General features: G+C 33.9%; 2 protein-coding genes and 1 long non-coding RNA gene across 3 annotated transcripts; 2 read left to right on the top strand and 1 right to left on the bottom strand.

Moving 5' to 3' along the window:
* The first annotated feature begins 30,222 nt into the window (after positions 1-30,222).
* Positions 30,223-32,166, top strand: LOC135137672 (uncharacterized). Its single transcript, XM_064067389.1, has 8 exons — positions 30,223-30,316; positions 30,380-30,450; positions 30,506-30,717; positions 30,775-31,292; positions 31,377-31,476; positions 31,528-31,638; positions 31,697-31,852; positions 31,965-32,166. Exons 2-8 carry the CDS (start codon positions 30,438-30,440, stop codon positions 32,037-32,039), a joined length of 1,185 nt encoding a protein of 394 aa, XP_063923459.1. The 5' UTR covers positions 30,223-30,316; positions 30,380-30,437; the 3' UTR covers positions 32,040-32,166.
* A 12,599-nt stretch (positions 32,167-44,765) lies between these two features.
* Positions 44,766-46,774, bottom strand: LOC135137345 (uncharacterized). The gene is made up of 2 exons (XM_064066968.1): positions 46,760-46,774; positions 44,766-45,236 (listed from the first exon to the last, which is right to left on the bottom strand). The coding sequence occupies exons 1-2, from the start codon at positions 46,772-46,774 to the stop codon at positions 44,766-44,768; spliced, it is 486 nt and encodes a 161-aa protein (XP_063923038.1).
* A 2,878-nt stretch (positions 46,775-49,652) lies between these two features.
* On the top strand, positions 49,653-50,456 carry LOC135137184 (uncharacterized). The gene is made up of 3 exons (XR_010281779.1): positions 49,653-50,138; positions 50,224-50,323; positions 50,375-50,456. It is a non-coding gene; the product is annotated as an uncharacterized LOC135137184 (long non-coding RNA).
* Positions 50,457-72,089: the final 21,633 nt, after the last annotated feature.

The raw sequence follows: 72,089 nt of genomic DNA, 5'->3' as shown, positions 1-72,089 counted from the left end.
ATATATTACTTAAGGGGAGCGAATCTAAATTTACTCCAGATGCGGACGCGGTACTGTTACTGCTTTCTCCGATTTCGAATTTAGCATTGCCTTGTATATCGGAACTTCTGATTTTTGGTTTAAAAGAATTGTATTCTCGCTCTATGATGATTTTAGTTTGTAACCGAGTTATTGGACGTTGACCGAATTTATCAGTCATATGTAGCCGTATAGTTAAATTTCGGCGCCTCCACCATATGTCACGACTGAGGTGTTCTAAGGGGTTGGTAGAGCGGGGTAAAAAAGCCCAGTTCGTGAGTTTACGTTATTTCTATTGATAATAATTCAAATACAAAAAAACTACTTACTGTTTTGTTGGGAGAAACATGTCACAGGTTCTTTTTCTTTCTCTTGCCACAACCCAACTGCCGTCCACCCGCTCTCGTCAACCCCACGAAGCCCTTGCAGTGTCAGCAACTATCCCTACTGTCTGTATGTGTCGACACTCCATGGCCTCGATGGAATCATATCGCGAGCAAGGTGTTTGGCAATCCCATCGTAACTAGGTTACATATTTATGTGACTGTGACAATATAGTGACTCTTCATTGGCAACAACAACTTTTTGTTGTCTGTTTCCCAAGTAAGATTCGAAAAATGACCAAGCAGTTCCCCGAATTCCATAGTGTGCCAATTTTTCGAGAAGGTTTCCATGATCGACACAATCAAAGACCTTGCTGAGATCAAAGCAGACCAAAGAGGTGTGCATGTTCTCCTCAAAACCCTCAACAATACCCTCAATTACAGTTAAAACAGCGTCTATTGTCGACTTTCCAGATGTAAAACCAAACTGGAGATTGTTGAGTGTTTTATTTTTTGATAAAAAGTTCGAGAGCCTAACTTTAACAAGTATTTCAATTAGTTTACCTAAAATCGGTATTATGGAGATCGGGCGATAGTTGTTTACGTCCTGTGGATCACCATTTTTGCAAATTGGGACTACTCTTGACTTTTTCATAGCATCTGGAAAGACTCCCTGAGAAAAACATGCGTTTATAAGTTTACAGAGAGGCTTCGCGTAGATATCGATAGTTTTTTTTTACTATTTTGGTGTTTAGATTGTAGACATCAAAAGAGTTTGTATTCTTTAGAGAATTTGCCGTCGAGATCAATTCATCTATCGTTGTTGGTACAAGAAAAAATGAGCCAGCAGGGGAGGGTCTACTTGACATATATTCACCTGGTGTGCCCGCTACTGGTGGAAGATTTTTAACGACTGATTCTGGGAGAGACGTAAAGTGCAGGTTAAATTTCTCACTTGAGATCGCACTTCCAGTAATATGTTGTTTTCTGTTTCGTTCGTGATTTATTAGTCGCCAAGCACCCTTCGACACGGAGCTGGCCCGCTCTATATATGAGTCGTACGCTTTTTTCTTTGTCTCATTTATTAATTTATTATAGTCAGTTTTCAATCTTCTCAGAGTATTTATATCTACGGGCTCCTTTGTAACTTCACTTACGATTTTTACGGCGCTCAAAGTGTCTCTAAACTGCCTAAGCTCTTTACTAAACCATGGAGCAATCTGCGACTGGTCATTTTTGCACTTTTTCAGGGGAAGATGTTCGTTTATAAGTTGGGAGAGCGTACCCACTATAACTGAGCTTGCAGCGTTGACATCTAATAAAGGCCTATAGAAAATACTCCAATCAACTTCAAGCAAAGACTGTCGAAGCTTTGCTATCCCAACATCAGTGATAGGTCTCGTCCACGTAATAGGTTTTGACTGAGAAGAGTGTATTTGCATCTTAATGTATTGACCATAATGATCCGAGAGGACAGGTTCAATAACGCCCGTCTCATACTCCTCTACAAGATTCGTTAAGATGTTATCTACACAACTTTTAGAGTGTTTACTAACTCTCGTATAATCCGAAATAGTGGGAAGAATGTTAAAAGTATATAACAGCAATTTGAGTTCAGACAGTACATTCGAAGATGTTTTAAAGTCAACATTGAAGTCACCGAGTAAAATTATGTTTTTGTATTTTTTAAAAATCATAGTTAGTAAACTCTCTAATTTTTCAAGAAATATTTCCATTACTCCATTTGTAGATCTATAAACCGTAATAACTAGTAAGTCTAAGAATTTAACGTATATACCACAGAACTCAGCATGTATTTCCACGCAAAACTCATTTAAGTCCAATTGACAAAAGGATATACGTTTTTTAATATAAATAGCCACACCTCCGTGGATGAATGAACATCTACAAAAGAAATTAATTAGAATATATTTTCCAAATTTATACCGATAAGATCTTCACTCTTGAGCCAGTGTTCAGGTAAACAAAGTATATCGTAATCATCTTTGTCCAAGAACAATAATAGTTGATTCACCTTGTTCCTTAAGCATCACTGCATGTTTAAGTGGAATATCGAGAAATTCACAGCCGTGGAAAGTGCAGTGCTTTTTACCGGAGTTTCCACTAATTTGCTGTTTTGCGATGTTACATGTTCTGCCTTTTCAGCCCACGTCACTGTTTCCTATGTTGGTGCTACTCGTTCTCTTGAGGTGTTCGGTACTTTTGAAAAAACCTCGTAACCAAAATACCATTTGGCCAGGCAAGGGGTTTTAAAGCGGTCGATGTATTATGTTGGTAGATAGTAACTTTGAAAGATGAGTAACAACTAGGATACTTGGATCTTAATTTTTCACAAGTGACTTCTGGGAAATCTTTTTCTAGATACTTGATCAAATCTTCGCAAGTAGTCACTGGGTCGAGTCTAGATACAAAAAGGGACGACGCTTTTGGTACAGATTTTATTCCCGCCAATGATGGCTCTACTGATTTCCCAATTATAGGGGGTTTTCTTTTTTTGTTCTTTTTGTTCTCAAACACACTCCAATTTTCTGTAATGTTCTGCCGGGTATTTTCTTGATCTCTGGTTTCTCTGCTATTTTCAGCCTCTTTACGTGTTTCATGTATAATTTCCACATTTTGATGGGTCAATGTACTTTGCTGCTTTTTATTTCTCGTATCGGTTGTAATGAATCTTATAAGTACACATTTAAAATAGGTAATATGTGGTGAGTTTTCTATGCCTTTTAATAGATGTGAGGACTTTGCGTGTCTTTTACGGTAGGTATTTAGTGACTTTTTTTCAAATACATATACCGGGTGACTATTAATTATTGAAGCAAATTTATGTGTTGGCAATTTTGAATTATTGGCATCCTTGACAATGTCATAAATGTCACTTTGACAAACAGGTATGCCATCATAAAATTTTAAATAGGTTGCCAAGCCGATAAACAAATCACAGTATACATATTTCACTCTTTGACAAATCTTTTAATTCCTTAATCATTAATTTCATTAAAAATTACCTATATTTTAAGGTCTTGAAAGTAAACAGAGTTTACAAACTAAAAATTACAACATATATTATACAAGCCACAAAACAAATCTAAGGGCAGAACATCTGGACTACGAACTGTGAACTTAATTTCTGCAGTTGTCTAACTATTTGTGTGAAAGTGAGACTGTATTTTGCGTAAAGTTTGTTGTTGATCAATTATAAGTAACCTCACGAAAATATTAATGTAGTTTATACGCAGTTGTTACGTCGTTCTGGTATTCTTTTTTAGCCAAGCAATTATATCGAACAGACATAATTATTCTTTGCTTAATGATCCTTCCAATACAAACATTTTGTTGAGCACACCATACTTATATTCTAAAGGACTTTCAGTATTATTTGTGTTTTGTCTGAGATGGTTACCTCACGTGAGTTTTTTAAATTTATTTTATCTGGATATTTATTCATACATAGCATGTCTAGAATGTTGTCCAATACTACAGGAAGAGTTTTATATTAAAATATACCACTGGTTGCTATTTGAGATTTTCGAGTTAAAGTTGGTTAAATATGGTTTACTGGTTGCACAACCATCATTAATTTTTGTTTTTTTTCTTCAAACTTGTCTCTTCTTGTACAAATTTGATTTGGACTATCTTGTCCAATATGGGCCATCTTATGTTTTAACGCTGTATGTAAGTGATCCAAAAACTGTAGACTGTGTTAAGTATTTCAACATTATTTACATGTAGGCAACGCTAACTTGTCTGTTTTTATACTATATTATTGATATAGTAAAATATGTTGAAAAAGAAACAACATCATGGAATGTACTAGACGCCATGTCTCCAAAAATTAAAGAGAAACTAAGACAAGACCTACGTCATGTTCATTTATTTCGATGATCGTCGGTTTAATTTTAGGACTTCTAACAGGCATACTGATAGGTGTACCTGGAGATGAAGATAAAGACTTCGTGTTTGTTATACAATTGATAAAATATTTGCCCAAATGTAAGATTACCGTACTTATGATTCATTTAACTAGATTCTTCACTTGTCTTGTGACATACCTAAGCGCTTTATTGCCAGCTCATCACATGGTTTATGGCTTTATAAAACAAAGAACTGTAGCTTACGTAATAATGGACAGAGTGAAAAGAATAAATCATGGATATGGAAACAGACTAAATGAAAATTATCACAAGGCAGTGACAAAAAAACTTGTTTGGATTATAAAATTACACATTAAGAATTGCATGTAAGAAAAAGTTCGAATTTATTTCATTCTAATATTCAACTCTTTTGGGGCATTCTTTTCCTGTAAACATTTTAGGCTCGGACGTGAAGTCGAAAAAAGGACAAAGATTTTGATGTTTCCGTTTAAAATCTGTGCTAATTTGATGGTTGTGAGTTTTGCCTTTTATTACTTCTCTGTAGGATATATGGCGGCAGTTTTAATCATTTTGTGTAATGCAATCAAATTTTAGATTAAATGAATTTCGATAGGATGGGATATTTTACGATTGATTAGCTTGATTTCTATTTTAATATTTAACTTGCATACGTTCACGGTATGCGGACAATCTGTTGAAGATTTGGTGAATGACATAAAATAAAATTTTTGTAAATACATACTTATATTTAATGAATTTATTTCAGTCGTACGAAGTATTCGATACATCTGTGCGAGTTAAATGGTATCATTGGAGTCAGGTCAACAAAAAAATGTTTCTCATGTATCTCATAAATGCCCAGAAACCGTTTAAAATTAGTTATAGTGATAAGATCTCTGTTAATTACCAACTAGCAGTTGATGTAAGTGATTATTTTGTCTATTATTATCTCTATCATTGTTTTCCTTCCAGATTTTAAAAACTTTCGTATCTGCTTTAACGTTTGTTGTTCAACTTCAAAACGCAAGAAGTAATGCATCCGGTTAACAAAATTTCGATATGTTGTCGGTATATAATAACTATCTCATATATGAAGTTACATGTTGTTCACTTTATAATTTATAAAAACAGCGCAACATTTGTTAAATAAACTGTTTATTTTGTTAACTGTACCCTTCTTTCTGCTTCCCGAGTAAGCTAACGAAGTATTGTAATAGGAAATAAGGTGAATGGCTACTTCAATATTTTTTTAAATGACCCCTAAAATATTATAAAATGGATTCTCCTTTTCTGTCTGTCTGTCGTGTGTGTATACATTTATTAGACAGATAATCGCCGAAACTACGGCACCAATTGTGGTCAAATTTTATGTCTTCTAGGAATATCCTGTAGATGGTAACATGCTACCCAAAATTTGTCTCATCTTCCTCACTAACACCAATAGCTTAAAATCCTCCACTTGTCGTTTATAAATCCGCTTTGATTGTTTACCCCGGGATCAGGATTGTATAATTAAATTATATATAATATAAGAATTTAATAATAACACCGGTGTGAAGACAGCAACGATTTTAGTTCGAACCGTAATTTCATGCAGGCGGCACACACACAGAAATACATATAGGGCACCCCTGTAATGGGCTTTTCAGTGTTTGTGCCACGATGAAATTCAGTGTGGGAGATCTTTAGTATTTATGATGAATTATGGTTTAAAATAAAATCAAATTTTAGGGGATGAGAGTGTGCACGGACATACAATATAAGACACACCTGTAATTCACTTATCAGTGTTTGTGCCACGATGAAATTCAGTATGGGAGATCTTTAGAATTTATAACGAATTATTGTTTGAAAAAAAAAATCAAATTTTAGGGGATGAGGGTGTGCACGGACATACCATATAGGACACACCCGTAAATGGCTTATTAGGGTTTGTGACACGATGAAATTCAGTGTGGGAGATCTTTAGAATTTATAACGAATTATGGTTTAAAAAAAAAATCAAATTTTAGGGGATGAGGGTGTGCACGGGCATACAATATAAGACACACCTGTAATTCGCTTATTAGTGTTTGTGCTACGATATTTAATTACTTTTTGTGTCAAAAACGGTTGTGATGAATTTATTAACACATTTGTTGGGTTTCTTTCTGCAAATTTTTTGTTAATAAGCTTTGTAGTTTTGTAAATTTTGTTAATGTAGAAGAGTATTTAAATTATAACTCGATGCAAAATATTATACATAAAATAACAAATCATAAGAAAATACACTGTAACGAATCCTCCCAACAACTGGTCCTATGAATAAGAACGGATATGGGCAGTAAATTTAATCCATTCCAGGCAAAATTACTTCATCAAACCGGACATCCCAAGAGATGACCAGTGTCATAAAATTTAAATATTGCGCTAATACAGATGGTCTCAGTAGGCACTAATGCCTTCAAAGACATACCGCCCTTAAAGATGAATTTTTTTTGTTAAAAACTTTCAGTGCTCTCTTGAGTCTCAAGTTTAGTAGATCGGCAAATCCGTTACGCGAGTTTTATTTAGTACTGTGGCTACAGAGTCCTTTTTGTATAATACTACCAAGTTGAAAGAAAGCGAAGGTTTTCCCCAAAAAGGTAAGAGCAATCTATTGTTTTTTTTACTCCTATTATTGAAACCCTCGACCGGTCTTGTTAGATCGTAAGTCGCATTTTTTTTTGAGTTTTCATATTTTTTAAATTACGTTACATTATTTTTTTTTTTAATTTACAGATAGTAATTGCATCGATATAGTTTTGGTCATATCATAACATGAAAAACTGCCGGAGATTTTTAAAGCAAACATTTTTAAAATTGTTGAAGGATGGTGTTGTTCAAAAAGAACAACTTATGGGTGTTTCGTATCGAAGAAATTTATTATATTTATTCCCGAATATGCCTAACGCTAAAAATCAAAGACATTTTAGCAAATAGAAAGAAGTTATATACAATTTATTGTCGAAGCTTTGTTAACTGTTCCAATAGTCAAGAACAAGTGGATGACGACAGAGAAACAGGCCAAACTTCTCAAAAAAGTGACTAGAAGAAAATTTTTAAACTGTTTGTAGTAATCCACCAATTTTTTTAGAAGACATAAGTTCAGATATGCAGTAATTCATTTAAGTCCAATTAAGAAACAACTGGATTTTGTTTTAGTGCCCACAAAATCTAATACAGATGATAGTTCCATCTGTCACACACACTTCGAATTTGATAACGAATTGTCATTAGATTCCACATTTGAAGTTAGTAAACAAAACATTTCGGTTGATGAACATATCACATAGTAAACTCTAAAACTCCAGGTACCGTCCTTCCATTAGATTCTAATAATTTAAAAAGCAATTTGCCTCTGCCTAAACGATTTTCTTGTTGTACATACTTTGAAAGTTCTTTTATAATTACCACCAAAGAATGGATTTCCTTCAAAGAAAACAAAAAATCGAGAAATTACATAATTCTTAAAAACTTTGAATCATTTGTAAATAATTGTATAGAAATGAAATGAAACAACTATTCATTACAAATTTCGACAGTATGAGTGACTACTGTTTATATTGTGGGATTATAGAAAAAGAACAAACAATTAACAAGTTTGTTTTTTGTGACTGGTGTAATCGATTAGCACACTATGAATGCAAGTATCCCCTTGGAAACGACATAAGTTATTCTAAGTATCTCATGTCATACATCTGCGAATTGTGTAAATTATCAAATTATTATTGCTAGAGTTTTTTTTTTCAGTTAAATATACTTATAAATGTGCATATTGAACCAAAGGTAATTTTGTATTCTCTCTATAAATATTCTTTGTCTTAAAAATGTTGTTTATTAAATTAGTTTGACATTGTTGGTCTACTAACTAGGATATAGATTTTATAGTTTTTGTTAAAAAGAATATAGTCAGTCATGTATTATGTACTTAAATTTTGGTGATTTGATTAATACGTAAATAATTGTTGATTTCATTAAAATTAAAAACAAATGAAAGTGGTACTCAGCCTAATATAATACATATTTGCTGAAACTGTTATTTATTTTAATATTGTTGGTTTATTAACTGCGATATATTTTTCTATTGTATTTTTTTCTAAATAAATATTTTGTGAATTTTTGTTGTACTTTTTGTTTTTAATTCGTTATAAATTCTAAAGATCTCCCACACTGAATTTCATCGTGGCACAAACACTGATAAGCTAATTACAGGGGTGTTCTATATGTATTTCTGTGTGTGTGCCGCCTGCATGAAATTACGGTTCGAACTAAAATTATTGCTGGTAAATCGTTGCTGTCTTCACACCGGTATATTAACGTAAATATCTTCAGATATTTACCATTTTCTGAGTTGTTTAAATAATGTTCTGTTCGTGGTAAATAAATGCAACAAATTGCAAATTTAGTAAACCTACTGTAATACCATCTATATATAACAGTTGAAATTTATTACACGTATGGCGATGAACATAAATACGAATATAAAACAGATGATTTAACCAGGTGATCATAGAATTAAAAAAAAAGGTGGAGGAACAAGGCAAAATTGTAAAAGTGGTAAAGCGAATTAGCACATCGAAATCTACATCTCCGAATTTTTTCAGAATTTTTACACAACTTTTTTAAAAATTTATTTTTTCCAATGATCTGATCTTCAAAATTTCGACCCATTTTTCAACATTTTCGAAACTTAACTAAACAGATTGCCTTGTAGATATCGAGCCCTAAAACCCACTTCCGATATGGTTTCTTTAATAATTCCAACTGTTTTTCCAGAATCGGCAGTTGAAATATCGAAATTATTGGAATTTTTAAAAAATTTGATTTTAAACCCGAACATTTTGAAAATGTTGCTCGATGATCGCAATATTTTTGAAATCAGCACGTCGAGGTCTACACAAGCTACAAAAGAAAATCAAAAACATAATAAAAATGGGTATATGCATGGAAACTTAGAAGCACAAATGAGAACGAAGAATAAATAGTAGAAGAAACAAAATATAAAATATAATCAGATATCAAAGAGAAGGGAAAAGGAATAAAAGAACAATGCAGAAAATCAAAAATTATTGTTTGGTACAATAAAGTAACTAAGGTATAAAGAATATAAAAGAAAATAGAGGACATACACTTGCAGATGGGACCGATATAATGAAAAAACAACAAATTGTACAGATATAGGAAATATGAAAATGGACTCGGTAAAATTAGCACTGAACAAAATAAATAAGGAAATAAATTTGGAGTAAAGCATTGACACAAGTAAACATTTTAATTAGGTACCTAGAAACACTAATAAACAAAATAGGCGCTATAGACGAAGAAATAAATAAAAGGTTGGGAAAATGTGAAGAATTATTATATAACATACTAAGATTGACAATTTTTGGAAAGAAGGAGATACCAAAAGAGATAAAAACTGTGAACTCAACGTTGGTCTACGGTAGCGAATCGTGGACATTAACAGATAGGCATAAAAATAAAATCGAAGTCATAGAAATGAGATTTCCGAGAAGAATCGACAACAAAACAAGAAGAGACAGAATAAGAAATACGATAATCAGGAATCAACTAAATGTAACTCCAATGGACACAGTTATCGAGGAATAGCAACTGAGTTAGTTAGACCACACACCCAGAATGGGAGAGGAAAAGATGCCAAAAAATTTTTCGAGGCAAAAGTTCAGGGAAAAAACAAAAGAGGTCACCCAAGGAAAAGATGGGTATTTTGCTCACATGAAAGAAGAATAAGATTTGATTTGGAAATATAAATATGTATATTGTTACGAAACAAACCCATACGCCGCCCCGGTACGACGCCTATGGGGTCTAGCATGTAGGGCGGCGATGACTCATCGTCGAAGACGCGGTCGGACGGCGCTCGCTACAGAAAAGCCTGGAAGCGGAACTCGCGATTGGTATTCCATTGATTGTTCTTCAGTTAACAAGTCGAGTCCAGAGAGTGTTGAGAAACCAGCCAAGTTGCACCGGAATTATTTTGTACATAATCGTTATGGAATTAGTCGTGTAAATTCGAGTTATTAAGAATTAAATTGTTGAGTTCTACCCACGCCGATTTTATTCACCCGTTCAATGTAACAATATAAAAATACAGAGAAATTAACGGATTTTTATTCAAAAAGTGACTCAAAGTAGGCGTTGGAATTTCATTTGACGCAAACGGCATGTCTATTCTTATAACATATGATATGACATAAAACAGATTATGTTTCTGTCAAATGGATGCCGTTATTTAACTCGGTAACTCAATTTATGTGTTCCGTTTGTGGCATTATAGTATAATGGACGTATCAATTTATTTATTATTTATTCCTACACAGGTAATGTATCCCTATAACCTATAACAATGTTACTATAAATTTTTTGGTGCTAATCTGTCAATTATTCGTTAATGGAGTAATAAAGTCTATTTAGTTCTATAACAGAAACTATAAAAAAGTAATCCACCATAATGTAAATGTAGATATAAGTACATTAGACTTTTTCAGTCTCTTACGTGTCTTTGGCTGAAGTGGTTGTCTCAAGTATGTTTTCAATTATTTTAAATTATTTTTTATTAGTTAGACACAAAGCCTAGAATGCTGTCGTATAGAAAATTTAGCCTTAAAATGTCTCGCTGGCTAATAGTTGATTGACATTTTCTAAGTGCAGGTGGTCACATATACTGGTTATACAATTTGTTGCAAGGTTACTTATTTTTAACAAAATTTGATTTTGATTATATTGTTTGTTAAGTTGGAACCGTTTTACGTTGTGTAATTGTATATCTATATTCACAAATCGATGCTGTTGGTGTCTTAGTTATAATACGTTGTGTAACTGTACTGACACCTGGTTTATGGTTTTATAAAAATAATGCTTGTAGCATACATCGTATAGTAATACATAGATTGGAAACAATAAATCGCGGATCAATTTGGATTCATCTTATTCTTATTTTTATGTAAATGCTGTTACTTTAAGATAAAACATCGTATATCATACGTGCGCGAAATGTCATTATAAACTCGTGAGATCAGTATCACTCACTTACAATGGAACATTATAAATTATAATATAATAGTTATTTATACAACATGGGATGCAGAGGATCCTGACCAGTCGAGGACGAAGTTTGCACCCGAGCGTTAGACATCCCGAGTTGTATATAACTTTTTTCCACTTCTCATCGTAATTTTGAGTAGAAAACTTATTTCATCTGTATGCTTTTTAAATCAACTGTTTGTTAGCGTCAAAAGTTGAGTTTACTTACATTGAATGTTATTGAAAATGCCCAAAACATCGAAATTGAACCGGCTGCAAAAGCTGCCTGCGAAAAAGAAAAATTTTACGATTTGCTTCAGTCTGAAATATTTTTTTGTCTTAATTTCCGTTGCCAAAGCAATCAAAACTTGTTTAGTAAAATAAACCTACTTCAACCAAATTGATAATACTGTACCTACAATGTGGGAAGTGGAAAAAAATATTTAGAAAATTATGTTGACTTATTATGTTGTTCTGATATTCTTTTTCAGTCCCGCAATTTTATCGAAACACCGGAATTATTCTTAATTTAATGATTCTTCAATACAACATCTCAAGATTTTTATCATTATCTGCATCCGTGTTAGAGATGGTTACTACACGTGAGTTTTTTAAATTTATTTCAACTAGTTTTTATTTACATATGGCATATCTAGGTTGCTGTCCATTACTACATGAAGAGAATCATCTTAAAATATATCGCTGGTTGCTAGTTGACGTGTTTGAGTTAAAATTGGTTAAACACGTTTTATCAGTTGTACAAGTGTTTCTAATTTTTGTTATTTTTCTTCAAACTTGCCTTTTCTTATACAAATTTGATTTGGATTATCTTCTAAAATATGGACCATCTTACGTTTTAACGTTATATGTAAGGATTACAAAAATTTTAGAAATAGTTAAATATCTCAACATAATTTACATATAGGCATTGCTAACTTGTACGACTTTTTATTATATTATTGATGTAGTAAAACATATTGAAAAAGAAACTGGTTCATGGAATGTGGACAACGCCATGTCTCCAAAAGTTAGAGAGGAACAAAGACGAGACATACGTTATGGATTTTTTTCGATGATTGTGGGTTTAATTTTAGGTCTTTTAACAGGCATACTGATAGGTGTACCTGGAGATGAAGATAAAGATTTCATGTTTGTTATGCAGTTCATAAAATATTTGCCGAAATGGAAGATTACCACAATTTTTATTCATTTATATAGATTCTTCTGTTGTTTTTCGTCTTACGTAACTGCACTGGCGCCTGCCCATCATATGGTTTATGGTTTTATAAAACAAAGAACTGTAGTTTGCGTATTAATGGACAGAATGGAAAAAATAAATCATGGGTATGAAAATCGCCAATATATAAAACTAGACGAAAATTATCACACGACAGTGTCAGAAAGACTTGTTTGGACTATAAAATTACACATCAAAAATTGCATGTAAGGCAAAGTACGACATTGTGTCATTCTAATATGTAATAGTAGCAGGGGTTAATACCTTATATTATTAACACTAGAATGATACGTTACGTCAACTTTTAACTGTTTGGACCGTTGTTTTAACATTAGGGTTTCATTTTAGGCTAGGACGCGAAGTCGAAAAACGCACAAAAATCTTGATGTTTCCCTTTAAAATCTGTGGTAATTTGATAGCTGTGAGTTTTGCCGTTCATTATTTCTCTGTATGCCATCTTGTTGAAGTTTTAATTCTGTGTAATTCGAGTTAATTGCAGATTGAAAGTTTTTCAATAGGTTGGGATACTTTACGGATTTTTAGCTTGATCTCAATTTCATTGTTTACCTTATTTACGTCAGCAGCATGTGGACAATCTGTTGAAGATTCGGTTAATAATATAACACTTTTTTTTTAAATATAACTTAAAGGAATTTGTTTTAGTCCTACGAACTATTCGACACATCTGCCCAAGTTAAGTGGTATCATTGGAGTCAGGTCAACAAAAAGACTTATCTCATGCATCTTATAAATGCTCAGAAACCGTTTAAAATTAGATATAGTGATAAAATATCTGTTAATTATCAACTGGCAGTTGATGTAAGTGATTCTCTTGCTTCATTTACCGATAAAGTTAAAAAAATAAGGAAGAAGGATAATTATGTTTAGCGGCAATAAAATTCAGTTTTATGCCAATTATGGTTTTATTTCTAGATTTTGAGAGGTTTCGTATCTGCTTTGGCGGTAGTCTTTAAGCTTCAAAACGCAAGAGGTACCTAACTAATTCGTTCAAGGAAGTTCCGATATTTTGTTGGTATAACTATGTATAATAAATATCTCTCACATGAATCTAATCGTTGTCCACTTTGTGATTCGTAACAATAAAGCAACAGTTTTTACTATTTTTTTTTATCATGACCCTTATTTCAACTTAAAAAAATTAAATATCGCTAAACGCTGGGATTTCAAACGGCCGGCTGCGGCACTCTTTACATCCTAGGAATGTCAATAGCTATAAATTCACCCTCTGAATTCTTTATTTTTTGATTGATTGATTTGATGCCGCTTACACCTAATGTTCCGCAGGACCTGTCTTCCACGGATAAGTCTTTCAAGGTTATTGATTGGGAGCTTTTCAATCTAAATCAATGTACCCACACCCCTGAGCAATTTGACCGATTACCTTAGTGGTGTACACATTTGCAACGGGTGGATTGATAATGCTTCGAAAATGACTTCTGATAAGACATCTGTTAAGAACAACGCGAGGTGGTGGACACAAGAACTCAAGGCATTAAGAAAAAAAGCACGCAAGGCCAGAAAAGAATACCAAACGGTAAGATGTAATGGAAACATCGAGGTGGAAGATGATGACGAATACGAACGAATTGCGGAAGCGAAAAAAGATGTAAAGCGGCGAATAGGATAGGTAAGAAAAGGTCATTGAAGCCAAAAGACAAAAAAAAATTTTGTCACATCATTAACTAAAAATAAGAATGATCTTTGGGGCGGTGTTTATAGACTTCTAAGAAATAAAAGGGGTCCAACAGATTTAATGGCGGTCGAGGTTAACGGACTTGCTGCTGAAGCCTTACTCAACAAATTCTTTGGTTCCGAGATTGATAGGTTACAAGATGAGGAAGTTGTGATAAGATACTTACTTCTAACAGGTCTATTTGTATCATCCTTATTCCCAACTTAATGTCATAATTGATCTACCTCTTATTATCACTACTTATTTTACTCAAAAAACTTTGCCTTACCATTTACATCACAATGTATCACATACACAAATGGTGGAGCTGTCAGGTCACCTACACAATTGGTGGAGGAGCCGGGTAAATTGACCAAATATGGTGCAGGAGCCGGGGACCATGCAGTGAAATATTATTAGAAAAAGTTTAATAAATACAAGCAATTGTCTTTACATTTTTACTATTCATAAATAATATTCATCTTAGAACTCCTCGGTACTATACTATCCATATTTCTTTCACTGATATGCATTGAATCTTATAAGAATAATTCTTATGTTATCTCCTATTACTATAATTATATTACTCTTATGTAATGTAATATTTTTCTGACAATAAAACAAAGGCTAAACTTACCTCTCATTTTATAGTTTTACATTCTTTTGTGTATGAAAAGACACTCCTTACTGTGACTCACTACCTTACTTGGTACTACCCCATGGAGCCAATTGGACAAGAGATCCAATGGTCTGTAAGACTGAATTAGTTAATAGGATTAGGAAAACGTCTGGGTAATTTAAACTCATAAATTGGTCTTGATTAATATCACTTCTTACACTACCTTATTCTTTAATATTTTATTCATTTTAGTTTTAACATCATTAGTCTTAAGTATATACTTCATTTATTTTAGTTTTCAATAAGTTCTCAATTCTAGTATTTTATCTGTATCTATTCTGTTAGGAGTTTTTAATCATAGTGTCTTGTGTTAACATTTGCAATGAATCTTCATTTTTCAGAGTTCAACGGTCCTACACGTACGGTGGAGGCGCCGGGAAAGTCTCTAACTCGTAAGACAGCTATGTAGTACTGTAACAGAAATAAACATTACGTGATGTTTTTTTGTTTCACTGTACTTTTGTAGTTATTATTATACTGCACATGGGACAATCCCACTTCTGAACTAATAACGAAAAAAAAAAATCAAAATCCCAAAATAACACAGGAAAATGGAAACATGAGAGCAAAATCAAAATACGACTTTATTTTTCGAGAAAAAAATAACAGACTGCCTCCTTCACAGCTTCCCTTGCATCTTATCGAATGTTTATATTAACCGTAGATAATTAGCCCTCAGACGGCTAAAATTTCGGCTGGCGGGGGCACCAGCGAGGGTCTGTTGCTAAATTCATATTTTCAATATTTGCGACAGGATTGATTCGGTAAAATTTTGAGATGACATCATCAATTTTTTAGGTGACAAACAAATATATTTTTGAGTTACTTGTATAAGAAGTTCTAAAAATATGAAAGCAAGGATAAATTACAAGTGTAGATTCCTTATATTTCGTACATTTCGGTAAAATGTATCAGGCAAAATTTTGTAATCATATTATCCTTTTTGTGGGGTATTAAACAGCTATATTTTCATAAAAAATTTACCGTGTTTACGATAACTTTAAAACATCTGCAAAATTTCAGAACATTGAGTTTTGCAGATTTAAAATTAAATTAGCCAATAACACGTGACGTCACGCTGTGGCGGGAACTCAGCGTTTGACAAGCGCCGTGAAACTCCATAAGTGACAATGTTAACATTTTCGTATTTTATTTAAAAGTGTGGGTATTTATCTAGAAAATAAACACGTGAATAGTTTCTTTCATATCTTTTCTGTGTATGAGGGTGCTTTTTTTTGGCGATTTGAGTTTAAAAATACATAATAAAAATAAAAATACAGAACGCTGTTTTGGTCTGAATTCCTTGTCACCCAAAATACATCCGTGTGTTTTAAGCGGTAAATCGGAAATTAATATTTTCGTTTGAGGTTAATGTGACGGGTTTAATTGAAACTGTGTGATTTGCTTTTAAAGCATGGATAATTTAAGTGATTATGCGCGGTGTCTTTCCCTCAAAGAGAAAAACAGATATGTACAAAAGTGAAACAATTTAAACGGCGTAGATCCTTATACAGGGTTAGTCACGAGAGAATTACTTCTGAAAATTATTTTTACGCAACCAAAAATACTAATACCCTGTACCACTTGATATTATCTAAATTTAAAATAAAATGCCTAATCCATGATTCCTTTGACTTTGGCAGTGTCACTTTGACGTTAATTAATTTTTTACATTTTTTTTCATCGTTGACTCGCCTCTAGAGCCCCATTGGATCGACGACATACAGTCAGATCAATCTGGGCTATACTGAAGCCGTAAGTGGTCTACCAATGTTGTTCGCCGCTAATGTGCATGTGTTAATTCGCTATCTCTGCGTCACCTAGAGCCTTTTTGAAGCGCAAATCTGCAACCTCTGGACTTCTTCGGCCATCCATTTACAAAAAAGCCGTAGCATCCCCCCAAAATGCCCAACATTTTCAACAGATTAGTAGTTAAATTATTTACTTACTTGTTTGAGTTTGTGTTGTAACCTTTGAATAAAATGCCGTAAAAGGAATTTTTAGAAGTAATTTTCTCGTGATTAATCGGTTGTAAAAGATCAAGAGGCACACTGACAAATTTATTAGCGGCGCCGGAGGAGATTTCCGACTGGCTGCGGTACCAACATGGACACTCGCGTAACCTCATTTTCCACAATTGTCAAAATGAGATTGCCAAACTCAAAGCAATCATGGATTAAGCATTTCATTTTAAATTCAGTTAGTATCAAATGGTACATGGTATTCGTATTTTGGGTTGCGTAAAAATAATTTTCAGAAGTAATTCTCTCGTGACTAACCCTGTATAATGTGTGCAAGTGATTTTAATTTGTGTTTAGACGATATCCCTACCATAACAATGAATACCATTCTAAACTTTTTTATTTTTGGAATAAGTAAAATAACCCACAATGAAATTCGTGCATTCAAAAGTCTAGAGGCATTTATTCAGTTTTCTCTTTTTTAAACGACTGTGTCTTTCAACATTACAAGTATTATGAGTGGATTTATTTTGATATCCTAAATTTTGTGATGGAACATAATCAGGGTGATCCACATCCGACAAATCTGCAGGTTTACCTAAAAGAGTACCAATGTAGTAATTTATTAGAAGCTGTAAATCTAATAGGTAGTTACTGTAGGTACCTAAAATAAAATGATCCGAACAAATATAGGAATACTTTACTTTGGCTTCGTTAAATCCACTCGTTTCAAGGCTTTTAACCAAAGCTTCCGCCTTTTTTCCCCATCCTGTATATATTTACCTTTATTGTTGCTAATTGCTGGGAAAGGAAAATAAAATTTGTCCGCATTTCTGGTGCTTCGATTCGCGCAATCCACAACAGCACAAAATTTAGGCATTTTCTCCTAAAATACAAAATATTATACCTAATATTAAGATGCTAGTGTATTTAAAAAACATTGATGTACATTAACACAGAATTAATTTGCAAAACAAATAATATAAGATGCAGCGAAGTTAACTTTACATCACATTGGAAAACATTATATTTTAAGGATATTCAAACGTTATGGTGCGTTTTACAGATATCTACACAGTCTAGAAACTGTAACAAACTAACCAAACTACAAAAACACAGTTGACACACTCTCAAATTTAAATGAATTCCGAAAATATTAGCATTGACTCTTATGAGAAAACCGGCTAGTTGTCAAACGCTGCCATTTTGATGACCTCGGATGACGTCAGTGTATTTGGCTAATTGCAAAATGTTGTTCTGTGATTTTTTTTTTAAATCTGGATGTCTTGGGTCTAAACTCAACACGTATTCATAAACTATATGTGTAGGACTATGTTATTTTATATAATGTAAGACCCATTTACGATATTCAATTTTGAGATGACGTCATCACACTGTTGGTGAGTATGATTAGTTAAAGTTTGGTTAGCGTTTTATCATTTACATGATATTCATATAAAATTTGACAACAATCGGTCCAGTGGTTTCGGAGACTATTTGCCCATCAAACATTGTCACGGACTGAGGATTTATAGACTGACAGACAGACAGACAACACACAAACGGACAGACGGAAACGGAGACCCATAATTTCGTACTCTTGGGGCCATGATCCATCGAGTAAATATGAAAGCAACCATTCGCCCGATCAGACTCGATTACAATACTTCCTAGGCAGTCAAAACCGTGTTGCTCAAATTCCACTGATTTTCATAATATGTAAATACGTTTGAGGACATAATTTGAATGCGTACATATTTCTGTAAATTTATTTCAGTAGGTCCATTGTTTACTGAAAGCCTTAACTTGTTCCGTATTAACTTTTGGTATTTTGAAGTTGAATGACAACTGCTAAAACAGATATAAAACTCCTCAACAGCTGAAATAAAATCAGTAATAAACAATTTCCATATGAACAGAATTCTTGAATTTCTGTATACTCCTTAGTCTATTTTGTAAGGTTAAAAACTGAAACAAAGTTTCAAGCTGCATTTTTAAAGTATAAAACAATTTTAAATTATTTAATAATACTTAACTCTGATTCAGAAATTTATTATTTGTAGATATGTATAGTAAAAAAACTGCTAGTCGATAAATGTGAGAAATGTTGATAAGATATATCAGGTAACTTTTCTTGTTGGAGTAATTCCAATGATACCATTTAACTTTCCCAGATGTTTCAAAAATTCGGGATTTTTAGAAATGTTTACTTAAATTACAATTTTTATTCACCAAGTCTTCAATAGACTGCCCACATGATGTAAGCAGACATAAACTAAAGAGTGAAAGAGCCAACAATGTAGACAATCATAAGAAGTACTGATATACTTATCAGGAAGCTTTCACGCTGAAATTTTCAAGATATTACGGGTACTAAAATGTTTCAGTACGAATACTGAGAAATAGAGAGCAGTAAAACTCGCAATATTCAGCGTAGCAGAAATTTTAAAAGGAAACATAAATATTTTAATCCGTTTTTCAGCTTCACGTACGATACTAAAAATAAAAAAAAAGATCTAAATTTATTCAGGTAGAACTTCCTTCTGCCTTGAAATACAATTAAATTTGCCTGCGCGTTAGAGAGTTGAAGATTTAATAGTTGTTGTCAAAACACACTAATAATTACCTTTTTTCACTACTAGCCTCAGAAGACTTCATTATGTATCGTGTTTGATGCTTGAGAAATTACTGTTCTCCACCTTACCCAATAATGGATTTTTCTCTCCTACTAGTAGATAATGAAAATAATTGACAGTATTGCCATGGTTACCTTAGAATGTCGTAGTTGAGGTGTTTACTTGACATTAAGCTGCCACATTTTATACATTGTTTATTAATGACAGATGATGTAGAACTGGGAAGCTGAAATTTCTTGCGAAATCTTAAATTTGCCGCCTGGACCACACTCCAGCAAGAATGCCACCAGAGCAATCATGAAAAATCTATTGCAGTTATTCTTACGAGCACGCGACATTTTTAACCTCTAATTTGTGTAATCTGTTAAGAAGTAGTATTTTTATAATAAATAATGAAAATGTTAATGTAGAAATAATATTGTGTTATTCGAAAGACAAATGTTTATTAAAAAATTGAGAATAATAAGTATTAACAACAAAGTAACTAAAGATTAACACCTCAACTATAATTATTTGAAATAATAGTTAATTGTGCAGTTGTGGCACGTCATATTGATTCCCGATGTATTGCGATTGGAGGTAAAGTTCTCCACCGGTATAGTTATTTCACTGTTTGTAGCAGCATGTGTGGAAGTAGATGGCATTTCACTACACACTTCTTCACTCCTCTCATATAAAATATTGGAAGAGCTAGGAGCACGTAGGTTAATGTGATGAGGTGTTCCCTGAATTATATTTGCAATTCTTCTTTTGTCAGTGAGAGACTCCTCAACATACCCTTCAGCAACCATTGAGCTTTTCCAGCCCCCATGGCGTTTGAGTGATAATATGTCCCCGCCCATATCAGCCAAAATAGTCGCTGATGTTCGCCTCAATGTATGGCCAGTAAATTCGTCGACATTTGGCAGTTGTAGGTATTGAGCTATTTTATAAGGTGTCTTGCTTATCGTATTATGTCCCATGTTTTGTCTAGTCGGTTTTCCACCTCTAAACCCAATGAAAAGCCTTGCCATATCAGGAGACGGCCTTTTTGTCAAGTATTTTTTAACCACATCAATCCAGGTGGGCTCCATAATGACAAATTTTCGAGAAGATTTTGTTTTTGTTTGAGGGATATTTATGACTATCATATCCTCTCGTGTATCTACATCTGTCATTTTCATGTTGCAGAGCTCATCTGTCCGACGAGCTCCTGCAATTCCTATAATGAGAATAACCTGGAAGCAAATGTAATTTGGCGTTTTTTAAAATCTCATTGTCAATTAACAGAATTACCTTAGACGAAAGAAAAATTTCATCAGGTGCTTCTAAAATAAATTTTGTGATTTGATGCTTCTCAAAAACAGCCGCCTTTTTGGGTGTGTAGGAATCATTTTTGCGTTTGAGAAAAGCAATATATATAGACTTTATAATATTTTGAAATATCCACATTTTCTTTTAATTTAAGAGTTTGTTTTAACATAGAAAATGTGGCCCATAGACTGGAAGCTTTTTTGTTTTTAGCTTTTTCTTCCATATAAACAAGAAGGACATTTTCTGACACTTTGGCCACTTTTTTAATTTTGCACCAATCTTTGAATTGTGCGTAAACTTTTAAGTAGAACTCTTTTGATTTTTGTGGCAGTAATTGATCACGCTGCACGTTACTTGCTTCTTTTCGGATTTCTGGCGGGGTGCACACACTAGTATCTTCGTCGCTAGTCGACATTTTGCTCTTTATTAAGATTTTTGGTTTAATGTCATTTTTATTCATTTGTTTTCACAGGCTATTTGATTTTCATGGATATCTTAAATTCGTTCCGACTTTTATACAGGGTCATTATAAAATATTGTAGTCGAAGAAGGCCATGATTTTGGTGACATTTTGTGCCGCCTTTTTCAGTTTTGTGGAAAGGATTACACTAATATTGGAATTTTTATTTTTAGCGCCACATTAGTTGACATTAGCGGCTGCACTGTTTCAACGCTTCATCAAATTCTGTCAGATGTCAATAATTTTTTCGTTTGTACTGGTACGTTTTCCCTCACTTTGTGCGTTAATTGACTTGTCTTGTTTTCATATTTGCTGTCTTCCCCTTTGTTAGAACTTTAATAAGTGTCTCAAAAAACAGTTTTTATCAAAACTACAGATCATTGTGGAATAATCTCAGGTAATGAACAGAGAGGAATAACTATGGTCAGTGTTACAAATGATTTTTTTAGTTCTTTGGCGCAATCATCATGCCTATTACCGTAATGGGGTGTTAAATGAGGATGGGGATGGAGTGTACTCTGTGGAGGCGTCTAAAAACGAGTATCTAGTGAAATGTTCTGTTGTCATTGATGAAGAATCTTTGAAGACGCTATATGGCGAATTATGGCCAGATTTAACGACACTGGTAGCATTTCTAAGTGAAAACCGACGGGGAGACCTCAAGTTAGTGAAGACGTTGTTGAAGATTTAAGGATGAGAATGGAACAAAGTCCGAATAAAGCTTTGTCAAAAATCTTTACTGTCCGGAGTACCATACAGCCCATGTCAGAAAATCGTAAAAGAGAAGTTACATATGCATCCATACAAGATTTTGTTGGTTCAGGAGCTGCAACCAGCTGATTTTCCTTGCCGCGTTGGGTAGTGTAGTTGGTTTCAAGGTGATATGGACGATAACGGGATTCTCGATTTGTCGTTCTTTTCTGATGAAGCCTGGTTTCATCTGTTAGGCTATTATGTCAACTGACAGAACTTCAGAATTTGGTGTATAGAAAATACTCACGCTTTTGAAGAAACACCATCACACGCAATGAAGGTTGGTGTGTGGTTAGCAGACGACGATTCATAGGCCTGATACTTTTTCAAGTAAATGAATGTGATCAATAAACAAAATTAGATGTAGAAAGTGTATGTAGGTACTGCAATAAAGTTTTTTATTTTCAGTAACTTTCATTTTTCTTTCGGTGTTAGTTGCATTCTCTTAATTTAAAACTTACTTCAACTTACTGTTTAGTAATAATTGTAATTTTACTATTAGGAAAGTTAAAAATCTTTATTAAACATTCTGTTGTTTCAAGAGATCTCATAATCAGCTACAGAACTCTTAACACTATGCTCCTGAAATTTTATTGGTTTTTTCATCTTTTTTCTTATAGAAATTTTGAAAAATCTTGATATTAGGATGGCCATGTGGGCGTGTTTTGGGTAGAACCTCTTTGACATTCCTGTTATGCAGATCTGGCATGTTTCAGATATCTAGAAACTGCAAAGCTGAAGGTAATGTTTGGACATAGCAATTTTCACCTATTGTAGGGATGAAGATCAAGGATTTCAGTTGTGTTTTTTCAAGAGAAAAGCACCGGTCACAAACCATGTCTGCACCAATATTTTGACGATTCCTTACAATTTACAAACAGAACTTTCGCGGGATCACAACTTTGGCAAAATTATTTACTGCAAAAACTCATTAGGTACTCATAGTGTTCGTTAACTGTGATAAGACTTGCTCTGCCATTGTCCATTACGTGATTTTTCACAATTTTTACCTTCAGGGTACCTATAAAAATGTAATTTTTTAAATAATTACCGTGTTCATTGGTTTCGACAAACTTAACCTCACTTTTTGGATTTCATTATTTGAAAAATTATTGCTTCTTTGCAAAACAGACCAGATGATTTATTCTGTTCAACTCCAATCGACTTTCCAAGGTGTAATTCATGACAAAGCCCTTAAACGTTTTTCTGACAATTTACAATTTTTGAAACTGAAATGTATTGCAGTGGCGTTCACAAATGCTCGATAACACTGCAACTCTTAATGCTCTGGCCTGGCGTCTTTTCGTGTCTATTTAAAATGAAATTAAACCGCGAACCGGGCATTTCAATTTTTGACACATCTGACAGATTTGTTTGGACGTTCGTGACATTTCAAAACAGTTCAAATCATTTTGGTGATTAGCGGCACGAGAAAAATTTCATTTGTTTTTCATAGGTGAGTTGACTACAATATTTTATAATGACCCTGTACATTGTCATTAAAGAAAAGTTAAACAAATGTGCTAGTAGTGAAAAAAATAATATATAAACCACGGGAGAGAACCATTTTATAGCCTCGCTTTCATTATTACCCTCGACGCTACGCGTCTCGGGTATAATTCAGCTCGGCTATAAAAATTGTTTTCTCTCCCTTGGTATATAATTACTATTACAGTCTTTTAATACTTACATATATTGACATAAGGTAAAATGGTCCATACTGAATGAAGTAACTAAAATCAAATTTTTGTAAGAATAATTAAGTTTGCAATATAAAGGAAAAAAACCGCCACGTGTATGACTAGTAACAAGTATTTAATCACCTTCATTTGAAAAATGTCAATTATCAACCACCGATATATTTTAAGACATAAGTCTTCTGTTAATAAAGGAGAGTATTCTAGAATTTGTATCCAACAAATAATTACAAAAAAAATTAAGAAAGGAAAACATACTTGAGGCAGCCATTTCACTTCGGCTTGTATAAGACTGAAAAAAATCAGTAGAAATATATTTATATATGTTGCGATCTGTATATTATTTGTTCATTAGTGTTTGTGTCAAAGGACAACACTAAACTAAGTAATACCCAAAACGTCTGTAACACGTAATCCTTAATATATAAATCATGGCAACATTTTTATAGAGACACGAATACCTGTGGTTGAAATAAATAATAAATAAACTCTACGTAATAATACGTATATTGAGTACAAACAAACCTTATTTTCTCTTTACTTAAAAAAAAATGTATGTAATTACTCAGCTGCGTGAAGTAAATATATTTTAGAAAGATAATAATTACTTGTAGCTATAGATTATTGGTTAATCTCGGTTTTATTTCTGATTTTTTCTTTATAACTAATTTTGCTAGTTTGTGTTTTCCTAAGCATTAGTGCATTCTTGCTCCTCACTAACATATAAATGGGCGAGTTGTAATAATTTGGAGTAGTTCAGCAGTTGACCAAGGGAGCAAATACTTATGCTCCTGTTTACTGTTCTCAATTACTAATGACTACGTCATTTTCGCTGTATGTTTGTTATGAGAAAAAGTGGCTACTGCAGATTTACAATAATGCTATAAGAGTCTGAGAACAAATTTTAGCTTGTTGCTTTACAAATTCTCCTACCTCTTCATAAATAGGAATGGATGAATCTTTGCTACTATTTTCAAACACACGAATGATTTCAACATCTAGTTTTTTCAAGATCACATTAGGTAATATGTCGGGTGATTTTTAAATTTCTGGTCCAGAGGGCCTTAACGCTTACGTCAGCTGTTTTAATTGCGCTGCTTACGTGCGTGTCATGGGCAATTAAAACAGAAATTTAAAAAAGAACACTGTACAATCTGATATGTCTAGAGAAGAAGTAGCAACTAGTAATGTTTGGTTCTGACACTTCAAAAAAAAATTACCAAATAACAGGGTAACTGACCCCAGTTGGCCTAATCCTAGAACACACGGTTGATGCTTTTCGTAGACTGGAAACATTAAATAATAAATGCGGGTCCACATCATCTAAATTTCTAGTGTTATAAATTAAAATCTGAATTTGCGTTAAATTTAAGGGGGATTTTGTTGGATTTGTATCCACATTTGTAGCAGTTTTATCCGCGGCATGTAAAATTAATGTGACAATACAATTTATCAAATGCATCTAAAACTCGATTGTTTTTAATAAATTCTTTAATTAATTAATCTGATTAATGACATCTAAATTTTCTATGAATTGTTTCTGTTTCTTCGAGTGTCACACATCAGCAACAGAGGTCTAGAATTTTCAATGAAATTTCTCTTATCACACTTAAAAATAGGAGTAGTAGTGGATAGTTTCCACATAATCAGGAAATGTGGACGTTGTCAAAATTAAATTGAACAAATGGTAAGAGGAGTGGAGAATAGATGTGCACAATCTACCAATAAAAAAGCCGGTATACCGTCGTGACCGGAAGTATCGAAAGAAAGTTATACATAAGATTTTGCTAACATGCAACACGCAAGTGCCGAAAGAATTCGAATAAATGCGCCGAAAATAAGATCAAATTGCATCATGATTATGTACATGAATGAACGAATGATATCCAGGGAAAAGTTGGTTTTACATTTAGTTGAAACTGGGAGTGTTTATATCGTTTTTATTTGAACGTTTTCTCCTTCTGTGTAAAAGGTGAACATTACTACGGTGCTGTGGTTATAGTTATCGCATATATTTCGAAATCACCCTGTATCTAGATTGCTGTCCATTACTGCAGGAAGATTTGTATTTTAAAATATATCCCTGTCTTGTTAGTTGAGATTTTTGAGTCAAAGCTGGTTAAATACGTTTTACCGGTTGTCCAAGCGCTATTAATTTTTTAAGTTTTTTTTTCAAACTTGTCTTTTTTATACAAATTCGATTTTTATTATCTTGTCCAATAGTAGCTATCTTACGTTTTAACACTATGGGTACGATAAATCCAAATTTTGTTACTTTATTCGGGTTGTGACCTGAAAGCAGTTTTCAGCCTTTTTATGTTATTTTTATTCTACCAGTGTTTTCTTTCTATTAGTTGGGGGTTCCTCAGGGTTTTGAAAAATCGAAGGTAGAGTAAAACTGGGATAAGCAATGAAGTTAAGGAATAGTTTGTATCTATAGAGAGTTTTGTGAAAAATTTTTGTAATTAAAAGAAGGGGATACTGATTATTAACCCCTTTTTGTCCACTGTTGACTGGTTGTCTTTTAAAGGCTTCATGGTTTAGGGGAATATGGACTAATCAATGGAATAAAGAATTAAAAGCTGCCAACTTGTGAATTACGGGGTGAAAAGAAGACCATTTGTTTGAAGAATGGACAGAACTGATAAACTTTAGGACAGATTTGAGGTCATCTAAAGAACATGGCGGCCTAAAAATTTAATTTTCTTAATAAAATAAGGATTGCAAAAAATTTTTTGTTTTTATATTATTCATGAAAAAACAAACAAAAAACTAAATTCTAATCTGGGGTGGGATTTTGTTTCTATAACGATAAAATATCGGTACCGATAAAATGTGGTCGTCCCTTTCTTTCGCATCTGAAATATATATTTTCGTCCTTGTCATTTCTCGCTTCGTTATCGCTTCGTATCGTATAGGTAGAAACAAAATCCCACCTCTGTTCACCTTCTTTGAGCTTACGGTTTATTACACAAATATAGCATCCCTCTTGGCCAAATTTGACGAGTTTCTCTTGTCAGTTTCCAATTTATCTCCTACGTTTATTCTCATAACGGAGTCATATCTTAATTCCTTTATTCCTGATTCTATAATAAATATCCCTGGTTATTCGGTATATAGGAGTGACCGCACTTACTGCAAAGGTGGTGGAGTTTGTATTTATGTCTTAAACACTTTAAATAAAATCCCAATAGATGTCGATCTTTTGGATGAATATTCTACAATTCACATAGAATCCTTATGGCTAAAAATTACAATCTCTAATATCACACTCCATCTGGCTTCCATATATCGTTCACCTTCAACATCATTTGATAATGATTTATCATTAATTCAGGCTCTAACACTTGCCAGTGTAAACCTTAATAATTTAATAATTTGTGGAGATTTCAACTTTCCAACACTCAACTGGCGCGTGCCCCTCCTAATGGATGGTAATACTCAGGCGGCAAACTTTATGAACTTTTATCTGAATTCTAATCTGCACCAACTAATACTTGAACCGACTCGATTCAGAAATAATGACAGACCTTCAACTCTGGATTTAATATTTACGAATGATCGTCAGCTTGTTTCGACTACAGAATATTTTCCTCCAATAGGTATAAGCGATCATGTCGTTCTTCTTTCAAAGTTACAATTCCTTCTAGATGGCAGTCATGGTAGAACTATATGTAAAAAAATGTACCGTCTAGCTGATTTTGAAGCTATAAAAACCTACTTATCTGGGTCTGAACTGGATTCAATTAACTTCAATATGTCTCTTGAAATCATGTACAATACTCTCGAGCGATTGTTAAACGTTTCAGTTGAGCGTTTTGTTCCAGTTCGTAACATCAGAATTAGGGACAAACCATGGATTTCTAACACCATTAAATATCTAATTCGAGAAAAGAAAAAAATGTGGCTTCAATATAGGCGCAGTAATGACAACGAACATTATTCGCAATATCGTGCGGTTTGTAATAAACTTAAGACAGCAATTCGATCTTCAAAATCTAGCTACGAGATGAATCTTGCAACTAAAAGCAGCAAGGAATTCTTCAAATATATTAACAAAACCCTAACAAGTAAAGTACGTACACTTCGTTTAAGATCAGCTGATGGTGATGTATTGACATTACCATCAGCCATAGCTGATTCGTTTGCCATTGAATTCGAACATAATTACGTGTCTGAACCACCCGGTGCTTTGCCTTCTTTATGTCCAAATACCCGGTCAATTAACAATATTCATACTGTTATTTTTACGGAACCAGAAGTTTTGAGAGTTCTCCAGTCCTTTAAATTAGACTCATGTCCTGGACCAGACGGTTTTCATCCTATACTACTGAATAAATGTGCTTCAGTTCTATCTAAGCCAATCGCTGCAATAATGCAACAATCACTTTCTGTGGGTTCTGTACCAAATGTTTGGAGGTCTGCTACAGTTATTCCAGTCTACAAAAAAGGTGATAAGCTTAATCCAGCAAACTTTCGACCTATTAGTTTAACATCGTTGCTTTGTAGATCTATGGAAAAAATAATTAGCCAACAACTAACTGAGTTTTGTGTGAACAATAATATCCTCAAGCCCAACCAGCTTGGTTTCCTTCCCGGTAGATCTACAGTATCTAACCTTCTAGAGTGCCTTAACAAGTGGACCAAGGCTGTAGACAATAATCAGCCAATAGACATTGTTTATCTTGACTTTAAAAAAGCATTCGACCGTGTTCCTATTCGCAGATTACTACTAAAACTGGAACATTATGGTGTTCGCGGTGACTTACTGAGGTGGATAGCGGAATTTCTTCAAAATCGTACCTTTACAGTTAAGATTCTCACTGAACATTCACAAGCTACACCGGTTCTTAGCGGTGTTCCACAAGGGTCCGTGCTTGGACCCATCTTATTCACATCTATGTTAGTGACCTTGCCTCCTTGTTTAACTGTTCATCCGCGTTGTTTGCTGACGATACAAAGATATTTTCAAATCCTCTCGAGAATCCTGATGCTCTTTCTAATGATCTCAAACTTGTGGAAGATTGGTGTGACAAGTGGTTAGTATCCACAAATGAAGCTAAATGCACTGTATTACATATTGGGTCAAACAATCCACATAAATCATATTATCTTAACGGAATTGAATTGCAATCTGTAAAACAACAAAGAGATCTAGGTGTTATTATATCAAGTGACCTCAAATGGGCATCCCACATTGGTGCTGTGGTTAAAAAGGTTAACTCGCTGCGGTACTTAGTTGCTATCAGTTTTAAAAATATTTATCCTGCTTTGCTAGAACGCATCTATAAATCGTATGTCAGACCAATTTTTGATTATGCCGCCCCAGTGTGGAATCCCTACTTTGCTGGTGATATCCATGTCCTAGAACAGGCACAACGACGTTTCACTAAACTGTCGCCTGCTTTAAAACATCTCCCCTATGAACAACGACTTACTGCCCTTCACTTATCTTCTTTGACTGCTCGACGAATTCGTGGCGATTTAATTGAGACATACAAAATATTGCATGGTCACTATACGTGTCATTTATCATTGTTTGTACTCAGCACTAATCTACACCTACGAGGACACAATCTGAAGCTAGTACGTGAACGGTTTTACAAATTGTGTAGGCAACACTTCCTCACAAACAGAATACCAAATTTGTGGAACACTCTGCCGGATGATGTTATCGCAGCCTCGTCACTCAATGCCTTCAAGAACCGACTTGACGCCCACTTTTCTAATTCTTTCTAGCTCTTTTTAAATTTTCATCATTATTGTATTCATATTTATTTATATTATCTTGTATTAATGCACACTCTGACTTTGTAATGAAGTGCATCGGCATTTTGCCGCCTTACTTCTACTTCTATAATAATAAAATAATAATAATAATAATGAAAATTTCTACTAAAAAAGGAGACCATTCTTCTCTCCTGGTTTAGTTACGGGATCGTCACGCATTAGAATAGTATGTTGTTTGTAAAAAGAATAATTTATTAAAGCAAATTCTACTCAAGTGAATAAGTTAAGGATGTGTGCAAGAGGTATGGATGATTCGAATAGAAGATTACTGATTAGGGAAGAAACAGAACGAAAGAGAATAAAAATGTCAAAAGAGACTAGGATTGAATCTGGAGGGTGGTTCACATTATTTTTGTTTTTATATATTTTAGACTTTGTCCTTTACAGTTTTGTTTTTTGATATCTCTTCAAATCACCCGAAAGTTAGTTACTTAACTTTTGCCTGTACACGAGTCTATTTCCTATTAATCTGTCATTCATGGAGGTAGAATGTCATCCTACCTCCATGCTCTCATCACAAACCACGCACTTTAGATGAGAATCTACTGTAGGACCCATGATAATAATAGGAATTAACTTGAATAGAAAACATGTGAAAATTACAGCAAACTGTTGTCACCGTATTGAATTGGATAATAAGAAATGCGTAATAGACTCTGATAAGTAGTATCAGTAACAGTAGTTTGTGTAGCATAACGGACGTTTTTTACTGAATTTGTGAGTGAGAATTTATTTTGGATTAACGTTTGTTACCCGATCAATTATAACTATCCTCATAAAAATAGTAATAATTTATACGCAGTTGTTACGGTATTCTGGTATGTCCAATAGACGGAATTACTCTGTACTTAATTATCTATCAATACAAACATTTTGTTCAGGAATAGCGAACACGATATATTTTGAAGGTTTTTAGTATTACCTGTGTCTTTGTCTGAGATGGTCACCTTACGTAAGTTTTTTAAATTTACTATGTTTCAATTTTTATTTATAGCTAATATATCTAGATTACTGTCCATTAGTACAGGAAGAGTTTTATATTAAAATATATCGTTGGTTGCTAGTTGACATTTTCGATTTAAAGCTGGTTAGATACGTTTTACTGGTTGTACAACCAGTTTTAATTTTTGTTATGTTTGTTCAAACATACGTCTTCATATACAAATTTGATTTGGATTATCTTATCAAATATGGGCCATCTTACCTTATGACATTATATGTAAATAGTACAACAATTGTACAGCGAGTTAAGTGTTTCAAAATTGTTTACTTGTAGGTAACGCTAACTTGTGTGTGTTTGTATTTTATTATTGACGTAGTAAAACATGTTGAAAAAGAAATTGGTTCATGGAATATTGAAAACGCCATGTCTCCAAACGTTAGAGAGAAACTAAGACGAGACACACATAATGGATTTGCTTCGATGATTGTCAGTTTAATATTAGGGCTTTTAACAGGCATAATGATAAGCGCACTTGAAGATGAAGATAAACACTTTATCTTTGCCACGCAGTTCATAAAATATTTGCCTAAGGGAAAAATTACCATATTTTTCATTAATTTAGTTAGATTTTTCTGTTGTCTTTCGGCTTACCTAATTGCAGTGGCGCCTGCCCATCATATGGTTTATGGTTTTATAAAACAAAGAACTGCGGCGTACGTAATAATGGAAAGAATGGAAAGAATAAATTATGGGTATGAAAATCTTCAGTATAAAAATCTAAACGAAGATTATCAAAAGGCAGTGTCAGAAAGACTTGTATGGAATATAAAATTACACGTTAAGAATTGCATGTAAGGAGAAGTATGAAATTATTTTATTCTAATATCTAAATCATTGTGCGATTTTTTCCTGTACACATTAGTTTTTAATTTTAGGCTCGGACGTGAAGTCGAAAGAAGGACAAAAGCTTTAATGCTTCCCTTTAAAATATGTGGTAATTTGATATTTGTGAGTCTTGCCGCTTATTATTTCTCTGTATGCCATCGTGCACCAATCTCTATACTGTCTAATTCAATTAAATTGTAGATTGGAAGATTTTCGTTAAGTTGGGATATTCTGCGACTTATTAGCTTGATATCTATTTCACTGTTTACCTTATTTGCGCTCACGACATGCGGACAATCTGTTGAAGATTTGGTGATTAATATAAAACAGAATAGAATTTGTATAAATATTTCTAATGAATTTATTTTAGTCGGACGAAATATTCGACACATCTGTGCGAGTTAAGTGGTACCACTGGAGTCAAGCCAACAAAAAAACCTATCTCATATATCTTATAAATGCCCAGAAACCGTTTAAAATCAGTTTTAGTGAGAACATTTCATTGAATTATCAGTTAGCAGTTGATGTAAGTGATTATTTATTTTCTTTTATTTGCCGATACATTAAATTAAAATTACAAAGGATATGACTAGCAGCAATAAAACTCAGTTTAGAGTTTATTATTCTTTTTGTTCCAGATTTTGGGAGCTTTCGTATCTGCTTTGACGTTTGTCGTTCAGCTTCAAAACGCCCGAGACCCTGAATCTGTTTAAGAATGTTTAGGTAGATGTATAATAAATCAGTTCTGAATTTTAGGCAGTTAAAATGTTGATAATAGGTGCCTAAAGTATTTCTCTAAAGAATTAGACAATTTTAGGCAACTGAAACTTCATTGCGTAGATTGAATTTTTGATTTGTTTATAATCATTATATTTTATATATTCCTCTAAACTGTTCGCTATAATAGTTTTCTGTTTTCAACAAAAAATGGCCTCATATTTAGAAAATATTCGTTCTACGTCATATGGTGTGATGGGAGCAACCTCATAAGAATAGTTTACTTACTTACTGCTGCTGGGTGGAATCGAAATCTTCTTTGTAAAACATAGTCGTCTTAAGCCATGTTACCCAGCTAGTTAAAACAGGTTCATGTGGGAGGGGTCAATTTTTTAACTTTTCCTTGTGAATTTCCACTTTGACAAAAAATGCTTAACATTAGATATCAAAATATTTACATTTTCGTATTGATGTTGAATTTTGTAAGCCAATAAATTCAAAGCATGAGCCCAACGAGTTTGTTTGTGCTGATATAAGTGCCTTTTTTCACATATAAATTACAAAAAAACGTACACATAAATCAACATAGGCATTAGGCATTTTAAGTATTGAAGTTATACCTATTTTTCGAAAACAAAAATTATTAGCATTACGTTAGTGACTGAAATAGATGTATAGGCCAGAAAATTCGCAGATCGTCATGGCCTGGTAGACTTTTCCAAGAAGTTAGTGTATCTTTATTACACCAATAACCGGTTGCAATCTTTGAGTCGATATCGAAACATGTCTAAAAGTCTAGATTTCAAGCAAAAAATCCAAATTTCAATGATCAAAGTTTTAGCAATAATAATAATAATGAATGCCGGTCATTTCCGGGTCAGTGGTGGGTCTTAATAATAATATATTAATTCCCAACCTGGAAACAGCAAAATATACCCTAAAACTACAAAATTAAGAAACAAAACAATCATTCATTCACACAAAGCATCAAACTAAACTAAAAATTCCAACACTATTCTAACGAACACTCCAACAAACACTTTTTTATTTTGTGAAATGAATCGGCATGTAGATCACATCTTCCAGATATTTTGTTATATAATTTTAGGGATATTTAGGAGCTTTAAAGGCGAAATAGGCACTTAACATATATGTTAGGCAGTTTATCCCGAAAAAATAATGCTCCAATTACTTTATTTCACTCAAATGTAATTTATATTCAAGTTTCATTGACGTGCCTTAAAAAATAAAAATAGTCACTTTTATCCAATTTCCAGATCTTAATAATAAGTATTTCTAATTATGTTGCGCAATTTGTAATTCGAAAAATAAAGAAGAGTTGTTAAATATTTTTTTTATTTCTTACTTTACGAGCGTAATCAAAGGGAGTATTTATTGAAACAGGGTCCATCCGACGAATGGCAACTTACATGATTTCTCGACGTTTCATAACCCCTAAAGTACGAAAAAAAAATGGTCTCCCGTTTCCGTCTGATGTCTGCCATCTATCTACCTTTCAGAAAATTTGAAAATCAGTTGTTTTTTTATTAACATTGTTACGTTGAACGGGTATTTAAAAATTGGCGTAGGTAAAACTCAACAATTTATTTCTTAATAACTCGAGTTTACGCGATTAACTGTTACACCGATATGTACAAAATAATTCCGGTGCAACTTCACTAGACTCTTTTGACCCAGGGGACCTAAAATTAACTGAGAACATTTTAAACGTAGGGTTTCGAAAAGTTTGACATTTTTAAGTGCTTACCTGATTTTTGCTGATTTGTATCTTCGCTTTATATCAGGCAAATATTGTTTTCAAATGGAATTTTATCAAATTATTACAAAAACAACACAATTATATCTTTTTGTACATTCGTGAAAATAGGTAGGAACAGAAAAATAATTTTACTTCTGACTTTAAATTAAGTTATTAATTTACTGTTCACTTATACACTCACCGGCATGAAAACCCGGCCAGCTAATATTTTTCTGAGTACAGTGCTTCGACGTTTTTACTAAGTTTATTTTTGATATTGTTTCTTATATTAATTGAGTGTACCTGCATCTCACACTTTAGATGAGCTTCAGAATATGTTTTTAAAGGAATGAGAGAATCCAACAAGAATAAATAGACAATTTATTTGATGGGATGCCCTGGAGAATGGTAGTAGTCTTACAGGTTCGTGGGGGGAATACCTGTTATTGACATCCTTAAACAGTGTGTCAATGATCATTGATTTTGCTTTTTTGGAAACTTTAATTTTTTTCAGCTTTGTTTGAATATTGAATTTTTATTATTTTCTATTAAAATAATATATTTTTTAGTTCTTTTTGGCATACAAATTTTACAATAAATGTTGCATGACAACATCAAAGTATTGCAAGCGAATTCGTACTTAATTGTGCACATTTTCGGATCTATAAAAAAAATAAAAGTCCTTTTTCGAGCCGGTGAGTGTATTTTAACACACACATTCCATTTATTTTACAGTGCCGGTACTTCTATTTTCATACTTCACTCTTCCTTCATTCACTCGTCCTTCTCTACCCGCACTCCCATATCTCACTCAGTCACACCCTCTCTCATCCTTCTCCTTTTCTTAAACACCCTTTCTGCAAATCCCATTTATCTCTCAGACATCTCCATTGATTCCAACAACCTCTCAAATCGTCTTTCCTCTTCCCCAATCCATCCTGACCATTCACAACTCCTTCTTTCCACATCATACAATCCAGACTCGAAAACAATATGCCAAACACTCTCTACCCTACCGCAACCACACAGATCCGTTTCACTTAGTCCTCTTTTATTCAGAAACTCATTCATAGTGCCTTGCCCGGACAACAAAAACAGCCAAATCATTCTTGGCTCAAACCAAACATTCTCACTCGCGAACCTCACACTCGGAACAAAAACACCATAAAACAAAATCAAAAAGAAAAACAACGAACAATAATAAGTTGACTTCTCAAATAACTACTATCAGCGCGTTAATGTTTTGATTAAAATTTTAATTTGAATGTCAGATTTGACACCAACAAACAGTAAGTATCATCCAACCAACATAAAATAATCAAACTAAAATGCACCCACCGACCCTCATTAAAATCGGAAAAAACAATGGGCCTACAGTTATGAACAGACCGTATTAACTAATGCAGCAGGTACGTATACAAAAACTTAAGTACGAAGAACAGGATGAGATGAATTAGACATAAACTTAGGTGTAGAGGAAGGGATCGTTAAAAGAGGTGACAGGATGGATGCATTGAAAGAAGTCTCCTCGTTAACACTATTTAAAATGTGATGTTTAACTGACTTATAAGTTTTGAGTATTTCAAACAAGTTAAGAGCAGTGCTTTTGTCTTAAATGTGTAGGACTTCGACATTATTTACCGGATGAAAGGAATGATTGATTTCTAAAATATGGTTGGCAAAAATAGAGTTTGTGTTTGTTATGCCTGGGTTAACATACAAGGTGATTGCGAAATACATGCAAAAAAAATGGGAATAGCTCACAATACGATTATGTCACTGTGTACAATTCACGGTCCTAAGTGGTAGCAGTGTCTAGAAAAAATTATTTGAAATTAAATATAAATTTTTATACTTAATGGTATGTTTGGTGACCTACATAATTACTACAATGAATGGCACAGAGCGATTTGGATTAAGAACCAAAAAAGTGACTTTATCAGACACTTTTTTAATCGCAACGTGAAAAACGTGAAAAGGACCAGTCAACATCGAGCAGTCGGTGAAATCGGTGTATGGTACAGATTTCCAATGCAGAGTGTCTCGGTATGGTAATTGGTGTGCGCTGTTGCGCGTAGGGGTTGGCAATTGAAACAGATTGGGCAGTATACCAAATTTATTGGAAGAAAATGTCGCTGGTACGGGTGTTGGTTACAATTATCACTTGTCTGCTACAACTACAACTACTTTTTCAACTACAAATACAAATACAACTAACTTCTTCAGGTTGCGAGCCAAAAGTTATATACTGACAACTATAGTCATGTGACCGGCCATAGTTGCGAAGTAATGACACGACCTCCTTAATTTTGATTGAACTCAGCAATCGCGGAAAAGGAAATACAACTCAGCCTGACTTCGGACTCGCTTCTTCCTAACCACGCTTGCACATACTGCCGCAGCAACCCCAATTAAACAGGATATTTCACAACAGCGCGAAAATTTGGATCATTTGACATACACCTGTTGAAACTTTTATGACTTAAGCGGCTTAAGCCATCCCATCCTTATAAGTCAAACTGTCTCTTCTATTACTTAACTCAGTTCACAGCTACATTATGCCAACAATGGACAGTAATAATCATGCAGTTCGGATTCACAAAGCTTACAATAGCCGGTTTGACTTATAAGGGTCTTTGGCTTAAGCCGCTTAAGTCATAAAAGTTTTAACAGGTGTATCTCAAATGAGGTTACAGTACAGCATCTCCGAGATCATGGTATCTTCAACCTCAAACTCACGATCGTGGCCATGATAGAACATAAAGAAGAAGTTGGAATTCCACAGGACAAAGTGCAAGGTTTGGAGACCGCTGATTGTCCACGTTGTGTAATTTACTGCAGTTGGTTGTTACCGCAGTGTCGTGAACGCCCTAACTTTTTAAAGCGCATTCTGTTTACGGATGAAGCAAGATTCAAACGCAATGTTGTGTTCAACAGCGACAACACTCATTTTTTGTCCGCTGAAACTTCATATGGTCGTCAACAAGTACGATTTCAAGGGGCGGTTTTCGATAAATGTGAATCGGTTGGATGAAACAGTTAGTTTGTGGGGGTTTTGCCCCATTCGATTTTTAATTTGTCTTTTTCTATATTTGGACACTACTAGGATGGGGGATGCCGTGGTTAAAATTATTGCATATATTTCGCAGTCACCCTCTATATATTGTGAAATTAATTTGCCAATTTTACTGCTTGTTTGACCATGTGTTGCAATCGTTACATTTTATTTGTAAACAACGGAACGGAAGAGGATGCGAACCGAGTCTTTATTTCTTAGCAACAATGTTAGATATCATCTCGCTCTGCGCAGGCGTGAGCGGTAGAGGGGAAAGGCTGCACCCCTTCAAACATTTGTAAATTATTAGCGAGCTAGAAAGTAAGGGGAGAACAAGTCTCCAAATAAACATATTTCACAACTATCCCACAATTTTATTCACAATTGAGTTACCCGTAAATGCATGGGTAACTGGGAACCATCATATTCCCCAACATAAATTGGTCCTTCGAGCCGGATATTAATACCGCAAATGTATTATCGAACACGCGACAGTGATATCCAGTAACAACAGTTCCATTGGCATCATCACATCATTTGAAAACATCTCCAGGAAGACTAGGTTAGTGGCATTCCTTTCTTATCATCTCCTTATTCATGCATGCGTTTATCATTGCAAGTTTGTATTCGAATTTAATTTGCACTGGGGTTATTGCCATATATTTTTTGTTTTCTAATAATAATTGATCGATATGACAAATGAAAGGGAAATCAAAGCACTCAAGACGAAAAGGGCGGTTGTCAAACGCAGGTTTACTCAATTTGCAAATTTTTTTAACGATCCCATTAATAAAGGTAAAATCGCGGAAATTGAAAAAAGATTAGAAGGTGTACAGTCATGTATGCAAGAATTCGAAAATTGTTATATGCAGCTTCACGACTTGGACGAATCTCAGGTGAATATTGACGATTTAAATGAATTTGAGAACGAATTTTACAGGGTAGTCACGGAAGCTGAAACTTTTGTTAGCAGTAAAGGTAGTGCAGAGATACCGTCAGACAATATTAAATGTATACCTAACAACGTAAAATTGCCAGATATCCAATTGCCCACATTTACAGGCATATTTACAGAATGGATTAGCTTTCGTGATACGTATTTAGCGCTTATTCATAATAGTACGTTAACTCCAATCCAAAAATTTCATTACCTGAAAGGTATCTTAAAAGGGGATGCAAAGCAAACCATTGAGCACTTAACACCCACAGCAGAAAATTATGAATCGGCGTGGTCCCTGCTCGAGGCGCGCTATGAAAATAATCGCTTAATCGCACAGCATCATGTGCGCGCGCTTTTCGCTTTACCCGCCATAAGCAACAAGGATTCGAAATCACTTAGATCACTTATACAAGCTTTGAATTCAAACCTTAAGGCCTTAGAGAACCTTGGTCGTCCAACAAGTCAATGGGACGATTTACTCATTTACATAATTACTTCCAAATTTGATCATAATACTATAATTGCGTGGGAGACAACGCTTTCAAATATAATCCCTTCGATGGAAGACATGAGCGATTTTTTAAACCAACGGTGTCAGATGTGGGAATCACTGGAGGTTAACGCAAACAGTAGGTCTAATTCTAATTTTCATAATAAGATTACCAAAAATCCATACATCGGGTGATCTCCCACGTGGCGAACACATCTGCTCCCTTTGGTAAGTGCCTTTATTGCAAAGAAATGCACAATATCTATAATTGTCCTAATTTTTTGAATTTATCTATCGAACAAAGAATCAATGAGATCAAAAAACGAAAATTATGTCTTAACTGCCTGAAAGGTGGGCACAAATTGATGTCATGCAATTCCAGTAATTGTAAAAAATGCAACAAACGCCACAATTCCTTGCTACATATAAATGAACGCGAAACAAGTACATCTCCCGAATCATCAACTTCTTCTTTAAACAGTGTCAGTAGTCATTGTGCACAGATCTTGAATAAAAATACTACATTATCCACTGCCATGATCAACGTGTGTGATGAACATGGTAAATTAGTCCAGTTTCGTATACTCTTAGATAATGGTTCCGTTTCCAACTTCATAACTGAAAGAGCTGTAAAACAATTAGGTCTAAAAAACGTACAAACGATAAACTTGTCACTTATAGGAATAGGATGCAGCTCTTCAGTAATCAATAAGACAGTTATAGCGCTCGAATTTCTTCAATTATCAATAATTTTAATGCAAAACTCGAATTTTTAATAGTCTCAGAAATAACGGGCAACATACCATCCACCTCATTTTCGCCCATAAACGATATTCCAATAAATATTAAACTTGCCGATCCTTTGTACAATGAATCTAAACCAGTAGATATTTTAATTGGAAACGAAATTTTTTGGGACCTAATGTGTGTCGGTCAAATTAGGTTGAGTAAACAGGGTCCGGTATTACAGAAAACCCAGCTTGGTTGGATTATCGGGGGTGTAGTAGGATGTTTTAATAATCAAAAAACTTCGTCATGTCATGTTACGAATCATTCATTAGAACAGGAGGTAAAACGGTTTTGGGAAATTGAGCAGTACCCGGAGGACCAACCTCCTGAAATTAATAACATCTGCGAAAAATATTTCTTAGAAGGTTCTAGGAGATTAGAGAATGGCCGGTTTTCGGTAAAATTACCATTTGTAACGAATCCACCGGATATCGGTGAGTCTAGGAACAAAGCATTAAGGCTGTTTTATAATCTCGAGAAACGCCTTCACAAGGACCCTCACTTATTCAAGCAATACTCAGAATTTATGGCCACTTACTTAATCCTAGGACACATGACGGAGGTTGCTAATCCTAACAATTCTGGTTATTTCTTGAGTCACCACCCAGTTATTAACGAATCCTCAATAACGACCAAATTACGCGTTGTATTCAATGCCTCAATGCAAACCACTAACAATAAATCCATTAACGACAGCCTCCTAGTAGGGCCCAATTTGCAGCAAGATCTGTTCGGCATTTTAATTCGGTTTAGATTTTATAAAATAGTGATAACCGGCGATATTCAAAAAATGTACAGACAAATACTCCTGCATGAAGATCATAGAAAATATCAACAAATATTCTGGCGCGATAACATAAATGAGCCGGTGAAGGTATTTCAGTTAAACACCATAACTTACGGTTTTGCTAGTTCATCTTATTTAGCTACCAGGTGTTTATTAGAACTCGCCAGGTACGCAGAGCTCGAATTCCCTGACGCGGCCAGGGCAATTTCTACAAGTTTCTATGTCGATGACCTTATTTGCGGTGGAGACACACCGGAACAAGCGGCGCAATTATTGCAAGAAATAAAGAGCATTTTAAAAGGGGGAGGGTTTGAGCTGCATAAGCTTAATAGCAATTACCCTCAAGTAATTTATGGCAATGAACAGGTAGGCGAAAATTATACAGTATCCTTGGATAAGCAGGGTCCGACAAAGACTTTAGGGGTACTTTGGGATAACAATGCGGATGCTATTAGATTTTCAACTTGGGAAAAACCTGCATCGAAGGTAAAGGTAACAAAGAGAATCATCTTAAGTACAGTCGCAAAGATATTTGACCCACTTGGACTTGTTGCACCCGTCACGGTTACGGCAAAAATAATTCTGCAAAAATTATGGGCCTCAAAAATCAATTGGGACGAAAGTGTACCTTGCGATTTGTACACAATATGGAAGAATTTTATGAAGTCACTTCCGGAACTGAATAGTATAACCATACCGCGTAGAGTAATTCATGATTCAACACAAGTTCAGTTGCATGGTTTCTGTGATGCAAGTCAATATGCATATGGCGCGTGCATCTATTTACGGACCATGTACCCGTCAGGTACTTATCGAGCTAAACTTTTATGCGCGAAAAGTAAAGTTGCACCCTTAAAGCAGCTAACAATTCCCCGGTTGGAATTATGCGCGGCACTGTTATTGGCACGTCTCACTAACAAAATAATAAAAATTATAAATATTCCTATTAGCGAAAAATTTAATTGGTCCGATTCGTCAATCGTATTAGCATGGATACGTCTTAATCCCTCGACATTAAAGACATTCGTTTCGCATCGTATTAATGAAATACAATCATTAACAGACATTTCAGACTGGCATTACGTCCCCTCTAGTAAAAATCCTGCGGACATTTTATCAAGAGGGGCTACTCCATTACAATTAAAAATGTCCCAAATGTGGTGGACCGGTCCCAACTTCTTGGAAGGTCACCACCAAAATATTCAATTTGTCAAAGATGAGCGGACGCAGTTACATATTCCAGAAGTAAAGTCTGTTTGTTGTTCATCAGTAACAAAACCTAGCGTACAATTTGATTTACTAACCAGATTTTCTACCTTTTCAAAATTAATCAGAGTCACTGCTTTCATTTTACGATTTATAAACAAGGCATTGAATAAAACTCCAAAATTTAATGGTCACTTATCTTGCGAGGAATTGCAGCGCGCCCATGATTGTGTGATTAAGCTATTGCAAGCCGAAGCCTTTTCTGAAGAAATTCATAATTTAAAAAATCATAGGCAACTCCTACACAACAACAAAATTTGTGATTTAAATCCCTTTTTGGATCATAAAGGCATACTAAGAGTAGGGGGTAGATTAAAAAACTCCAATTTAGACGTCGAGCAGAAACATCAATTATTGCTTCCCAAAAGTCAGCATGTGACAAGGTTAATCATTAAAAAATATCATGAAGACAATTTGCATTCTGGTTGCCTGGCAACTTTATCAGCCATTCGCCAAAAATATTGGCCCACTGCAGCCCGCAGTTTAATTCGTCGTGTAATTTTTAGTTGTTTTAAATGTTACCGTGTAAAGCCTGTGGCATTTCAACAGCTCATGGGCGATCTACCCAAAGAACGTATCACGCAAGCTCCTCCATTTCTTAACACAGGTATAGATTATGGGGGTCCTTTCGTCATAAAAAATGGGTACGGGCGCACCACAAAAAGGATAAAACTTTTTATCGCTATATTCGTCTGTTTCGTCACCAAAGCAGTGCACATCGAAATGGTCTGTGATTGCACAACATTCACATTTTTGAATGCCTTAAAGCGGTTCATTTCACGAAGGGGTAAACCGAGTCACTTATATTCAGACAACGGCACAACCTTTGTTGGTGCAAATCGCCAACTACAAGAATTAAAAAATCTTCTTGAGTGTGATGAGTTCAAATCCAATGTATTGGACAACCTGGCAAATGACAACATAAATTGGCATTTTATTCCACCTCGTGCGCCACATATGGGCGGATTGTGGGAGGCCGCAATAAAATCTACTAAGGGCCATTTAAAAAGGGTATTAGGGGAAACTTTACTAAACTTTGAGGAGATGAATACATTATTGGCAATGATAGAAACATGCTTGAATTCCCGTCCAATTATACCCATCTCAGAAGACCCTAATGACCTATCTTCCTTAACCCCTGGCCACTTTCTCATCGGCACTCCGTTGACGGCTCCGACGGAGCCCATTGTTGGCGAATTACCCACCAACCGCATGAATAGATATCAGCTCGTGGAGAGCTTGAGGCAGCACTTTTGGCAACGATGGTCGAAGGAGTACCTGCACAACATGCAACAAAGGACCAAATGGAGCCGCACACCAACACAGCGTCCAGCACTAGGAGACCTCGTCATCCTGAAGGAAGACAACACTCAACCCTTACAATGGCCTCTGGGGCGAATCTGCGACATACATCCTGGGCAAGACGGTCACTGCAGGGTGGTAACAGTGAAAACTGTGCGCGGAGTGTACAAAGGCCTCTCTCGAAAGTGTGTGTAGTGCCGCGCGATAATGAAGAAACTCGAGCGCTTAATCTCAGTAATAAACCACCTACTGTACTCATTTAAATCCATGGACATGTAATTTAAAATTTTCTAGTTATGGTACATATAATATTTTCTGAATTGTAATTATATCAAATTCAGCGCGGGGAGCTATATATTTTTTTTTTTTTAGTTATGTAAAATGTTTATGTTTATGTTTGAAGGGGTGCAGCCTTTCCCCTCTACCGCTCACGCCTGCGCAGAGCGAGATGATATCTAACAAACAAAGAGAAACGGTTTGATGAAATCTTGAAAGAGACGTTGTGGTCTAGTGCCTTGAAAATATTGGTAATCGGTATAATAATATTAATAATAATAATATTAATAGTTTATTGTACTCAACATAGATTAATCTCCAATTACAGAATACAAAACAAAACTAAATACAGTAGCGGTCATTTCTACGGAACCACTCGATAAAAAGTGAAGTTGGTAGCCCTGCCATCTAGTACTTTACGCCGAACGCGGTTGGTAGCGGTAGTTGATATGGCAATCGAAACTAGCACAACACGAATGTTTCGGTTGCCCTCAGCTATGCCGCACTGTATCCCGTGCAGACTGTATGTTCTGTTCATCTATTTATTAAAATAAAATATCCAAATTGACAATGGGGCCATCTAACCTGTCAAATTTTTGACACATATGTTTTCCCCCAGAAACCCGTCAAGGTCACTTACACCAAACAAATTTTGAAAATTTACATTAGGGAGTGGTTCTATAGAAAAGATCGCGACTTTAGTAGTCTATCTTATAAATAAATAATTCAATACAACGTATGCCTGCAAATATATCTAAATATCAACTAAAATAGAACAGTAAGTATAACTCATTATAGAATAGAGTAGAACAAAATTCTGACGCTCTGTAATTATGTGTTGTGCTGTAAGTGCCAATTGGATGCACAATTTGTGTTTAAATCCTAAATTTAAACAATAATTTCTAAAATTTAAATTTCCTCTTTACGTCACCAATAAGAAGGTCAAGACCAACGACGCGAATGTAGAACGCTGAAACATGGAATTGCAAGCACCAGAACTACGAAACGCTGACTACCACAAGAGCACCATCGTCAGCGTTACGAAGACAGCGGTAATGGAACAAAAGAAAATACAAGAAACTGGGACGCAATATAATTTCATATGTATTATTACCTTCAGTTTAGAACCACTCACACGCTGTAACTAGTTAGTTTTGTATAAATAAGTTAGGTTGTTTTGAATAAAATCAGTATTAAGCTTTATTGGCTTTTTACTCACTCCCACAATTCTACCCCAGAATTGTTCAATTTGTGATATCTGCCTGCTTCCAGGTAAATATATCATATATATTATGAAAGTTGTTTACGGCATTACAAATTTCATGAGATTGGTCCTAGCTCTGCTGTTGTATAAAATATTCCGCCTTCTAACCATAACCGTTGAACAACTAAAATTAAATAAGTTTAACAAATATGGACAGCTGATGTAATTATTAATCAGTTTTATAATTACAAAAAACCGCACATAAGCAGTGTTTATTCGATCGGCAATGCTTAACATGGAAAACTTCGAGAGCAACTCTTCTTGTGGAAATCGACGCGGTGGATATATATGAAACATCTTAAAATTTAAACACTTTAGAAATCTTCTTTGAACTCTTTCTATTTCCATGATTTCAAATTTGCTCTTAACCAGAGAATAATAGAGCAATTTAACTGGTGTTTCACTTTTTAAGTCAGTACAATTCCTAACTATAAAACCAAATATTTTTAGTGCTTCCGATATAATAGTTTTAACATGATTTGTGAAACACAGATTTTTATCAAAAATAACGCTCAGATCCTTTACCTGAGGTTGTCGCAAAATAATATTGTTATTGAGGGTGTAGTCAAAGTCTATCAAAACTCTTAATAAGGTGAACGATAAAAGATAACACTTCTTATAGTTTAATTGAAGAAGATTCTTTGAACACCACGAATGTACCTTATCTAGGTCCGATTGCAAAACTAGACAGTCTTGAATGCTAGTAATGCGACGATATAGTTTCATATCGTCAGCGTACAGAAGAACAGAAGACCTGATATCATTGGCAATGTCATTTATGAAAATGTTAAAAATTAGGGGCCCAAGAACGGAGCCTTGAGGAACGCCTGAAGTAGCAGTGAAATTGGATGAACGAAAGCCACAGCATTCAACAAAGCATTTACGTTCAGTAATGTAACTTTAGTGAAAAGTGAATATAATTTTTCAGAAAAACCGAATTCTAAGAGTTTTCGCAGCAAAATACCGTGATCCAAACGATCAAATGCTTTTGAAAAATCTGTGTACACAACATCAGTTTCATAGCCATTCTCTAAATTGCTAGCGAGATCTTGAGATATGGTCATTAAATTGGTAACTGTGGAGCGGCCTTGAACGAATCCATGTTGGGCATCACTTAAATGATGTTTAATCTGGTAATAGATAGTGTCATGCAAAAGAGATTCAAAGATCTTAGCGAAATTATTCAGAAGAGAAATAGGACGGTAGTTCTCTATGACCGACTTGTCATCTTTTTTAAAGAAGGGGATAAATTTGGATACTTTCCACTGATCAGGAAAAGTTTGTGTTGACAGTATTATGTTGTAGAGGTATGTTAGTGGTTTAGAAAAAATTCCGACGCAAAAAATGCAGGAATGGAATAATTATTTTTAAGAACACTTCGTCTTCAGATATTTCAGTGACAGAAAAGTTATTGTAAGACATAGAGTCCCCGTTGTTAACTGGGTCAACTGTAAATTCCTCACGATCGCTAAGTAATCCTGATTTCTTAAATTTCTTCCATAATGAATCCTTCTTCTTAATTAACTTAATAATCTTTGCTGAAAACCAACAGGATATTTTAAGGAACGGGGTTTGGTTCTGGGCACAAAACGGTCCAAAATTGAAAATAGGAATCATAGAATGCCTGACAAGCTGAATTAGCATCATGATATCTGAGTAAAAAATTCCAGTCAGAAAGCAACAGCTCACTGTATAGTTCCTGAAAATTAGCTTTACGAAAATTGAAACAAAAAATTGTATCAGGGCTTAATTTTTTAGGTGATTTTGAAATGTTCAGGTTATATGTCCAAGTTAAGGACGGATGGTGTAAGTCTTCTCTTACTAGAGGGTCATTTCCCTTAGAGATGGTAATACACTCATTAGAAATTACGAGGTCAAGAATCCGATTAAGATTATTTGTAATATTATTACACTGATGTAAAGAAAGAAACGTAAGGAAATCCGAAAGGTGTTTGACAGATAGTGGTAAGTCCATAGAGTTAATACAACTGCTGTATGCAGGTAAATTACAATCTCCAGCAATAAATACATTTGAGTCATATAAATAATTACTTTGGCATAGAGTTTCAAATAGCAAAGAATATTCATTGGTAGATAAGGCAGGGGGAATATAGAGTAAGAGAAGTTGAAGAATGCATTTTTGAAAATAAAGTTTGATGCCAATTAAGTCGACCGATGGCAGTGACGTTAAATTTATATTAAGTACTTAGATCTAATTTTACAGCCCTTATAGATGAATTAACGGCTATTAAAACACCCCTTCCTCTAGAAACATTCAATGTATCGTATTTCCTATCTGAACGGAAAATACGATAACTGGGAGGAAAAATTTCATTATCTGCTATACTATCATTAAGCCACGTCTTCGTCAGTAGAATTATATCATACAAATTTTCTGATACATTTAGATAAAAACTTGATAATTTAGATCTGAGACTACGAACATTCTGATAATAAAAATTTAATATATCAAAGTGGCTAATGTTCAACGAATTATTTAGTCAAGAAGACGAAGAAGAGGATGGTGGCAGAGGTTCCATTAAAGTTTTGGGAGTACTTAAAGAGATGGGTATGTTGAACACATCCTGTTTAAGTTTAGCTAGGGCTAACTTGTATGCAAAGCATCTATTATAGTCCCACACAGCATGAGATGTATCAATATCAAGATGTTGGGAGTTACGAAGATGGGAACAGTTTGAACAGCTAAATTTTGTTTTATCTTTGTTTACGAGGCAGTCCTTGAGTACATGAAATTCAGAACATACGGGGCACACCGGATTTTTCTTACACTGACTTGAACCATGGTTAAAGGCATTACACTTGAAACACCTCAAAACTGTAACAGCGTCAAACACTGTGCAACCATTGAGGTCTATAAGTAGATGACCAGTATCTAGAAGTTTTTGTAGGAATCAGCATCAACTAAACATTCGGCTTGAAGAGTATTTTCAGATTTGGAAGTAGACCAAATTTTTTTAACTTCACAAATGAAATCTTTATGAAACAAATGCGAATTTTGAGTTAAGGCGTAAGTTCCAATATCATTTTTATCCAAACCTTCGGGGATACCAACAAAGCGTAGGCAAGGTAGAATGAGAGGTGTTTTTTTAATGTTGTAAGTATCTGGAAGTTCATTGCTGGCGATATCTAAGACTTTCTCGCTGTGAAGTTTATTTGCACATTTTATTACAAGGCCACCATTAGATACAGATTTAACGCTACTAATTTCAATATCTGAAGATAGAGGTTTAATAGAATGGAGAACATCTGACTTGATTTTGACATTCAGAAGCATTTTTTAACTTATTAGCACAACTGAGGTTTTCGTTAATATGATGCAAAGTTGTATTAATGGAGTGCTGCAGAGATTCTAATGGATGTCGTATAGGCTTGAGCTCATGGGATACAATAGTGTGAACATATTTTAAAAAAGGATTTTCGGTATTTAAAGGAAATGCTTCAGAGAGAGACAAAGGAGGAGTATTAAAAACGTCGATGCAAATCGCACACACAATTTTAAAGTGAGGCGAATGCAAATGAAGGCGATTAATCGTATTAATTTCTTCCTGCTTGATTCCCAGGCAGTTGAAGTGAGAAAACTGTTTGCAAAAGTCACAAGCTATACCGCACGATGCAGAAACAGGATTATTACAACCGGAACAGATGTGATTAGATGCCATCGCGAAAAGCTAGGCCTAAAAGCAGAAAATACTTCACAAAACTAATAGCATGCAAGGATACTCAAACGTAAACAAACAAAACTAACACAACGTATCCCAAACAGGTTTTACGCCGACGCCCACAGCGCTGACTGTGGCATTTGCCTTTGTGTGGCCAATAAAGGAGCATCATAAGTAAACAAACCGATATTAAGATACTAAATTACAAATTAAGTAAGTTTGATAACAGCTCACTAATTGACTGTTACGCCAATAGAAGCGGAATGCATAAAAGTGTAAATTAAATGCAACTTACAAAATAATGATTATCTAAAATGGCAAAATAAACTGATAACATTGACAGCACACGTCACACGTCACATTAGAAGTATAGAGGGGGACCCGAAGAAGAAGAGGGATGGTAAAAAGGAAGGTAGAGTAAAACTTCATTAAACAATGTAGTTAAGGGATAGTTTATATCTACAGAGAGCTTTATGACAAATGTTTGTGATTAAACGAAGGGGACATTGATTAATTATTAACCCCTATTTGTCGAATGTTGACTAGTTGTCTGTTAAAGCCTTCGTGGTTTAGGGGAACATGGAGTAATCTATGGAATAGAGAATTAATAGCTGCTAACTTGTGACATACGGGGTGAAAAGAAGACCATTTGTTTGAAGGATGGACAGAACTGATAAACTTTAGGACAGATTTGAGGTCATCGCAAGAACCTTGAAATGGAGGCAGGACGTCGTCAACATGGCGGCCACAAAATTTAATTTTCTTAATAAAATAAGGATTGCAAAAATTTTTTGTTTTTATATTATCCATGAAAATTTCTACTAAAAAAGTAGACCATTCTCTCCTGGTTTAGCTATGTTATCGTTACGGATTACAATAGAATGTTGATCGTAAAAGGAATTGCTCAAAGTGAAGAATTTTTTTAAAGCGAATTCTCGTAAAGTGAATAAATTAAGGATGTGTGCAAGAGGTATGGATGATTCGAATAGAAGATTACTGATTAGAGGAGAGACAGGAGGAAAGAGAATAGAAATGCCAAAAGAGACTATTTTGTTTTTTGACATCTCTTCAAACCACCCGAAAGATACCAACGTTGCTTTTACCTGTACACGTGTCTATTTTCTTCCAATCTGTCATCCATGGAGGTAGAATGTCATTCTACCTCCATGCTCTCATTACAGACCACACACTTTAGATGAGAATCTACTGTACTTCCCATGATAATAGAAATGTGGGGTAACAAAATGCGTAAATTGCGCGAATTTTAAATGAATCTCCAAGAAAAACAAAACATGTGAAAATTACCGCAATGCAAACTGTTGTCACCGTACTGAATTGGATAATAAGAAATGCGTAATAGACTCTGATAAGTAGTATCAGTAACAGTAGTTTGTACCATAACGGACGTTTTTTACTGAATTTGTGAGTGAGAATTTATTGTGGGTTAACGTTTGTTATCCGATCAATTGTAACTATCCTCATTAAAATAGTAATAATTTATACGCAGTTGTTACGGTGTTCTGGTATTTCCTTTCAGCCAATTAATTATGTCCAATAGACGGATTTATTCTGTACTTAATTATCTTTTAATACAAACATTTTGTTGAGGACCAGCGAACACGATATATTTAGTATTACTTGTATCTTTGTCTGAGATGGTCACTTCACGTAAGTTTTTTAAATTTACTACGTTTCAATTTTTATTTATAGGTAATATATCTAGATTACTGTTCATTAATACAGGAAGAGTTTTATATTAAAATATATCGTTGTTTGCTAGTTGACATTTTCGAGTTAAAGCTGGTTAAATACATTTTACTGGTTGTACAACCAGTTTTAATTTTTGTTATGTTTGTTCAAACATGCGTCTTTTTATACAAATTTGATTTGGATTATCTTATCAAATATGGGCCATCTTACCTTATGACATTATATGTAAATAGTACAAAAATTGTATAGCGAGTTAAGTGTTTCAACATTGTTTACTTGTAGGTAACGCTAACTTGTGTGTGTTTGTATTTTTTTATTGACGTAGTGAAACATGTTGAAAACGAAATTGGTTCATGGAATATTGAAAACGCCATGTCTCCAAACGTTAGAGAGAAACTAAGACGAGACACACATAATGGATTCGCTTCGATGATAGTTAGTTTAATATTAGGGCTTTTAGCAGGCATAATGATAGGCGCACTTGAAGATGAAGATAAACACTTTATAATTGCCACGCAGTTCATAAAATATTTGCCTGAGGGAAAAATTACCATATTTTTCATTAATTCAGTTAGATTCTTCTGTTATCTCTCGGCTTACCTAATTGCAGTGGCGCCTGCCCATCATATGGTTTATGGTTTACGTAATAATGGAAAGAATGGAAAGAATAAATTATGGGTGTGAAAATCTACAGTATATAAAACTAAACGAAAATTATCAAAAGGCAGTGTCAGAAAGACTTGTATGGAGTATAAAATTACACGTTAAGAATTGCATGTAAGGAAAAATGTGAAATTATTTCATTCTAATATCTGAATCATTGTGCCCTTTTTTTCCTGTACACATTAGTTTTTAATTTTAGGCTCGGACGTGAAGTCGAAAGAAGGACAAAAGTTTTAATGCTTCCCTTTAAGATATGTGGTAATTTGATGTTTGTGAGTCTTGCCGCTTATTATTTCTCTGTATGCCATCGTGCACCAATCTTAATACTGTATAGTCCAATTAAATTGAAGATTGGAAGCTTTTCGTTAAGTTGGGATATTCTGCGACTTATTAGCTTGATATCTATTTCACGGTTTACCTTATTTACGCTCACGACATGCGGACAATCTGTTGAAGATTTGCTGATTAATATAAAACAAAATAGAATTTGTGTAAACATTTCTAATGAATTTATTTTAGTCGGACGAAATATTCGACACATCTGTGCGAGTTAAGTGGTACCACTGGAGTCAAGCCAGCAAAAAGAACCTATCTCATACATCTTATAAATGCCCAGAAACCGTTTAAAGTTATAGTGAGAACATTTCAGTGAATTATCAGTTAGCAGTTGATGTAAGTGATTATTTATTTTCTTTTATTTGCTGATACAATAAATTAAAATTACAAAGGGTATGACTAGCAGCAATAAAACTCAGTTTAGAGTTTATTATTCTTTTTTTTTTCCAGATTTTGGGAGCTTTCGTATCTGCTTTGACGTTTGTCGTTCAGTTTCAAAACGCCCGAGACCCTGAATCTGTTTAACAATGCTTAGGTATATGTATAATAAATCAGTTCTGAATTTTGGGCAGTTAAATATTTGATAATAGGTGCCTAAAGTATTTCTTTAAAAAATTAGGCAATTTTAGGTAACCGAAACTTCATCGCGTAGATTGAATTTTTGATTTGTTTATAATTATTATATTTTAGATATTCCTCTAAACTGTTCGCTATAAAGTTTTCTGATTTCAACAAAAATGGCTTCATATTTAGAAAATATTCGTTCTACCTCATAGGGTGTGATGGGAGCAAACTCATAAGAATAGTTTACTTACTGCTGATGGGTAGAATCGAAATGTTCTTTGTAAAACATAGTCGTCTTAAGCCATGTTACCCAGCTAGTTAAAACAGATTCGTGTGGCAGGGGTCCATTTTTTAACTTTTTCTGGTGAATTTCCACTTTGACAAAAAATGCTTAACATTAGATATCAAAATATTTACATTTTCGTATTGATTTCGAATTTTATAGGCCAATCAATTAAAAGCATGAGCCCAACGAGTTTGTTTGTGCTGATATAAGTGTGTTTTTTCACATATAAATTACAAAAAAATCGTACACATAAATCAACATACGCATTAGGCATTTTAAGTGTTTAAGTTATACCTATTTTTCGAAAACAAAAATTGCTAGCATTACGGGACTTATTAATGACCGAAATAGATGTATAGGACAGAAAATTCGCAGATCGTCCTGGCCTGGTAGACTTTTTCAAGAAGTTAGTGTATCTTTATTACATCAAGAACCGGTTGCAATCTTTGAATCGATAACAAAACATGTCTAAAAGTCTAGATTTCAAGCAAAAAATCCAAATTTCAATGATCATAGTTTTAACAATAATAATATTAATCAAGAATAATAATATATTTGTTCCCAACAGGTAATACACCCAATAACAGGAAACAGCAAAATATACCCTAAAACTACAAAATTAAGAAACAAAACAATCAATCATTCTCACAAAGCATCAAACTAAACTAAAAATTCCAACATTATTCTAACGAACACTCCAACAAACACTTTTTTATTTTGAGAAATGAATCGGCGTGTAGATCACATCTTCCAGATATTTTGTTATATAATTTTAGAGATATTTAGGAGCTTTAAATGCTAAATAGGCACTTACATATATGTTAGGCAGTTTATCCCGAAAAAATAATGCTCCAATTACTTTATTTCACTCAGATGTAATTTATATTCAAGTTTCATTGACGTGTCTTAAAAAATTAAAATAGTCACTTTTATCCAATTTCCAGATCTTAATAATAAATATTTCTTATACGAGTGTACATTTTGCGCAATTTGTAATTCGTAAAAATAAAGACGAGTTGTTAAATTTTTTTTTTCTTTTTTACTTTACGAGCGTAAGCAAAGGAAGTATTTATTGAAACAGGGTCCATCCGACGAATGGCTACTTACATGATTTCTCGACGTTTCATGACCTCTAAAGTACGAAAAAAATGGTCTCCCGTTTCCGTCTGACTGTCTGTCATCTATCTATCCTCGGTCTGTCGTCTGTGTCGATTTTTATTAAAGAGAAATCTTTGAAGCTCCTGGGCCCATTGTTGTCCAATCTTATATGTACTTTAGGAGTATCTTGTAACCCCCTTACAGGGTTTCAAAGAAATGCTACTTTATTGTTACCTCACGAAGTGGGTTTTAACCCGAGCCCAATAAAACTACGTTTACGGGTTTTACGACAAATTATATTATTAAAGGAATTACATACGATAAGCCAATCACTGTTAAAATGCGGAAGGGCACCTTTTCTTTCCTCAGCGTAGGCGGCGGAGGCTCCTGACTCTTCCTTCTGTTCTCAGGTCCCGTCTCTTCCCGAAAATCTTTGAAAAGCCCCTGAACTTGACCGTCTTCCTCCCGAACTCCTCACTCCCTCCTCGCCCCGCTATCTCTCCCGTTTTTATCTCCGCTTTTTCTCCCCGTTTTTTCCCATAGCTCCCACCAACACTACGCGTGATAGACGCGTTCTTTCTTTGAATGTAAATCAATTTAAAATTAAATAAAAATCCGTTACAATCTTGTGGATTAAGGTAAATAGTGGAGTGCCGTATTGTTAAAAGGCTAAATGAAAAAGTTTACCCATCAAAATTTGCCGATCTCTATTACAACAATTTATAACAACAATTAATTGAAGAATGAGAAAAATATGAAGAAAAAAAAAATTGTATTAAAGATTTAAATTTTATATACAATAAATGATATTTGTATAGCAACTTTAACATTAATGTAAAATTTTTTAGCTAAAAATAACAAATTTACAAAAAAAAATGATAATAAGGCAAGTTGCTCAAAATTGTATACATATCGGACCAAAGATACAAAAAATAGGTAAAATATACTGCATTAATAAAAAAAGACGAGATTTTCAGAAAAAAATAAATGTTTATTATTTCATTTTATAAAAAGTGAAAAATTTTGAGTCAATTATCTACATTATCATTGTCATCGACCTCATTAATTTTGATGATAGGTGATGTATTAGTACAACGGTTGCCATTGCATTTTAAGCAAGCTACAGTGCAATTCAATCCACTCTTCCTGCACCCACAAGATGCTATATACATCCTGTTTTGCAACTGTAAAAAATAATTTTCAGTAAGGTCTGTGGAGCTGATAGCTACGTCATTGTTTCTGAATAATATTTTCATTGTATGTTGATTGGAGAAATCCCTACAGTTACGATAGATGAATCCATATGTCGCATATGTTCGCAATGATATCAGTTACATAGTGAATAAGAGTTAGCTTACTGTCAAAAATTATTCCTAGATCCTTGAAGTTATCTACTCTATCGATGAGTGAACCGTTGATGTTGTAGTTGTATGTGAATAGGAAATGTTTGCGTGAAAAGGACAACACTTTACATTTCCGAATGTTAAATACAGTAAAACTTCTCTATGCCGGAATCGCGCGGGTCCAGAATTTTTATCCGTCTTAAACAGGGTTCCGGCTTTTACAGGAAACCCACCTATGACGGAAACTAAACCTCTATAAAACCCAAATCAATTTTTATTAAATTGAATACATAGGTGCATATAAAAGAATTATTTGAAATAGTCGTTTATTGTTTTTTGCTTCTTCTGCCATTGAGATATATTTTCCATACTTGTTCTCAACTGCAAAAGGTTGCTACACGCTCACCGCTTTGCCATTCTTCTCTAATTTATTTTAGGAGTATGTTTTATAATTTGATACCGAACTTGTTGCAAAGTTCTTTAACACTCAAATTTTGCTGCTCGTGTACATTAATTAAATTCATTTTGGTGTTATTGTTGGTCTTTTTTGGGCCATTGCGAACACACATACAACCACGAGAGACACCAATGTGAATTGAGAACAGTGATTTTCTGTTGACAAAAATGCACCTGCAGGTCTACGAATTGAATTACATGTTTTTCGTAGAAAAAATCAATTTTGTTCTCGCTTCCGTTTTACACAGAGTTGGGTGCATGTATTTTGACATGTTGGGATTTACAAACATTTTTCGTTTCCGCGTTATGCAGTTTCCGGCTTATACGGACCAAAATACATTAAATTGGGTATTTGAAAAAACGGGACTGCGGAAAATTTCCGCGGTGAGCAGTTTTCCGCCTTCTACAGATTCCGGCATAGACAGGTTTCACTGTAATAAATGATGACGTATGCATCAAGAATACAGGAGGTTAATACACAATTGTAATGATATGCAATCGTCCACAGAATCGACTTCCGCATAGAATTTTAGATCATCTGCAAACATTAATTTTCTACACGGGAGCACAGCTGCAAGATCATTGAGAAAATATAGAAACAATAACGGGCCCAAGTTAGAGCCCTGTGGAACTCCTGAGGATTGAATGAAAGAATTAGAGTAAAAGTTTTGATATTTAACCATAAACATTCTATTGTCTAAGTAAGAGCAGAACAATTTAATTAATGAGTTCGAAAAGCCCAAGTTGCTTAATTTCTCAAGGAGTAACCCGTGGTCTATCTGATCAAAAGCTTTGGTGAAGTCGGTGTATACTACATCGCATTGTCCATTGCAGTCAGTGATTTCCGATACATATTGAGCGAATACAGCTACGTTTGTAACCGTTGATTTTTTCTGCATGAAGCCATGTTAGACGGGGAAAATTAAGTGTTTAGTCGAGTCGTAAATATCAGAGTACAATATTTTTTCAAAAATCTTTGCAAAATTACATAGCAAGGAAATTCCTCTGTAATTAGAGATGTCATTCTGCCGACCGTTTTTGAAAATGAGACTAACGTAAACGTTTTTGCATAATGTTGGAAATATTGCGTTTTTTAAAATAAGGTTAAAAATGATACACAAAGGATGTGCAAAATCTGCAGCACAGTCCCGGAGTATAAACGAAGGAATCCCATCAACTCCCATTGTAAAAGAATGTTTCCATCTTTTTAATGCCTTTGCAACAGTGTCAGCTGTGATTTTAAAACCAACAATTTAAGAACTTACGTTGGTATTTGATGATAACCGTAAATCAACTTGACTGGACTTAATGAAGACACTACTAAAATACTCTCCGAATGCGTTAAAACAATGTCTAACGGATTTGAAAGTTCAATGCCGTTAAATTCCATTAGTCCCGGAATTCTAGAAGAACCTTTTTTAACACGAATAAAGTCCCAAAATTTGATAGGATTTTTATACAATGTTTGCTCTATATTGGTAACGTAGTTTTTATGTGATTTGTTAATAAGAGTTTTCGAGAGAGAACGATAATAACAGAATACATCATAATGGTGTGAATTATGAGTTTTTTTGTACTTCTTTAAAGGCCTAGATTTTTCACGAAGACAGTTTAGAATATCACTAGAAAACCATGGAGGATGATATTGACGGTGGCTACATGAGGAGGAGAATTTAGGTATTGCCATATCGAATAATTCGTAAAGCTTTTTATACATTTGTGAGCATGCCTCTTCTACGTCGCCGATATAATCTAGAAATGACCAATCAGTATTAACCAAGAGATCATATAGTAGAGAGTAATTATTTGCTTTTTTGAAATTATAGTTGTTGATAAGACTATTTATTTGGAAACGACGTGGTACTTGGAAGGACGAGACATTAAAGCTAATGGAAAGAGCTGGATGGTGCAAATCCTCGGTAACTAGAGGATTGCTTGATTTATCTACTAGGACACTAAAATTAGAAAACGCAAGAACTAAAATGTGGTTATTTTTGTTTAAAACATTATTATATTGACGTAATCCATGAAATTCTTTGAAAAAGTTTAACATTACACAGGTCTTTTCTTTAGTATTTGATGTGTAAGTAGGGATATTGAAATCTCCTACGACTAAAATGTTGTGGTTATAGATAAAAATTTCAAGTGAGTTAAAAGCCTCGAAAAACAATTCATATTCTGCAACTGAAGTTTTTGGGGGAATGTATATAACAAATATAAGAAGTTTACGGTAATTACTTTCGTCAGTAACCTTAACACCGATTATATCAGTATTTGGAGCCACGTTGCCAATGGAAGATAGATCTAAATCTATACAGCTAAAGGAATTTTTCACTGCAAGTAGAACTCCACCACCTCTTGCTACTCCAGTCGTACGATCCTTACGAAAGACATTATAATTATCAGAGAATAATTCACTACTTGTCATATCACAGTTTAACCAAGATTCACTTATTGCTATAAACTCAAAATCGTTTTAACATACCGAGTTATAAAAATTTGTAATCTTAGAGCGTAAGCCCCTAGCATTTTGATAGAGGAAGCTGATATTATTGCAATTAGGTTCGGCTAATGGTTTAAATTATTATTAATAATTTTCGGAATACCGTTGAAATGGCGGATTTTCATATTGGTTTCACCATTGCTGATACGTGTGTTAAATTCCTTTTTGATGTTTTTGAAGAGTTCCATTTGTCGTGGCGTTTTGTCATAAGATATTGAGACGTTACTATACTGTGCACAATTTTTTAAATTTTTTGCGTTTTTGATGAAATTGTGGACTATCATTAATATTTTGGTTAAAGTTAGGAATATTAATGTTTCCTATTAAAATCATATTTTTGAAATGGAAAGACTTTTCTTCGAAAAAGTCACATTGAGTATTTAGCTCATCAATTGATGGAGTACTGGGAATATATATTACAAAAACAGACAGACATGGTAACCCAACGTTAGTTTACATCCAACCAGATCAATTGAGGGACAACTATTTGAAAAAGAAGTTAAATCTATTCGTTGAACAGAGATATGATCTTTCATGGCTAATAAAACACCACCACCACGCTTTACATTGATAGCTACTAACTTTCTGTCAGATCTAAAAACATTGTAGATGGCAGTAAAATAAAAAAATATAACTTTGACAAACAGGTATGCCATCATAAAATTTTAAATAGGTTGCCAAGCCGATAAACAAATCACAGTATACATATTTCACTCTTTGACAAATCTTTTAATTCCTTAGTCATTAATTTCATTAAAAATTACCTATATTTTAAGGTCTTGAAAGTAAACAGATTTTACAAACTAAAAATTACAACATATATTATACAAGCCACAAAACCAAATGTAAGGGCAGAACATCTGGACTGCGAACTGTGAATTTAATTTCCGCAGTTTCCTAACTCTTTGTGTGAAAGTGAGACTGTATTTTGGGTTAAGGTTTATTTCAGATCAATTATAAGTAACCTCACGAAAATATTAATGTAGTTAATACGCAGTTGTTACGTCGTTCCGGTATTCTTTTTTAGCCAAGCAATTTTATCGAACAGACATAATTATTCTTTGCTTAATGATCCTTCCAGTACAAACATTTTGTTGAGCAATACACTGCACACCATACTTACATTTTGAAAGACTTTCAGTATTATTTGTGTTTTGTCTGAGATGGTTACCGCACGTGAGTTTTTTAAATTTATTTTATCTAGATATTTATTCATACGTAGCATATCTAGATTGCTGTCCATTACTAGAAGAAGAGTTTGATATTAAAATGTATCACTGGTTGCTATTTGAAATTTTCGAGTTAAAGTTGGTTAAATATGCTTTACCGGTTGTACAAGTGCTATTAATTTTTGTTATTTTTCTTCAAAGTTGTCTCTTCTTGTACAAATTTGATTTGGACTATCTTGTCCAATATGGGCCATCTTATGTTTTAACGCTGTATGTAAGTGATCCAAAAACTGTAGATTGTGTTAAGTATTTCAACATTATTTACATGTAGGCAACGCTAACTTGTCTGGTTTTATATTATATTATTGATATAGTAAAACATATTGAAAAAGAAACAACATCATGGAATGTACAAGACGCCATGTCTCCAAAAATTAAAGAGAAACTAAGACAAGACCTACGTCATGGATTTATTTCGATGATCGTCGGTTTAATTTTAGGACTTCTAACAGGCATACTGATAGGTGTGCCTAGAGATGAAGATAAAGACTTCATGTTTGTTATACAATTGATAAAATATTTACCCAAATGTAAGATTACCGTACTTATGATTCATTTAACTAGATTCTTCAGTTGTCTTCTGTCATACCTAAGCGCTTTATTGCCAGCTCATCACATGGTTTATGGCTTTATAAAACAAAGAACTGTAGCGTACGTAATAATGGAAAGAATGAAAAGAATAAATCATGGATATGGAAACAGACTAAATGAAAATTATCACAAGGCAGTGACAAAAAAACTTGTTTGGATTATAAAATTACACATTAAGAATTGCATGTAAGAAAAAGTTCGAATTTATTTCATTCTAATATCCAACTCTTTTGGGGCATTCTTTTCCTGTAAACATTTTAGGCTCGGACGTGAAGTCGAAAAAAGGACAAAGATTTTGATGTTTCCGTTTAAAATCTGTGCTAATTTGATGGTTGTGAGTTTTGCCTTTTATTACTTCTCTGTAGGACATATTGCGGCAGTTTTAATCATTCTGTGTAATTCAATCAAATTTTAGATTGAAGGAATTTCGATAGGTTGGGATATTTTACGATTGATTAGCTTAATGTCTCTTTTAATATATACCTTGCATACGTTCACGGTATGCGGACAATCTGTTGAAGATTTGGTGAATGACACAAAATAAAATTTTTGTAAATACTTATATTTAATGAACTTATTTCAGTCGTACGAAGTATTCGATACATCTGTGCGAGTGAAATGGTATCATTGGAGTCAGGTCAACAAAAAAATGTTTCTCATATATCTCATAAATGCCCAGAAACCGTTTAAAATTAGTTATAGTGATAAGATCTCTGTTAATTACCAACTAGCAGTTGATGTAAGTGATTATTTTGTCTATTACTATTTCTATCATTGTTTTCCTTTCAGATTTTAAGAACTTTCGTATCTGCTTTAACGTTTGTTGTTCAACTTCAAAACGCAAGAAGTAGTGCATCCGGTTAACAAAATTTCGATATGTTGCCGGTATGTACTTAATAAATATCTCATATATAAATTTACATGTTGTGCACTTTATAATAATTTATAAAAAGCAACATTTGTTAAATAAACTGTTTATTTTGTTAGCTGTGCCCTTCTTTCTGCTTCCCCAGTAAGCTAACGAAGTATTGTAATAGGAAATAAGGCGAATGGCTACTTCAATATTTTTTTATATTTTTCATGACCCCTAGAATATTATAAAATGGATTCTCCTTTTCTATCTGTCTGTTGTGTGTGTATACATTTATTAGACAGATAATCGCCAAAACTACGGCACCAGTGCTACCCAAAATTTGTCTCATCTTCCATACTAACACCAGTACCTTAAAATTCTCCTCTTGTGGTTTATAAATCCGCGTTGATTGTTTACGCCGGGATCAGGATTTGAGCCCTAGAACCCACTTCTGATATCGATGCTTTAATAACTCCAACTGTTTTTCCCGAATCGGCCTTTGAAATATCGAAATTTTTGGAATTTTGAAAAAATTTGATTTTAAACCCGAATATTTTCAAAATGTTGCTTGATGCACATAAGCACGCTAATTATTTGGAATCAGCAGGCCGAGATCTACACAACAAGCTACAAAAGAAATTCAAAAACAAAATAAAAATGGGTATATGCATAGAAACTTAGAAGCACAAATGACAAAGAAGAATAAATAGTAGAAGAAAAAATAATATAAAATATAATCAGATATCAAAGAGAAGGGAAAAGGAATAAAAGAATAAATAGAAAATCAAAAATTATTCTTTAGTACAATAAAGTAACTAAGGCATAAAAAACAAAAGAAAATAGAGGAAATACACGTGCAGATGGAACCGATATAATGAAGAGAGGTACGTAATATTTCCACAAACTAGCAGAACCCACACAAAAAAGAAGATATAGCAGAAACTGGAAAAACCAAAAGTAGTATACCACCAATAACAGATAAAGAAATAAACGAAGCTGGCAACAAACTGATGTCATTAAGAGATGCAAAAGAAAATGTATAGAGATAGGAAATTTGAAAATGGACTCGGTAAAATTAGCACTGATGAAAATATATATGGAAATAAATTTGAAGAAAACATATACAATGGTAGTAGTAGACGAAGAAATAAAATATGACATTAATTTTAAGGGTAAAACATTGACACAAGTAAAAACCTTAATTAGGTATCTGGAGAATTATTATATAACATACTAAGATTGATAATTTTTGGAAAGAAGGGTATACCAAAGGAGATAAAAGCTATGAACTCATCGTTGGCCTACGGCAGCGAATCGTGGACATTAATAGATAGGCATAAAAACAAAATCGAAGAGATTCTTCTTAGAAATGAGATTTCTGAGAAGAATCGACAACAAAACAAGAAGAGACAGAATATGAAATACGATAATCAGGAATCAACTAAATGGGACTCCAATAAACACAATTATCGAAGAAAAGCAATTGAGTTGCTTAGACCACATACCCAGAGTGGGAGACGAAAAGATGACAAAAAAATTTTTCGAGACAAAAGTTCAGGGAAAAACAAAAGAGGTCACCCAAGGAAAAGATGGGTATTTTGCTCACATGAAAGAAGAATAAGATTTGATTTGGAAATATAAATATGTATATTGTTACGAAATAAACCCATACGCCGCCCCGGTACGACGCCTATGGGGTCTAACATGTACAGCGGCGATGATTCATCGTCGATGACGCGGTCGGACGGCGCTCGCTACAGAAAAGCCTGGAAGCGGAACTCGCGATTGGTATTCCATTGATTATTCTTCAGTTAACAAGTCGAGTCCAGCGAGTGTTGAGAAGCCAACCAAGTTGCGCCGAAATTATTTTGTACATAATCGCTGTGGAATCAGTCGTGTAAATTCGAGTTATTAAGAATTAAATTGTTGAGTTTTACTCACGCCGATTTTATTCACCCGTGCAATGTAACAATATGATGAAAATTTGTGTAAGTAACGAATTCATTTAAAAATACAGAGAAACTAACGGATTTTTATTCAAAAAGTGACTCAAAGTAGGCGTTGGAATTTTATTTGACGCAAACGGCATGTCTATTCTTATAACGTATGATATGACATAAAACAGATTATGTTTCTGCCAAATGGATGCCGTTATTTCACTCGGTAACTCAATTTATGTGTTTCGTTTGTGATATTATAGTATAATGGACGTACCAATTTATTTATTATTTATTCCTACACCTCTGTCAATTATTCGTTAATGGAGTAATAAAGTCTATTTAGTTCTATAAGAGAAACTATAAAAAAGTAATCCACCATAATGTAAAGGTAGATATAAGTACATTAGACTTTTTCAGTCTCTTACGTGTCTTTGGCTGAAGTGGTTGTCTCAAGTATGTTTTCAATTATTTTAAATTATTTTTTATTAGTTAGACACAAAGTCTAGAATGCGTGTCATACAGAAAACTTCGCCTTAAAATGTCTCGCTGGCTAATAGTTGATTGACATTTTCTAAGTGCAGGTGGTCACATATACTGGTTATACAATTTGTTGCAAGGTTACTTATTTTTAACAAAATTTGATCTTGATTATATTGTTTGTTAAGTTGGAACCGTTTTACGTTGTGTAATTGTATATCTATATTCACAAATCGATGCTGTTGGTGTCTTAGTTATAATACGTTGCGTAACTGTACTGACACCTGTTTTATGGTTTTATAAAAATAAGGCTTATATCATACATCGTATAATAATACATAGATTGGATCGCTAAACGCTCGGATTTCAAACGCGGCACTCTTTACATCCTAGGAATGTCAATAGCTATAAATTCACCCTCTGAATTCTTTACTTTTTGATTGATTGATTTGATGCCGCGTACACCTAATGTTCCGCAGGACCTGTCTTCCACGGATAAGTCTTTCAAGGTTATTGATTGGGAGCTTTTCAATCTAAATCAATGTACCCACACCCCTATGCAATTTGACCGATTATCTTAGAGCGAGATGGTGGACACATTCAACGGGTGGATTGACAATGCTTCGAAAATGACTACTGATAAGACATCTAATAAGAACAACGCGAGGTGGTGGACACAAGAACTCAAGGCATTAAGAAAAAAAGCACGCAAGGCTAGAAAAGAATACCAAACGGTAAGATGCAATGGAAACATCGATTTGGAAGATGATGACGAATACGAAGGAATTGCGGAAGCGAAAGAAAGATGTAAGGTGGCGAATAGGACATGTAAGAAAAGGTCATTGAAGCCAAAAAACACACTGGAAAAATTTTGTCACATCATTAACTAAAAATAAGAATGATCCTTGGGGCGGTGTTTATAGACTTCTAAGAAATAAACGGGGTCCAACAGATTTAATGGCGGTCGAGGTTAACGGACGTGCTGCTGAAGCCTTACTCAACAAATTCTTTGGTCCCGAGATTGACAGGTTACAAGATGTTGTAATAAGATACTTACTTCTAACAGGTCTATTTGTATCATCCATATTCCCAACTTAATGTCATAATTAATCTACCTCTTATTATCACTACTTATTTTACTAAAAAATCTTTGCCTTACCATTTACATCACAATGTATCACATATATAAATGGTGGAGCTGCCAGTCACGTCTACAATTGGTGAAGGAACCGGTAAATTGACTAAATATGGCGGAGGAGCCGGGTGCCATGCAGTGAAATATTATTAGAAAAAGTTTAATAAATACAAGCAACTGTCGTTACATTTTTACTATTCATCTTATAACTCCTGGGCACTATACTATCCATATTTCTTTCACTAATATGCATTGAATCTTAGAAGAATAATTCTTATGTTGTCTCCTATTACTATAATTATATTACTCTTATGTAATATTTTTCTGATGATAAAATAAAGGCTACACTTACCTCTCATTTTATAGTTCTACATTCTTTTGTGTATGCAAAGACATCCCTTACTGTGACTCACTACCTTACTTGGTACTACCCCATGGGGCCAATTGGACAAGAGATCTTATGGTCTGAAGTACTGTTTCTGTAAGATTGAATTAGTTAATAGGATTAGGGAAACGTCTGGGCAATTTAAACTCATAAATTGGTCTTGATTAATATCACTTATTACACTACCTTAGTCTTTAATATTTTATTCATTTTAATTTTAATATCATTAGTCTTAAGTACATATTTCATTTAATTTAGTCTTCAATATATTCTCAATTCTAGCATTTTATCTGTATCTATTCTGTTAGGAGTTTCTAATCATAGTGTCTTGTGTCAACATTTGCAATGAGTTTTCATTTTTCGGTGTCCAACGAACCTACACGTCCGGGGGAGGCGCCGGGAAAGTCCCTAACTCGTAAGATAGCTATGTAGTACTGTAACATTATGTGATGGCTGTTTTTTTGTTTCACTGTACTCTTGAAGTTATTATTATACTGCACATGAGACAATCCCACTTCTGAACTAATAACGAAAAAAAAAATCAAAATCCCAAAATAACACAGGAAAATGGAAACATGAGAGCAAAATCAAAATACGATTTTATTTTTCGAGAAAAAAATAACAGACTATCTCCTTCACTGCTTCCTTTGCATCTTATCGAATGTTTATATTAACCGTAGATTTTTTTTAGCCCTCAGACGGCTAAAATTTCGTCTGGCGGGGGCACCAGCGAGGGTCCGTTGCTAAATTAATATTGTCCATATTTGGGACAGGATTGATTCGGTAAAATTTTGAGATGACATCATCAATTTTTTAGGTGATAAACAAACATATTTTTGAGTTACTTGTATAAGAAGTGCTAAAAATATGAAAGCAAGGATAAATTACAAGTGTAGATTCCTTATATTTTGTACAATTCGGTAGAATGTATCAGGCAAAATTTTGTAATCATATTATCCATTTTTTGGGGGGGTTAAACAGCTATATTTTCATAAAAAATTTACCGTGTTTACGATAATTTTAAAACATCTGCAAAATTTCAGAACATTGGGTTCTGCAGATTTAATATTAAATTGCAAAATGTTGTTATGTGATTTTTTTTCAAAAAATCTGGATGTTTTGGGTCTAAACTCAACACGTATTCATGAACTACACGTGTAGGACTATCTTATTTTATATAATGTAAGACTCATTTACGATATTCAATTTTGTGATGACGTCATCACACTGTTGATGAGTATGATTAGTCAAAGTTTGGTTAGCGTTTTATCATTTACATGATATTCATATAAAATTTGATTACCAGTCCAGTGTATTCGGAGTCTATTTGCCCATCAAACATTGTCACGGATTGATGATTTATAGACTGACAGACAGACAACACACAAACGGACAGATGGAAACGGAGACCCATGATTTCGTACTCTTGGGCCTATGATCTATCGAGAAAATAAGAAAGTAACCATTCGCCCGATTAGACTCGATTGCAATACTTCTTAGGCAGTAAAAACCGTGTTACTCAAATTCCACTGATTTTCATAATATGTAAATACGTTTGAGTACATAGTTTGAATACGTACATATGTATGTAAATTTATTTCAGTAGGTCCATTGTTTAGTGAAAGCCTTAACTTGTTCCGTATTAACTGTTGGTATTTTGAAGTTGAATGACAACTGCTAAAGCAGATATAAAACTCCTCAACAATTGAAACAAAACCATTAATAAACAATTTCCATATGAACAGAATTCTTGAATTTCTGTATACCCCTGCACATAACCTTATTTATTAGTCTATTTTGTAAGGTTAAAAATTGAAACAAAGTTTCAAGCTTCATTTTTATAGTATAAAACAGTTTTGAATTATTTAATAATACTTAACTCTGATTCAGAAATTTATTATTTGTAGATATGTATAGTAAAAAATCTACTTACATCAACTGGTAGTCGATAATTAAGGGAGATAATTTCACTGTAACTGATTTCAAACGGTTTTTGGGTATTGATAAGATATATCAGGTAACTGTTCTTGTTGGAGTAATTCCAATGATATCACTTAACTTTTCCAGATGTTTCAAAAATTCGGGTTGACTGAAATAATTTTTTTAGAAGTATTGATAAACTACAATTTTTATTCATCAAGTCTTCAATAGAGTGCTCACATGATGTAAGCAGACATAAACTAAAGAGTGAAAGAGCCAATCTTGTAGACAATCGTAAGAAAAACTAATATATCAAGAAGCTTTCACACTGAAATTTTCAAGATATTACGGGTACTAAAATTTTTCAGTACGAATACTGAGAAATAGAAAGCAGTAAAACTCACAACATTCAGCGTAGCAGAAATTTTAAAAGGAAACATAAATATTTTAAGCCGTTTTTCAGCTTCACGTACGATCCTAAAATAAAAAAAAAAGATCTAAATTTAGTCAGGTAGAACTACCTTTTGCCTTGAAACACAATTAAATTTGCCGGCGCGTTAGAGAGTTGAAGATTTAATAGCTATTAAAACACACTAATAATTACCTCTACAGTCTTTTAATGCTTAATATAATGACATAAGGTAAAACGGTCCATACTGAACGAAGTAACTAAAATCAAATTTTTGTAAGAATAATTAAGTTTGCAATATAAAGGAAAAAACAGCCACTTGTATGACTAGTAACAAGTATTTAATCACCTTCATTTGAAAAATGTCAATTATCAACCACCGATATATTTTAAGACATAAGTCTTTTGTTAATAAAGGAGAGTATTCTAGAATTTGTATCCAACAAAAAATTACAAAAAAATTTAAGAAAGGAAAACATACTTGAGGCAGCCATTTCACTTGGGCTTGTATAAGACTGAAAAAAATCAGTAGAAATACATTTATATATGTTGCGATATGTATATTATTTGTTCATTAGTGTTTGTGTCAAAGGACAACACTAAACTAAGTAATACCCAAAACGTCTGTAACACGTAATCCTTAATATATAAATCATGGCAACATTTTTATAGCGACACGAATACCTGTGGTTGAAATAAATAATAAACTGTACGTAATAATACGTATATTGAGCTCAAACAAACCTTATTTTCTCTTTAGTTAAAAAAAAATGTATGTGATTACCTCAGCTGCGTGAAGTAAATATATTTTAGAAAGATAATAATTACTTGTAACTATAGATTATTATTGGTTAATCTCGGTTTTATTTCTGATTTTTTCTTTATAACTAATTTTGTTAGTTTGTGTTTTCCTAAACAATTAGTGCACACATTCTTGCTCCTCACTAACATATAAATGGACAAGTTGCAATAATTTGGAGTAGTTCAGCAGTTGACCAAGAGAGTAAATACTTATGCTCCTGTTTACTGTTCTCAATTACTAATGACTACGTCATTTTCGCTGTATGTTTGTTATGAGAAAAAGTGGTTACTGCAGATTTACAATAATGCTATAAGAGTTTGAGAACAAATTTTAGCTTGTTGCTTTACAAATTCTCCTACCTCTTCATAAATAGGAATGGATGAATCTTTGCTACTATTTTCAAACACACGAATGGTTTCAACATCTAGTTTTTTCAAGATCACATTAGATAATATGTCGGATGATATTTAAATTTCTGCTCTAGTTGGCCTTAACGCTTACGTCAGCTGTTTCAATTGCGCTGCTGACGTGCGTGTTATGGGCAATTAAAACAGAAATTTAAAAAAGAACATTGTACAATCTGATATGTCTAGAGAAGAAGTAGCAACTAGTAATCTTTGGTTCTGATACCTCAAAAAAAAAAAAATTACCAAATAACAGGGTGACTGACCCCAGTTGACCTAATCCTAGAACACACCGTTAATGCTTTTCGTAGACTGGAAACATTAAATAATAAATGCGGGTCCACATCATCTAAACTTCTAGTATTATAAATTAAAATCTGAATTTGCATTCAATTTAAGGAGGATTTTGTTGGATTTGTACTCTCATTTGTAGCAGTTTTATCCGCGACATGTAAAATTAATGTGACAATACAATTTATTAAATGCATCTAAAACTCGTTTGTTTTTAATAAATTCTTCAATTAAGTAATCTGATTAATGGTGTATAAATTTTTTATGAATTGTTTCTGTTTCTTGAAGTGTCACTATTTTGATTTTGATTTTGAGTTGTACAAGCGCTATTAATTTTTAATTTTTTTTTTTTTAACTTGTCTTTTTTATACAAATTCGATTTTTATTATCTTGTCCAATATAAGCTATCTTACGTTTTAACATTATCTCTTCTTCGCGTTGTGGCCTGAAAGCAGTTTTCAGCCTTTTTACGTTATTTTTATTCTACCAGTGTTTTCTTCTTATTAGTTGGGGGTTTCTCAGGGTATTAAAAAAGCGAAGGTAGATTAAAAGCAATGGGATAAGCAATGAAGTTAAGGGATAGTTTGTCTCTATAGACAGTTTTGTGAATAATTTTTGTAATTAAAAGAAGGGGATACTGATTATTAACCCCTTTTTGTCCACTGTTGACTACTTGTCTTTTAAAGGCTTCATGGTTTAGGGGAATATGGAGTAATCTATGGAATAGAGAATTAAAAGCTGCTAACTTGTAATCTAAGTGGTGAAAAGAAGACCAAGGTATGTTGATGTCAGTAGTGGTTGGTGTTTTGCAAATGTCAAAAGAAAAGGATTGATCAGGCTTGTTTTTAATAATAACTTACTTAAATAAACCTAATGGAACTATTTTGTTCAATTTCGTAAGTAAATTTGTTTGAAGGATAGACAGAAATGATGAACTTTAAGACAGATTTGCAAAAACTTTTTTGTTTTTATATTGTAGTGCCCCGGTCCAAGTTAAATTTAAGCGCCAGAAAGAATGACATTTTTTTATATTGTAGATTGGCATTTTTCTTGAAGAGCGGTGGGGGTTTTCGCGTTTCCAGCAGTCATAGTGTGCGTATGTAAATCCCCCGTGTTAAAGTCACATGTGTTTGAGATTTGTACGTATCATTTATTTGTAAAATATGACGGAAGGGCCAATTGTCAGTAGATTAGAGGGACACCATCGTTGCCCCATGTGTAAGTAAAGTTTAACATGATTTTTAATTCATAATTTGTTAATATCACGTAATACGACGGCGTCGGGCCATTCTGCAATTCGACACATTGCGTCATTATTGTTTAGACTAGCGTTGGCTGGGCAACTGGCTGGTTTTCCCGGACCGCACTCAGACTTGTTAAAAGCGATAGGATTGTTATTTAATTTCACGAAGTCGTTGGGAATTATACATCTTATTTTCTTGTATGACGACAAAAAAAAAACAATATTATACCAGAAATGTTTAAATGCAACATTTTATAATATTTTAAATTGTGAAATATCTCAGGGAATGGATTGTTCTTCTTAAATTATTATTTTAATTTAAATAGATTCACCTTTGGAACTCTAACATAGTTGTTGGCAGTATTCAAGATTTAAATTTTAAAGATAGAGTCACTTTGGAAACAATCAGTGAAATAAATGTCGTCGTGGATTCGAAAGGGCGAATGGGACATTATGCTGATTTTGTGTTATATTTTATGTGTTTTATGATTCCAAATTTGGAACATTGATTTTCGAAAGTACCTCTAAGAACGATGTATAAACAAACCAAATGATATTTTATGTTTTGAGGAATTGAACATGTGTTTTATGCATTTATGTTTTGAGGAATTTGATTCACGTCGTACTCTTTCATGAATTTGGTTCAATTGAATTCGGTTGGCTACTTCGGGCCAAGTCAAGACTGACTAATTTCTCCTGTAATTCATATGACTGTTTATTTGCAATACCGGATGCCGCCAACACGAGATATGCGGAGGGTGGCCTACTGGTAAAGGAAACTTTACTGGGGGTAGCCAGTGTCGCGTGTCACGCGGTGGATGGGGTAAAGTTACGGGATGATACTTGAATCAGCTGCCTCAGGCACCAGCGAACACAGCATGGAGATAGTGTGGCGTTTGTGGGGGCATCGCGGCTTGGTTGTACGTAGCTGGTGGTGCAAAGAAACAGTTCAATGGCAGCTAAATCGTTTTAATAATCAAAATCTGCCATCATAATGATTTGGGCATTGCTTTCCATTTCCCTTAGATATGAATTTATCAACTAGAGCATTATGTACAGTTAAGAACAATTCAATTAATCTGATCGAAATTTGTAATTCTTACACTTGAAAGAACGAGAATTTTGTAACTGAAACATAAAAAAAAACAAACAACAAAAGGAAAGATCTTAATAAAATTATTCCCGCCATATGTTTGTGTTGTTAATTTCAAGGTCACTCTTCCACCTTTGCGGTTCACTACTTGCATCAGAACGCATTCCGCGATTTCAAAACACAACGTAGGGTCCCCATTTTGTAGACGATCACAGTTCATGGCCACTTTTTCGAATTTTTCGCAGGTTTTCAAATTTTGTGCGCATGTCTCAATTTTGGCGGAATGTTTGGGTTATTATAATATTATTCATGAAAATTTCTACTAAAAAAGGAGACCATTCTTCTCTCCTGGTTTAGCTACGGGATCGTCACGCATTACGTGTGTTGTTTGTAAAACGAATAGTTAAAAATGAAGAATTTTTTTAAATCAAATTCTACTCAAGTGAATAAGTTAAGGATGTGTGCAAGAGGTATGGATGATTCGAAGAGACTAGGATTGAATCTGGAGGGATGTTCACATTGTTTTTGTTTTTATATATTTTAGACTTTGTCCTTTACAGTTTTGTTTTTGACATCTCTTCAAATCACCCGAAAGTTACCTACTTAACTTTTGCGTGTACACGTGTCTATTTCATATCAATCTGTCATTCATGGAGGTAGAATGTCATCCTACCTTCATGCTCTTATTACAGACCACACACTTTAGATGAGAATCGACTGTACTTGAAATGAATCTCCAAGAAAAAGAAAACATGTGAAAACTACAGCAAACTGTTGTCACCATACTGAATTGTATAATAAGAAATGTGTAATAGACTCTGATGAGTAGTATCAGTAACAGTAATTTGTACCATAACGGACGTTTTTTTACTGAATTTGTGAGTGAGAATTTATTTTGGGTTAACGTTTGTTACCCGATCAATTATAACTATCCTCATAAAAGCAGTAATAATTTATACGCAGTTGTTACGGTGTTCTGGTATTTTTTCAGCGAGGTAATTATTTCCAATAGACGGAATTATTCTGTACTTAATTATCTATCAATACAAACATTTTGTTGAGGAATAGCGAACACGATGTATTTTGAAGGTTTTTAGTATAACTTGTATCTTTGTCTAAGATGGTCACCTCACGTAAGTTTTTTAAATTTACTATGTTTCAATTTTTATTTACAGCTAATATATCTAGATTACTGTCCATTACTACAGGAAGAGTTTTATATTAAAATATATCGTTGGTTGCTAATTGACATTTTCGAGTTAAAGCTGGTTAAATACGTTTTACTGGTTGTACAACCGGTTTTAATTTTTGTTATTTTTGTTCAGACATGCGTCTTTTTATACAAATTTGATTTGGTTTATCTTGTCAAATATGGGCCATCTTACGTTTTGACATTATATGTAAATAGCACAAAAATTGTAGAGCAAGTTAAGTGTTTCAACATTGTTTACTTGTAGATAACGCTAACTTGTGTATGTTTGTATTTTATTATTGACGTAGTCAAACATATTGAAAAAGAAATTGGTTCATGGAATATGGAAAACGCCATGACTCCAAAAGTTAGAGAGAAACAAAGACGAGACATACGTCATGGATTGTTTTCGATGATTGTGGGTTTAATTTTAGGTCTTTTAACAGGCATACTGGTAGGCGCACCTGGAGATGAAGATAAACAGTTCATGTTTGTTATGCAGTTCATAAAATATTTGCCTAGAGGAAAGATTTCCATAATTTTCATTCATTGCGTTAGATTCTTCTGTTGTCTTTCATCTTACCTAACTGCACTGGCGCCTGCCCATCATATGGTTTATGGTTTTATAAAACAAAGAACTGTGGCGTACGTAATAATGGAAAGAATGGAAAGAATAAATTATGGGTATGAAAATCTACAGTATATAAAACTAAACGAAAATTTTCAAAATACAGTGTCAGAAAGGCTTGTATGGATTATAAAACTACACGTTCAGAATTGCATGTAAGGGGAAGTATAAAATTCTTTCATTCTAATATCTAAATAATTGTGCCTTTTTTTCTGTAAACATTAGTTTTACATTATAGGCTCGGACGTGAAGTCGAAAGAAGGACAAAAGTCTTGATGTTTCCCTTTAAAATCTGTGCTAATTTGATAGTTGTGAGTCTTGCCGCTTATTATTTCTCTGTATGCCATCGTGCACCAGTCTTGATACTGTATAATTCAATTCAATTGTAGATTGGAAGCTTTTCGTTAGGTTGGGATATTCTGACACTTTTTAGCTTGATATCTATTTCACTGTTTACCTTATTTACGCTCACGACATGCGGACAGTCTGTTGAAGATTTGGTGAATAATATAAAATAAAATAGAACTTGTGTAAATATTGTTAATGAATTTATTTTAGTCGTTCGAAATATTCGACACATCTGTGCGAGTTAAGTGGTACCACTGGAGTCAAGCCAACAAAAAAACTTATCTGATATATCTTATAAATGCCCAGAAACCGTTTAAAATCAGTTATAGTGACCACATTTCAGTTAATTATCAGTTAGCAGTTGATGTAAGTGATTATTTATTTTCTTTTATTTGCTGATACAATAAATTAAAATTACAAAGGGTATGACTAGCAGCAATAAAACTCAGTTTAGAGTTTATTATTCTTTTTTTTTTCCAGATTTTGAGAGTTTTCGTATCTGCTTTGGCGTTTGTCGTTCAGCTTCAAAACGCCCGAGG

This window comes from Zophobas morio, unplaced genomic scaffold (assembly GCF_036711695.1).
Source record: "Zophobas morio isolate AGI-343-1 ecotype UQ-CSIRO unplaced genomic scaffold, CSIRO_AGI_Zmor_V1 ptg000029l, whole genome shotgun sequence".
In the NCBI taxonomy this organism is placed as follows: domain Eukaryota; kingdom Metazoa; phylum Arthropoda; class Insecta; order Coleoptera; family Tenebrionidae; genus Zophobas; species Zophobas morio.
This window is presented reverse-complemented; position numbering and strand designations above follow the sequence as displayed.

Coding starts and splice junctions, on each gene's coding strand:
- LOC135137672 (XM_064067389.1), top strand. Junction 31,477..31,527: donor TTGCCGCTTATTATTTCTCT/GTATGCCATCGT, acceptor ATTAAATTGTAG/ATTGGAAGATTTTCGTTAAG. Junction 31,853..31,964: donor ATTATCAGTTAGCAGTTGAT/GTAAGTGATTAT, acceptor TTTTTGTTCCAG/ATTTTGGGAGCTTTCGTATC.